General features: G+C 32.1%; 3 protein-coding genes across 7 annotated transcripts; all 3 read left to right on the top strand.

Moving 5' to 3' along the window:
• The first annotated feature begins 5655 nt into the window (after positions 1 to 5655).
• Positions 5656 to 10217, top strand: LOC134690412 (uncharacterized). The gene is made up of 3 exons (XM_063550381.1): positions 5656 to 5793; positions 8814 to 8949; positions 9855 to 10217. The coding sequence occupies exons 1-3, from the start codon at positions 5713 to 5715 to the stop codon at positions 10178 to 10180; spliced, it is 543 nt and encodes a 180-aa protein (XP_063406451.1). The 5' UTR covers positions 5656 to 5712; the 3' UTR covers positions 10181 to 10217.
• Positions 10218 to 40645: 30428 nt separating this feature from the next.
• On the top strand, positions 40646 to 43515 carry LOC134690539 (uncharacterized). Its single transcript, XM_063550500.1, has 3 exons — positions 40646 to 40777; positions 42426 to 42561; positions 43148 to 43515. The coding sequence occupies exons 1-3, from the start codon at positions 40712 to 40714 to the stop codon at positions 43465 to 43467; spliced, it is 522 nt and encodes a 173-aa protein (XP_063406570.1). The 5' UTR covers positions 40646 to 40711; the 3' UTR covers positions 43468 to 43515.
• Positions 43516 to 46768: 3253 nt separating this feature from the next.
• LOC134690358 (basic phospholipase A2-like) lies at positions 46769 to 56790 on the top strand. 5 transcript variants are annotated; one of them, XM_063550323.1, is made up of 6 exons: positions 46769 to 46910; positions 50908 to 51025; positions 51870 to 51956; positions 52849 to 52987; positions 55136 to 55245; positions 56622 to 56790. In XM_063550323.1, exons 2-6 carry the CDS (start codon positions 50965 to 50967, stop codon positions 56762 to 56764), a joined length of 540 nt encoding a protein of 179 aa, XP_063406393.1. In that variant the 5' UTR covers positions 46769 to 46910; positions 50908 to 50964; the 3' UTR covers positions 56765 to 56790. The 5 variants fall into 5 exon arrangements, with proteins under 5 accessions (XP_063406393.1, XP_063406396.1, XP_063406394.1 ...); XM_063550324.1 differs by having other exon boundaries at positions 46785 to 46966; positions 50932 to 51025; XM_063550322.1 differs by having other exon boundaries at positions 46790 to 46966.
• The last annotated feature ends 15299 nt before the right edge of the window (positions 56791 to 72089 follow it).

Raw genomic sequence — 72089 nt, forward strand, 5'->3', positions numbered from 1 at the left:
TTAATGTTAAGATATGCTATTACACATGTTATACCTTTTTTTTTTTTTAGGTCCATCGCTATTCATATTAACTCTTGTTAATGTCTACATATTTGTTGTCCAGGTTTTCCCCTTTTTCACGATCAAACATTATATGAAGTCGGAGGAAAAGACGTTATTGCCGACCTGTTTCTGTTTTGTTCATGTTGTTTTGAGATACAATTTATGACTAAAATCAGCATAGAACCATCAAAAGCAACATGTGATACAAAAAACAATGTGCTTTCAGATATTTGAATTCTATATTGGCTCTCAATAATGACGTCTTCAGTAGGTATAAAAAAAAGATAATTACAATTCAACTTACGTTTAATAAAGCTATGATAACAATGAAAACTACACTTACCTTGATCGTAAGATCTATATAATAAAAGGGAAGCGTCATGCCAAGATGTAAGATAAAAGAGAAAATGTTTTCGATTTTTCCCTTTCTGATTGTTCTATTCGTATCTTTTTATTTTCATTTTGCTTTTATACAATTCAAATGCAATCAACACAAATTAGCATAAAATAATAAGAAACAAAGGTATTTACACAATTATATAAAAAGTAAGTCCTGGTAAATTTGAGTTAGGGTACTAATTAACAAGGAGACGCCTTCTTACTTTCAATTCTTTTAAACGTGTGAAGACTGGATTAGATAAATTATGCTATAACTTCGAACATAATATAACTAGGCAAACATGATGCATAGATATAATTAAAATCATTACAAAGATGTGTGCATTATATGTCATCATTAAAGTTTGCGTTTTATATTTGACAGATATTCAAATCAGCTTTATTTCGAAGTACTTTTTCTAATGAAATAATCCTCCAACTGCCATGAATGGTACTTACGGGTATTTTAGTTTCACCGTGATTATTTCAATGTTAAACGAAATAGCATTTTAGCTGTGCATTGTTTTCAAAATAGAGAGTAAATCTGCATGAGAAATGCATTAAGGTTTTAAAATAAACAGTGACATTACATTCATCATGGCGTTATTCATATACTACTTGAATTAGCTTGATTAAGATGAATGTTTTAAACTGAATACCTACTCAATATGATGGAGAAAAAAAAGGATTATACATTGGAGATAATGAAGTTGAAAATATCTTAATTCAGCTCTTATCCAAACTTAATCGAAAGACATACATAAAGCATCATGTAGGCATCAATATAATTGTTTACATTAATGCATCAATCATTATTCAAACCTGGAGCACTCGGCAATTATCGACTGAGTCCGCTACACTCCTTCTATAAATGTATGGAGAAACGGAAACGTCCGCGTTTAGACGAGTGAGAACTGAAGGTAAGCAATTTTGTTTTAATATGAGTTGAATCGTGTTCATACGCCCGACTTGACTAATTTACCTCTGTCTTCAAAGCAGTGTACGTGTTCGTATGTGTGTGTAAGTGTCCGTTTTATATAGTTGTCGTCGTATTTTTTTTCCAAGATTTACAACTGACATTTTCCAGAAATTCAATTTCATGCTTCAAATGAACATGCTTTTATAAATTTGACGCATGTTCATATCTATCGCTCACCAACTTAATATTTATTGAAACCCTGAACCCAGTGAATATCATACATGTAAGTGAGTAAAGCTATATATCCTGCAACGGTTGTGTTTGTATTGCTTGTTTTTCGCTTTGGATCGATCCGATGGGTTAAGCACATCACTGCCCAAGATGAAGGAGATGGTTTGACGCCAGTAAATATGATTAACCCCGACACATTTTGTATGTATCAATCACTTTCCACTAACACCAATTAATGTTAGATACACATCAAATCATACATAATGTGTTAGATAAATGGTAGAAGATGCCCCTTTTAATGGTAAACATGGTCGGCAACATCGAACGTAAGCAGTTTTCTTGTGCAATATCTAACGGCATTCATTAATTGCAGACCTTTGAAAGTTTCTGTATAATTAGTAACAACTTTGAATTTTTTTTTAAACATACTTGGGACGACTAAGTGCTTTACATAGTGTATAGATATTTATCTTACCTCCTTTACATTTCTAAGAACAGGATTGGTTAAAAGCGTTCGCGTGGAGACCATGTACATTCAATATTAGGTTAGCAGGGAGGCGGGACTTATTTCAATACACGGTTTGTAGTCGAGTTACCACTTTGGCACTATTTGATTATTTAAATGTATTGATAGTTCAGTTAAATATGGTAATTGATATCAATTTGTTATTGTTGAGATTATATTTTGTGTGCAGACCAACGAAAGTATGTTCTTAAAATTGAAAACTTGAACACTTTAATATAAACGTAAATAGATGTGGTATGATTGCAAATAAGACAAAGCTAGTCAAAATTCAACAAGTAAAGATAGTCGGTAAGATAAATTCGTGACATAGTGACCTAATACGATATATACTGGGTCAGTAAATTCCATAAGGGGTTCGTCTTATATAAATGATAGAGAAAAATAACCCCAAATTTAACAAACACATGAATGATGACCGTTATTTCTCTATAGATATTTTTCTAATTTTTTTTTCATGTTTTGACTTCGTATGTTTTAATGTTTGTCCATTAGCATATTAAAAGCAAATCTGAAATTGTTAAGATCCATTAAATGATTAAAAGCATTGTTTACGTGACAATGTACCGTAATTCCCCTTAAATCAGATTTACTATTTAACAATAAAAAAAAAATAAACAGATTTTGATATATAATTTTTTTTTTATCATCTTATAAATGAAAACTTACAATTAAGATTATATAAATATAATTTTATTTGGTTTCCGAATATATAGCATTCAAAGTACTGATGCATTCCTTCCTTGTTAGTGTTTATTCGAATTTAGAACATAATAATGTTTATTCAAGACCATCATAGTGCCGGTCTAAAAGAAGCAGCGCTCATAACTGTATTACACCAAAATGTTCTCGTCCTGAGATGCAGTATTTTGCCACTGAACGTTTAACACCGAATCGAATCCATTCTAACATATCAATCATCCGGTGTACAAAAGGTAATGGAATAAATTAAACAAAATTGATCTAAGTACTTCCATTTACATTAAACTATCAAGATACACAATGTACATGCACTAGTAAAAAAACTTTTGAATGATAAATTCACTTTTATTTCAAATACGTCTAAAATCTTCATGTACTAAAACAGTCTTCTGAAGTTGATAATTATCTTGAAATATCTAACAACTACGACTACGACTACGGTGTTAAAATGTACTTCACATGGAAATCTCGAATGATCATTACAGCTAAAAGTTACACAATTTTCTCATTTGCATTCATTACACTCCATTTTATTTATACTTTTCAAATGTCATGACACGAGTTTTCATTTTGTTAATGATATATTGGTAGGCGATACTATACACTAACATGAGTTGATTGAATTTGACAGAAAACAGTTTTTAAAAGGATCTGAGCGAGGGCAGAGTGTTTGAACAGTTTTGAATATACAGAAGGAAAGTGTTGAACCTGTACTGAATACAAATTATTCGTATTGAATCATTCGAAAGCTAAAGGAATGAACGATAATGAATAAACCAAAAGCTATGTATTGGAGATTTTTGAAACGACCGAAAACGAGTTATATAACTGAATTGACCAATAACCAAGCGTTTGATTGATATTGAATTGACCGAATCAAACATGTCTTTCGTCATTTGATTGATTCAATGCTGATGTCCTTTTCCGTTTTAATCTTTCTCAGCGGATGTATTTCCGTACTACTAATCTCTTGTTATACAATTTCTAATCGATATAAGTGCATGGAAACAAAAAGATAATGCTAAAGTGATTTTTTTACCTATCTATATAGAAATGATATGTTATCGGGGATTAGTCAGGTACATTTTAATTAATGACAACTAATAATTACGGCTATTGCAGAAAAAAGCAAAACAAAAACAAAATAAGATTAAATTCTTTTCATTGAAGGTCATTTTAACATCAATCATGGAAGTTGTTCCAACTATACTTACACTTGGCATGTTACTACTAACACGACTAATTTCATGTTGGAATGGACTAAACGGTATGTACTATGTATGTTTTTCTTTTGTAAATTTTCTTTTATTTGGAAAAGTTCCACGCAGTGCGATAAAAACTTGAATTCAAATCTTGTTATCCAACAACAACAAAAAAACTTCGTTGAATGTTACGAAACTTGCACAAAAGCTTCTCCATCGTCAATAAAAAGCAAAATACGATACTTTTATTTTACCGTATTTTATTGTTTATTTGAACTGATGAATTGGCTTAGTGTTGATCAGTTAAAATTTAATTCATACTTTTACAGTAGGAAGCAAAGACAGGACACCTTTGAAATCCATTTCGATTTCAACATTTTTTGTTTGAAAGTGTTTCCAAAAAGTCAGCAAAAGTGCTCAATAAACATTTTATAGTTAGAGATAAAACTAGCTATCCTCTTCTAGGAAAAACCTTTATGTTATGTTAAAGGAATTTATGTATACAAAAGCTATTGCTTTTTTATTTGGTCGGAGTGTTGTCTCTTTGACACATTCCCCATTTCCATTCTCAATTTTATGTACTTGTGCATAGTACATAATTGTAGAAGTCCCAATCTATTGATATTTGTTCCTGTAAAATCATCAGGTAGAATCATTTTACTGTACAAATGTGTATTGCTGACAGTTTGACATGTTTCATTTCTGATGAACAAGAAGTTTCAAAGTAGGCAAAAAGAACACACACCTACATATAGCTGAAAATTTACCAAAAAATAGTAGTTGCTGTTTATTATTTTATAAGAAGTGTATTGGTTTGCGTCTTCGAGACGGTAAATAATGAAACTATCATACACCGTAAACCCTATCATAACAGACATGTGTGTGAACGTACGCAATATGTCACGATGTACTATCCCTTCATCATCTCGAATGACAATTTTGGGTGTGTTTTAGTTTGATAAGTTTGAAGAGGTAGTTAAATGAAGATCGAAGACAAAGCTGAAAGACGAACGAGATATTTTGGATAACCCAATCAGTAAATTTCCGTTTTGAATTTTTTAATCTGCACATGCTATTTACACAGTCTTGCAGATCAATTTGCTATAAATGCTTGAGTCAATTGTTATGTATATGAATGAACGTATATGCATTTAAATTGTAAAACAAGTAAAATTATAAAATAAATATCTTCCTTAAAAATATTGAGAAAACATATAACTATAGAGTAACAATTCATTGAAATTGACATAAAATCCGCATACCAGTTCGTATTAGTTCGGATTGATTAATTTGAAATTTCAAAATATGCTTTCTCGGTAGTATTTTCAAAAGGGTACACCAGAACGTTGTGATTGGTAAAAAACGTCATGAACAATGAACATTCAACCAATGACGTATAATAATAATGTTGCTGTCATCAGTTAGAGTTACGATTAATGATATTTCCCATAAACCTTTACATAGTTTTTCAAGTACAAATAATAAGCCTATGTAATAAAAGAAATATATTAAACACCAGTGTTTATTTTTTTTTCATGATTTGCCTTATCGTAGAAAATGGTTTTTTATTAATTTGTAGATTTATTTAAACTAGTGTCAATAAAGATAGAAAATTGCATAGTACGTTATATCTTATTTCTTTCTTTTGCTTAGTGTATTACGAACATTTGGGATGCTTTCTAGACTCGGAGAATAGAACGGTTCCCTATGAAAAGATGCATTCAAACTACATGACCATTACAAGATGTTCAAAATATTGTTGTTCTATGTCTAATTATACCTACATTGGAACAGAAGTAAGTATAATAGATTATTTCTTGTTATAGCAGGTATTGCTCTTGTATTTCTCACTACCTCGTTGGTCCCTTGGTCGTGTGTTTGCCATTAAAGAAGGATTTTTGGGGTTCGAACTCCGGCTAAGACTAACCATAAATTTGGCATTTGCTGCTTCACAGCTAAGCACGTGGTATAAAGGAGTAAGAGCAAAGACTGGTCGACTCGGAGTCAGAATGATATGTCCTGGTAAGAGCATATTTTCCTGTAGAATGTCAACTGGTAAAATATCACGTTAAAAAAAAATCCGACTCGGTGTGTCGGTCTTGTACAAAGGAGGGTAAATATTCATATCATATTACAGTAATTCTCGTCCAGAAAATGCATATTTTTTTGCCACTGGACGTTAAGCAGCCATCAATTATCATCATCATTGTCTCATATTTCTTATTTGTTTTTGGTATCCTTGAATCCTCATCAATTGAAAGTAATGGCCGTTTAAATTTAAATTGAACCTGAATGTATTTGTTTTACATTATATTATAAAAAAAGTCATATGAAACAAGTGACTGGTGAAAAATAATATTGATCAAATTCTTGAACCAATTAATACATATATCACAAACTTAGTCTTCTGTGCACCATTTTATCATTTTTTTCACATAATTTCATATAATCATCTTTTTTTTCAATCCTTCAGTGTTGTTGTGAAAATATGGCAGGTAATTAAAGTTCGTGTTTTGAACCCGATGTTTAACAATTATCACCCGTTTGTAAACAATAAACAAAAAAGGATAGGTATTGAGCAGGTGTTTTACATTAACAATCAGATATTAATTTACTTCAGTGACGGATCCTAGGTATTGAGAACACCTAAGTGTTACGAGAGGATCGCTTTGCATACGGAAAATATGTCCGCGAATTGATTCCTGGAAGCAAGCAACTAAACAAAAGTAAACTTCTTCTGAATGTGGACAAATTAAGGAATTTTCTTCAGAAACAAGTGTATTTAATTATGAAAACTATCCATTTTGTTTTAAAAAAAACTTTTGTTTTTGTTTTTGTTAAGTTTTGTGTACTACTGTTTGTCAGTTGGTCTTTCTTTTTTTAGACCTGTATTGACTGTTTGATTTTCGATATATGAGATTGAATTTCCCTCTGGTATCTTTCGCTTCTACATATATACCTCGAATGATTAAAAAGAAATTAATATAAATATTTGTAGTATCATTCACGGTCATGTTTGATTCTCGTAGTTTGATGTCTGTCGTTATTATTTTAGGTTTTGTCTTATCAGTCTAGAAAACATGTTTTGTCGTCTTATCAGTCTAGAAATCATGTTTTGTCTTATCAGTCTAGAAATCATGTTTTGTCTTATCAGTCTAAAAATCATGTTTTGTCTTATCAGTCTAGAAATCATGTTTTGTCTTATCAGTCTAGAAATCATGTTTTGTCTTATCAGTCTAGAAATCATGTTTTGTCTTATCAGTCTAAAAATCATGTTTTGTCTTATCAGTCTAGAAATCATGTTTTGTCTTATCAGTCTAAAAATCATGTTTTGTCTTATCAGTCTAAAAATCATGTTTTGTCTTATCAGTCTAGAAATCATGTTTTGTCTTATCAGTCTAAAAATCATGTTTTGTCTTATCAGTCTAGAAATCATGTTTTGTCTTATCAGTCTAGAAATCATGCTGTGTCTTATCAGTCTAGAAATCATGTTGTGTCTTATCAGTCTAAAAATCATGTTTTGTCTTATCAGTCTAGAAATCATGTTTTGTCTTATCAGTCTAAAAATCATGTTTTGTCTTATCAGTCTAAAAATCATGTTTTGTCTTATCAGTCTAAAAATCATGCTGTGTCTTATCAGTCTAGAAATCATGTGTTGTCTTATCAGTCTAGAAATCATGTTTTGTGGTCTTATCAGTCTAGAAATCATGTTTTGTTTTATCAGTCTAGAAATTATGTTTTGTCTTATCAGTCTAGAAATCATGTTTTGTCTTATCAGTCTAAAATCATGTTTTGTCTTATCAGTCTAGAAATCATGTTTTGTCTTATCAGTCTAGAAATCATGCTGTGTCTTATCAGTCTAGAAATCATGCTGTGTCTTATCAGTCTAGAAATCATGTTGTGTCTTATCAGTCTAGAAATCATGTTTTGTCTTATCAGTCTAAAAATCATGTTTTGTCTTATCAGTCTAGAAATCATGTTTTGTCTTATCAGTCTAAAAATCATGTTTTGTCTTATCAGTCTAAAAATCATGCTGTGTCTTATCAGTCTAGAAATCATGTGTTGTCTTATCAGTCTAGAAATCATGTTTTGTCGTCTTATCAGTCTAGAAATCATGTGTTGTCTTATCGGTCTAGAAATCATGTTTTGTCTTATCAGTCTAGAAATCATGTTTTGTCTTATCAGTCTAGAAATCATGCTGTGTCTTATCAGTCTAGAAATCATGTTTTGTCTTATCAGTCTAGAAATCATGTTTTGTCTTATCAGTCTAGAAATCATGTTTTGTCTTATCAGTCTAAAAATCATGTTTTGTCTTATCAGTCTAAAAATCATGTGTTGTCTTATCAGTCTAGAAATCATGTTTTGTCTTATCAGTCTAAAAATCATGCTGTGTCTTATCAGTCTAGAAATCATGTGTTGTCTTATCAGTCTAGAAATCATGTTTTGTCGTCTTATCAGTCTAGAAATCATGTGTTGTCTTATCGGTCTAGAAATTATGTTTTGTCTTATCAGTCTAGAAATCATGTTTTGGTTTGTTATTGTTTTTTTTCTTTCAAATTGTAATCCTGGATCTTTGATTGCTAAATTTACATACGGAATTTTATGGATACGATGCTTTTGTTGGGTTTTAACATGAAGCTTTCCGCAAATCTAAAGTACGGTCAAATTTCAATGCAACGTTTCTTTATTCAAAGTATTTATGACGTCTTGAAAAAGCTTTTCAAATATTTGCTTTGACGCTGCAGAAACACGTCTAAGAAATCGAACAATCTTAATCCAGACCATTTTTATATTATGATATTCTTCTAAAAAACAGGTCGGCTGGGAATGCTACTGCGGAAACGACAGCTCACAATTTATTCCGATGCCAGAAACAGATTGTATTCACCGATGTGATGGAAATCAAGAAGAGAAATGCGGGGGATATTGGCGCTTGAGCATTTATAAAATCGGTAATTACTTTATATGTTTATAGAAATACAAAAATAGTTTTTAAGAAAAAAGTCTATCAAGTCCAAATTTTTCTTATATTGGCTGCTCGTTTTATAATATTTGGAAGTAATCAGCGAGTAATCAGCGCTGAATAATATGCTGGTATGAGTGCTAATGAGACAATCACTATCCAAGTCACAATGTATAGCTATAAAAATGAAAATGTGGTAGGATTGCTAATGAGACAACTATCCACAAAAGACCAAAATGACACAGACATTGACAACTATAGGTCACCGTACGGCCTTCAACAATGATCAAAGCCCATACCACATAGTCAAGTAAAAAAGACCCCGATAAGACAATGTAAAACATTTCAAACGAGAAATATAACGGCCTTATTTATATTAACGGAAAACAAATATGTAACACATAAAAAACGACAACACTGAATTTCAGGCTCCTGACATGGGACAGGCACATACAGAAATAATGTGGCGGGGTTAAACATGTTAGCGGGATCCCAACCCTACCTAACCTAGGATAGTGGTAAAACAGAACAAAATAAGAACGAACAATAAAAATCAGTTGAAAAATGCTTAACTCATCAGATGGACAAAAATACAAGTGGATTTTACAGTTATAGGTCAAAGTACGCCGGTCTACATCACGGAGCTTCATCTCACACCACAGAACCGTTTTATCTATATGAAAAACGAGAATTTAGTAACGCCTACGGACTGCAACAACAGTTGATAACCACAGAACAACAAGCTCCTTCCTGACTTCTAATCAAAATCAAACATCTACTCTGCAAGTAGCGCGAAACAAATATGAAGGAGTAATTATGTAAGTTATCTGATTTTTTATAAACCGAACTTCTGCACTTATATAAACAATAACAAATTTATCTTTTTTTTTTAAGAATGCCCAAATGAGGACCCAAGCCACACAACAACGATACAAATACCTAAGACCAGTACACATTTTCCAACATTAGACGAAGTATTGGAAAATATCGCTAAAATTCAAAAAGAAATTTTAGTTGATCGAAAAGAAACAACAGCCTATAAGAATACTAAAGTTTCAGCAAAAGACGACCGGTTGTCATCGAAGTCAATTGGAATTGTGGGAATTCTTGTTGTGGTGCTGCCATTCTTTATATTATTTCTTCTTGATATTAACACGTGGGTCAGTCCGGGAGCAAGGGCTAAAAAACGTAACCTGAGAAAAAATAAAGTTGTTGATTAAAACATATTTCTAGCAAACGGAATCGATACAGGAATTGAAAACTTCAAAATAATTTTGGTAATACTTGGCATTTATATGAGAAAACACACGAAACTGATGTGCAAAATGTGTGTTGGAACCATACGTCATTTAATAATGAAAAGCGGAAATTGTGCGACGTAAAAAGTGAAGTGAATTGTATTAATTTGTTGGAATATTGCTTATGCTATTTTGAAACAGAAATCTGTAATATTTAGATATGCCGTATAGTGGGTTATTTTCACCGGATGTTTTTTTTTCGCTTATTTTAGCAGGTAAAAGAAAATCGCCAAATCCAATTCCACGAAAATCTATAAATATATGTTTGGTTCTTTCTAATAGCTAATTATAAAGCGTATTGCAAACGATTTTTTTTTGTTTCCAGTTGATTGGTCAATAGTTTATATAATTCTTATAATCCTGGTACCTTTGATAACTATATAAATTAAAATATCACTTGTTTATTAATCTTTGCTTTGCAGCGATTCAACTAAACCTTTATTTATCAAACTTCACGTCTCTCAGGTACAGGTTGCTATTGTTCCCTTTGATCTTTTGTCCATGTGTTTTACAGTTGGGTTGATATTTTGGTATTTCAGGATGGCTTTTTTGTACTTAAGTGGAATAGGAAAAATATTTAGATTAGTAAAAGAACAAAATAAGCTAAAAAAATGTGATGATGGGAACTATTTTGTGTTACTTTCTGGTATTTGCTTTCTGACCGGGCCTGAATTAGTGGTGTAACACGTTAATACATAAAGATGTCTATACATAAACGTGTCTATAATCAAACCGTATTCTTAAAGTGAAATATTTTTTCAGCATTCGCCTAACATTTATTTAAAAAAAAAATAATAATATTGTTAGAAACACACATAGTCATGATAATCTGTTGTCTTTTTCGAAAATCTAGAACGTCAGATTTAAATTAAATAGTTACCTCCCCTCAAAATGCCAATTAAAAAAAAATACAAACAACAAAAAATAATCAACATTTGCAAAAATACAAATATTTATAAGTTATATTCTTTTAAATTGGTTCTTTTAAATGAAAATTGACATTAAATATCTGCATTCCCGCATCAAATTTTGCTAACTTGATAGAAAATCTGGACCTTTGATTCTCTGTTTTTTACAATCCAAGATAGAGGAAGACACCCATACCACCTTAAGTTATCTTACAGACATTTGAACGTTTCTATAAATTAAGTAAACTTCAATCAACTTCGAGACGACTCAAGACGACTTACAGCGTGACAAAGTGTATAGATATGTACATGTTGAATACTGTATAATGCCATGGAGATGACTTTTAGTGAAATTATCATTAGATTGATGTTTCATGGAAGCATTTTACATACTCCTTTTATACACATTTACTGCATGCTTTGTTTATATGTGTTATTGCATATGTTTTTATATTCGGTGAAAAGCTCATTAGAGCTTATGTTTGTATTGTTTGTCAATATGCCGAATTCAAATAAAGTTTTACTTTCTGACTTACTTACTACTAACACTCAATTATCTCTTAGAATCTGGATGGGGTTTACTGAAAAGAGAATAATGAGTCATCTGCAGTAACAAGGACAAAAAAGAGGAGAAAAACAGTCAAAGCAAAATAATTTAGAATAATGGGCCGCTAAAATATAGGGCATAGAGAATAATGGACAAAAAAATTTATTATATTTCCACTTCGCACTCGGACGTCTTTTAAACTGATTTTTACTGTGTGTATTGCTGTTTGTGTTTTTTATTTTATACATTGGCTAAAGGTATAGGTTGAGGGTTGAGATCTAAAAATAAATGTTCAACTCCACCGCATTTGGGGCCTTTTAAAAACTCGGGAGCGGCTGGCCTTTGTTAGTCTTTTGTCATTTTTTATTTAAGTTTCTTATATATAAGTATGACGTCCATTATAACTGAACTTGAACACAATCTTTTAGGAGTCAGCTGAAGCACGCTTCTGGCTTGGGGATTTCGTAACTATATTGAAGACCCATTGGTGGTCTTCGGGTGTTTTCCTCTCTTAATTTGGGTTATTGTCTTTTTGACACATTCCCCATTTCCAATCACAGTCTAAACGACAAAGCTACCACAAATGCATTTGATCTAAAGAACAAGGAAAATTAAAATAAAATCGATGTTTTCGTTAAAACGAAACAAATCAAAATATTATCTTTTAGGAGAAGTTTACAAAAACCAACGAATGTTCAAACCAAACAAATTTACGCACAACACACGTTTACAAACACTTTTTCTTCTCAATTATCTGAAACGTAACTTGTTTTTTCTTTCCAAAATAAAGAATGTTTTTCTGAGGACATATTTGTTTTCATCTTTTGCGAGTTTCACATACTGTTTTTGTGCGAGTTCATTTTTACTTATGTACACATTAAATTCTTGTATGATTTTAGTTACCTTTCATTCTGTTTAAGCCAAGGGCATTTTCTTTCAATACGCAACAAGTCGCAGTGTTGTTTTTAACTTTTTTTTTCGATTTTTCCCTTTCTGATTACTAGTATATAAAAAAGTAGGTGTGGTTATGATTGACAATGAGACCACTTTCACAAGAGAACAAAATAACACAGAAATTAACAACTGCAGGTCACCGTATTTCTCTTGCACAATTCAATTGCAATCAACACGCATCAGCAGATATTTAATAAGGAAAGAAGGGATTAACATATTTTGAATGTCATTTTACATTAAGTGAGGAAGTAGCGTTTTTAAAAGAAATAAACAATGAGATTTTCTGCTAACTATGTATTTAATTTGTAAAGAATTGATCAGCTATTATATAATGACTTCCAGTGGGCACATAGATATATAACCTTAACTACAAAGATTTCCGAGACGTAAGCATTGAGTCGCCCTTAAAGTTTGTGTTCCATGTCTGTCAATTTTCAAATCAATCTTTTTTTCGAAATCATATTTTTAAATAAAAGAATCCTCCTGTCGTCATACATTGTACTTCAGGTGGGTTATTCAGTATTTCCGTGTTTTTTTAATAGTATAAGAGATTACATTATGTGTATTGTTTCCTAAATAGAGAGTAAATCTTCACGATAAATACATTCAGGTTTTGAAATAACAGTAACATTACATTCATCATCCAATTATTCATATACCATTCAAATTAACTAGAATATATAAATTGAATATCCTCTTTATATGAGAAAGAAAAAGAAAGACTTGTAGATTATACAGTTGAAACTATTTTAATTTAGCTCCCATCCATACTTAATCAAACACATACAAGCATTATGTGTGCATCGATGTATATTTTTTTTTTTATATTTCCGCATTAAATGACTATTCAGATGTAAACAATCGGCATGCAAACATCGCATGAATCTGCTTATCTCTTTCTACAAAATGAATGGAGGACCGGAATCGGCTAAGTTTACACGAGTGATAGTTGAAGGTAAGCATTTTTATCTTGTATATGACATGAATTATTTTCATCCGACCTCTCCGAGGGAGGAATTTACTGATTTAACTTTTAATGTCTACTAATCTGTTTAGTGTTCGTGGATGTTTTTTGTAAGTGTTCGTCTTATGCTATTGTCGTTGTATATGTGATTGGCGTAAAATGACACAATGAAAAGTTAACGTAACTTGTATTCGAAACAATATGACTTAATATATTAACTCCCGATGTCAAACATAAACACGTATTTATACCTTTCATACGATTTAGAATGGTTTAAATGTTGAATGTTTCAAAATGAGACTACTAGTATCATGTTTATTTAAAAAACATACCAAAATAATAAAATAAGAATTCAAAATGGAGGCTTTCTAAGTTACGGACTGGTAGAACAAGAAATTCACCCCTTCAAAATATTTGTCAAAATCCAATGAAAATTATTGTTACAAACTAATTGCATTAGAATATAAATTTGATGCATGTTTTTATATATCGTCCATCAACCTCCTGTTTATTTAAACATAATACCCAGCAGATACTATTCATTTAGGTGATCAAAGATATATGCCTTGCTACGGTCTGTGTTTTGTAACTGTCTGTGTAACTTTATTGTTTTTGTGCTTTGTATCGATCTGAATGATCTGAATTCATTTCAGTTCTGTGGTTAGCAATGTTGATTTGCTAAAAAACATATCGCGATTGTATAATTAAAACGATATTCAAGCTGTTATTGATTGTTGTCATAAATTGAAGAAAAAAATTAAAACAACGCATGTTACACGTGTTAACTATGGAAGAATGAATGTGTGTGTTTTGGTCCTATTATTTCAACAAAAGGGTTTTCCTTGTGGCTTTCCATTGGCATTAATGGTTGCTACACATCATATCACACATAATGTGTTGGATGATTGATTATGTATGCCCTCTCTACTGACAAACATTGTCTGAAACTTTGAACGTCAATGGTTGTCTTGTGCAATATCTTACGACAATTAATAATTGCAGACCTTTGAATGTTCCTGTAAAATTAGTAACAAATTTCATAAACTCCCGACGACTAAGAGGTTAACATATAGACTTGCTACAATTCCCTTTCTATTATTTCTCACTAATTTATATGTTTACTGATAAGTGCCAGTATACTGATTGTCCCTGTAGAAAGCCTTCCTCCTGCAGATGGCAGTATAATTGTAATCTCTTAGTTAGAGCAGTGAAATTATTAAAGGGGCAAAATTGAAAAAAAAAAAAAATTAGGAAGGGACATATTGCAAGTCTTGTTAACATAGTGTATAGATATATACCTGTTAAACACTGTATAATGCCACCGAGTGGTTCTTTAGCAACGTTCAGTGATATTGTAATATATTTAGATTGACGTTTCATTGGCAAATACCTCATAGTTCTTTTATTCACATAGTTTTGTATTTATATTTATTAAACGGCCAATTACATGATCCTTTAGGGCATAATAAGGAATTACAGAATGGAAAATAACGGGTTATTACTGTAGAAAAATGTGCAAACGCAGACTAGAAAAACATATAAAAATCGAAAGAATTGAGAATTGTAGGGGGCTAATTTATAGAGCAAATGCAATGATGAAAAAAATAGAAGAAAAATGGTCGGGACCAAGATACATGTAATATAAGGAAAATAAAGAAAAGTAATTCAAATTTTAAGAAAAACATAAATGATGGGCCCATGCAGAACCTCATTGCTATACAGAATAAAGTTTTTTTTAAATCTATTTTTAATGTTATAATTTCGAAGACTTCCGGTCTGGTCTGTCCAATATCATATAAATGCAAATGCTTTAACATTTTTACGTGACAATGTACTGTACTTTCCTTTAGATCAGATTAATAACTCAAAAATGTATAGATTTTAATATATCAATTTTCCATCATTTGACTTAAATGGATATCCAGAAAAAAGGTAACATAGGTATATATATTTGGTTTCCGAATAATGAGACATTCCTCCCTTTGCTTGATTTATAAAAAAGTACATAGTACATGTATGTGTAAAAAAAACTAAAATCACAAAAATGCTGAACTCCGACAGTCTCTAATCATAAGGCAAAATCAAAAGGTCAATCACACTAAACAAATGGATAACAATGTCATATACCTGACTTGTCATGGTAGAGGCACCATACTTTGTAAGGAAGAAACCATCTTAATTGGGGGAAGGGGGTGTAATGGTATGTCTTATTTTATGGATTCGGGATATCTCTTTTATCATCTGCGTGCTTGATCAGACTTTTTTTTTTTTTTATCAAATTGGGGATCAGAATATTTTTTGAAGAAAGGAAAAGGGTCATTTCCTTAAAGTATCTACAATATAGGAATTTCGTACTTGCAAATACCCCCTCCCTTCTTTAACGAACTTGTAAACAGGTATAGTATGGCATTTTCAGCAGCAATCAATTCATGATGAAATGAATGTTTGCCATGCTTCAAAGTAGAAAATAAACTTTCGGTAATGCTTTCTAAACAAAACTTAATCATCAGAAAGCAGTAATCCGTCCCTCCAAATTCAAATTACACCGTTTATATAGTTAACATGATCTGAATTGACCGAGTACCAGGATGTCCTACCACAGACTAGGTAACCTGTCGAAAAAAATAGAACCCTGAGTATTAAGTCAGTAATATGACTATACACTTTTGGATTTGATCGATTCAGTGGAGATGTCCTTTAAGTTTTAATCTTTGTCAGCAAAAGTATTTCCTTACAACTAACTTCTTTTAATACTGTGTCCAGTCAATCGAAAAAGATCAGAACTAACAGAAAATATAAAGTAATGTTGTTAATTGAGCAATATATCTAGTAAGTATTCTTTATCAAGAATTAGTCAGTTTCAATATAATAAATGACAACTAATGAATCCGGATAATGCGGAAATGGCAAAACAAAAAATAATGAAATAAAATCGTAAAATAATTTTTATTATAGGTCAGTTTAACATCTAGCATGCAAGGTGTTCCAATTATTCTTATATTTGGCATGTTACTAAAAATGGCAAGATCGTTCGAACTAAACGGTAAGTATTATTTATATGTGTTTCGTAAATTTCATTTTATTTTGTTATTTGGAAAAGTTGAAAGCCGTAAGATACACAATCTACAAGGGCAATAAAGGGAAAGATATTTAAACTCAGATTGAAGTAGAATGCATTATTTTTTTTATCTTTTCTATAATGTTTGATGATTTAACGCCACTTAAAAGCACCGTAGATAAGATATTCCGCAGCGGCCAAATTTCATTTTTGAGGAAGACGGAGTACCTGGAGAAAAACACGGACCTTCGATAGGAAAACTGAAAATCATAGTCAGTTGAGAATGGAGTAGACTGCATCCGGACGAGCGGGGTTCGAACTCCCCACATCAGTGTTGACTGGCTAGTGATTACAGTTGTAGCTACTTACCCCACACCGAGGCTGCAAAAAATACAAGAATACAAACATATTATATTGCAGAAGGAAATGTAAAAAATCCTTTAACGAGACTTGATAACAATACTTTCGAATGTACACTATACTATAAGTTGCACAAACTAGTTGGTAGTACTCAATATGCCATTTCATATTCTATGTCTAATGTATTGTAGGTAGTATTTTAAAATTTGCACACCAAACCTTTATAATTGGCTTAAAACATTCAAAACAATGGAAATTCAATCAATGACCTACCGCTATTATCATTTTTAAAGTACACGCTATGAGATTAATAAAATGATTTTCCGGAGCACCGGACTTCACTCCCTGTTTTTAGTGGAGTTCGTGTTGTTTCTTAATTATTATTCATAACCAGGCCTGGGGCCATTACATTGCCATGTAATGCATTACATTACAATTACTTTGTGATTCTTCCATTACAATTACAATTACAATTACTTTGTGATTCTTCCATTACAATTACAATTACAATTACATTTTTCTCACATGTAATGCATTACATTACAAATACTTTGCCTGTGTAATGCATTATATTACACATTACTTTTTCAACATGTTCAATATAAAAACTGAAAACATTTCAAAAACAGATTTTTGTAAGAAATTGATAAATATTACAGGGATATATGTTCATGTATATATACAGTGTTAGTGACATAGACTTCAAATACTGGTTAATTAATATGTCCATTCACTCCATTTCACTTTATCATCATAAGTGTTTCAAACGTGATGCAATCAAGAGAACAGCGATCAGTTCTGTACACCTTTCCAGCAATACTAAAAAGCCTTTCTACTGGAGCTGATGTGTGGGAAATGGCTAAATACTTGATAGCTGTATTAGCCAAAAAAGAAAGGCACACTGAATTTGACTTCCATTATTCCAGTGCATTGATTGAAATTTCTTCACATGGCTCAGACAAGGAGATGTCAACATCATGTACTGCACCATACCTGAGTCTATAATATTTGATGAAGTAGTAGGAGACAGGAAACTGAAAAAGTCACTTTTAAGTTCCTTAGGTGGTGAAAAAAAAAAATTATCATATAATTTTGTTTTTAACATTGATCACTTAATCATTAAGACATCATTAAGGGATTTCAAAGGGATATAATAAATGTGTCATTAAAGGATTATCTTGTGAAATGCCTAAGGGCTCTGTGAGGACAAAAATAAGTTGAGAAGATTTGATTGCAATAAAAAAAAACATGATATTAATTAGGTAAAATAGAATTATGAATAGAATTATGGAAAATTCATCTTCATAATATTTTCTTTCATCTTTATAGTTTTATTTGATAATCTTTTTATAAGATTTTTCATAGACCATCAAAGACCAAAATATTCCTAAAATCATATAAAACAAATATCAGAAACCAAGAACAAGACTTGATAATTTTTACCATTTTATATTTCTTACCTTAATGTGTGTTTGAAAGATTGATGTAATTTATTTAATACAGTAATTAACTGTGACAAAAATTTTATTCCATACTTTCTTTTGTTTTTGTTAATATTTTATTTTTATTATACAATATTCTTGAATTTTATGTATTTTACCAATTTGTAATGAAAAGTAATGTACTGTAATGCAGTCATTACATCAATATTTGACTAAAGTAATCATTACATTACATGTAATTGTAATGCAGAAAATATGCATTACAAATTACTTTGCATTACATCCAAAAAATGTTATATTACAATGCATTACAATTACAAATTACCATTACCCCAGGCCTGTTCATAACTGTTGATTTTTATGTCCTTTGGTTTTGTGAGACTTTATTAACTCCTTGGTTTTGATTGTTATTGTCTCTGAGATTGTTGAAATCAATTACGATAAATCTTTTGGAAGAAAAATAATAATAAAAACTGGAGTTATTTCTTTCATTAGTCAGATTTCCCTTCATGATATATTAGGTGAAACAATAAATATCTGGAATTTAAAATTGATACTATCAATCATAAAAGAATCAGTTAAGGAACACAATAACCTAAAAAAAATATGATAGGATTTGTAACTCCTTTAAGAGATCGATATCTGATATAATAAAAAATGGCCGGAATTTGTTTTATTGTATATTTAGCAATTGCATTTTTTGGGTCTCACATCGTAAGAAAGCTAATCTAAAATTTGCTTAAGTTTTGGTAATGACCTTTTGTGATCTATTGTAGAGTGAGTCTTTTATATAAAAAAAAATGGATGTAAATATTTTACTCTGTATCGCAGGAAAGGACCCAAGGAGTCCAAACATCAAACTTAAATTCTTAAACCTGAATTTCCCGTGACAGGAAATGTTTGAATAATGTGGAGTTAATACAAAGAGAGCTGAATAAAAATGGCATACTTAATTTCATATTATTTTTTTTGCTAGTGTATTTCGAACATCTTGGATGTTTCCTAGACTCACAGAATAGAACGTTACCTTACGAAAATATAAAGTCTGACCACATGACAATTACTAGATGTTCAAAATATTGTTGTTCTATGTCAAATTATACCTTTATTGGAACAGAAGTAAGTGTAATATCTATAATATCACTCTCAATGGCGGATCAATAACTTTTTTTTATAGTTTTGCTCTCTCAAATGCCGGTCATAAATCTCCAAGAATTCATCAAGGATCCATGGATGGGGGCTTCTAAAATTAAGAATAAAAATTGGGAATGTGTCAAAGAGACACCAACAAGACCATGGAACAGAAAATAGCAGAAGGTCACCAACAAGTCTTCAATGCAGAAAAAATTCCCGCACCCAGAGGCGTCCTTCATATGGCCCCTAAACAAATATATATATACTAGTTCAGTGATATTTAACGCCATACAAGAACTGAAATTAAAAATAACACAGAACTAACAAAGCCCAGAGGCGCCTTACAAAAATGCGGCGGGGTTTAACATGCTTATGAGATCTCACACCTCCCCTGTACCTTTTGCCAATGTAGAAAAATAAACGCATAACAATACGAACATTAAAATTCAGTTCAAGACAATATTAATTAGTATGACAACATAATTGAAAATATGCAGTATTACATAGGAAATTAAAAATCTGCCCCTCAATTATGACACAATTGCATTTAATAAGTATTTGGATAATTGGATCCCCGTTCCGATTGTGACATTGCAGCGAAATATAACATTATTGTTTATAATTGATCAATATATAATGAAAATATTGTTTTTGTCTCATAAATTAAGAATATAAGAGACTGCATAGATGAGTAGATGAGATTTGCAGAATTAAGAACAATCTACCCCCCCCCCCCAAAAAAAAAAATAATTATAAAACAAACAAAAAAATCAAGCGACAACAAAAAGAAAACAACAAAAAACAAACAAGCAAACAAACAAACAAACAACAACATAATACAGACTTGCGAAAAGTAGAGAAACACATAGTGAATATAGACCCATGAGCATTAAATATCTAACAAAAAAAAGAAATAAAATATTAAAGAATATAGCATTCCATGACCGACCCTCATCCAGACTGTTCTAAATTTATAAATTTCTACTGAAAATCTTTTGAATAACAGGTCGGAAGAGAATGCTACTGTGGTAACGATAGTTCACGGTTTATACCAATGCCAGAAGCAGATTGTTATCATGTATGTTTGGGAAATATTGCAAAGAAATGCGGAGCACATTGGCGCTTGAGCATATATAAAATCGGTAATCACTTTATATATTTTAATTTATAGAAATACGAACAAATCTTTTACACTATTATCTTTCTAGTCGCCAATTTTGTATTATGCGCTGTTAAGCTAGGTTCACTCTGCCGATCAGATCAACTCGATGATAGCGATTATCCAAATTTTCACAACCAAGCGTCATCAAATTCTTTATCGGGTCTGTTAACGACTTCGACCCGACTACTATTCGACTGTACATGACATTAACCATTCACGACACCTGAACGAATCCATCACTACTCGAACCCGACCACTAATTGAATACGTATTCGATAATTCCAAACAATTCACGATCTCTTCAGGATCATCACTCGACTGGTAAGACTAAATCAACTATACTCGATCTCAGCCTGATCTCAAACAGACCACATCGACCTCTTCGGATAGGGGTTGTAGGTCTAATCGGGAATTGGTCAGGTATGTACAATTTCAGTATAAAACATTTTTTTTTTCATATGACCAGCTGCAGCGAAGGAGACGTAACGTGTGTCCCTTGTCTGCCATTAAGTTAGAACCAACAATGAGTTTCCTTTCTCTAATTGTATTTGGCCCCAAACATATTTTATGAAACGTACAAACCATGCGTATTACCATCAAACACAGATCAAGTTTGGATTTGGGTGGTGTCACATTTACCGTTCTTGAGTAATAACACTTTATAACGTGATATGTTAGCTAGCCTCTTACCTGTGTTCCATGGACACACTCTCTGTTTATTTGGGAAGATTCAGTAGATCACAAAAGGTCTCAGTAAAATCATACATTTAAGATATCTACATTGAAAAAAGCAGTTGGATTAGTGTCAAGGCGGTGAATAACCGTGACGGAGCTTGAAGTAAGCGTAGAAAACGAACAAAAAGGCGTAGACAGCAACTGGTGCCTTCATGTTTATGTGACAGTGGCCGAAACGGCGACCACTGTTTGGGCAGTATGAAGCAAAATACAAAATATACTGGAATCCGATGAAAACTTGAAACGGAAAGTCCAAATGGCAAGATCAAAAGTTCTAGAGACTTGTAGGAGCGCAACAAAGAAGACCCGAATGGTTATAAAAACTTCTTTTGTCTTTCTTTTGAAATTTTAATCATTCTTACAAAAGTACAGACAAGTATTGTACATTGAGGAATGCGTGTACAGTTAAAGATAAAAAGTAACCATTTTTTTTTCTAGAAAAAATATGAGAGTTAATCAGATCGGCTCAAAATTTTAGAAATCCTTTAGAAGTCATGTGCACTCGTGTTTGGCTGCGTAGAGATTGAGGAGTGGTCGAATGTGGTCGCGTAGAGATCAGGTATTGATCTAGTTAGTCTTGGATAAGCAAAATAGAGTATAAGAAGTCGCACTAATTATAAAGCCATCGGGCATTAATCGAGTTAATCTGGACCATATAAAACAGATTGGCGTTGATCTGGAAATGATCGGATATAAGTCGAGCAAAGGTTGAGATGATCGATAACTGATCGGTAAAATATTTGTATTCCGACCATACTCGTCCGGTACACGATTCTCTTCCCATTCGACCCCTACTCGACGAATTATCGATCTCTTCTCGAGTGACTTGCTTCTCTATCCTTACTCGAACACTTTTGACATGTCAAAAACTCTCGCATAGAAAATCAGATCGATGACAACCCGTGCATTCTTTTCTATTGAGTCAGACCATTCTACAAACCGACTAATTAGTCTTGTTCGCGTTGGTCTTTTCGACAGTGAGAACCTAGCTTTATAACTTGAACGAGAGATCGTGTTATTATTTTGGAAAAAGTCAGAATTAAATAATATACAATAACATTTAGAATGAAAATGGGATATATGTCAAAGAGACAACAACCCTACCAAAGAGAGGACAACATCCGAAAGCCATAAGTAGTTTTCTGCCTTTTCCGATTTATACAAGTATAGGTATCACCGTTTCAAGATGATGTTGGTAGTTTAAACGACCTTAATTTGCTATACAGCCCTCGCACAGTCGGTCCTCACATAAAGGGACAGGAATCAAAACTGACAACTGTTCAACAGACATTTATATAACAATGGAGCATACAAGATCATCTGCATCCGAACAAAGAAAAAGAGTTATGAACCTCAAAAGATGGAAGTACATACAAATGTACACTTATAAAAAGGGGATACACGAAAGAACGGAAATTAAGGACAAAACTGCCAAAAAACTCTAAGATCGTGTATTTTAAATACACGTCTATACATTGTATAATAATTCATTAAATAGTTACTATGTCTTTTGTAAAGAATAGTGTAATTTATAAATGTTAAGTTATAAATACTAGAATGACACAAACACGTCATCATTATGCATTATACACTGTAATCGATCAGTCCTAAATCTAAATGTCGCAACAGACAAATCTGAAGGAGCAAATACAGGAAGAGTTGTTAGATCTTTAATAAACCGAGTTTCTGCAATTGTATCTACAATAACACATATTTTTTTTAAGCGTGTCAACATGATGACCCCAGTCGCACAACGACGTTACAAATGCCTGTGAGCAGTATGCATGTGCCAACACTAGACGAGGTTTTGGAAAATATCGCTAAAATTCAAAAGGAAATTTCAGTAGATCGAAAAGAAACAACAGCCTATAAGAATACTAAAGTTTCAGCAAAGGACGACCGGATGTCATCGAAGTCAATTGGAATTGTGGGAATTCTTGTTGTGGTGCTGCCATTCCTTATATCATTTCTGCTTGATATTGTTACGTGGGACAGTCCGGGAGCCATGGCGAAAAAACGTAACCTGAGAAAAATTAAAGTTGTTGATTAAAACATATTTCTAGCAAATGGAATCGATACAGGAATTGAGAACTTTAAAATAAATGCATAATGTGAGGCGGAACCATACGTCATTTAATTATGAGGAAGCGGAAATTGTGCGACGTAAAAAGTGAAGTGAATTTCATTGTTGGAATCCTGCTTTGCTTTTTTGGAACAAAAATCTGTAATCTTTATATATACCGTACAGTGGGTTGTTTTCACGGGATGTTTATTTTCGCTTGTTTAAGAGTGTAAAAGAAAATCTCCAAGATTAATTCCGCTAAAATCTATGCATATGTTTGGTTCTTTCTAATACATTTAATAGTTAAAGCGATTTTAAAAGTTAACGATATTTTTGTTCGAAGCTGATTGGTCAATAACGGTTTATATAAATTGAAATATCACTTCTTTGTTTATGAATCATTGCTTTGAAGCGGTTACAATCTTTTATTTATCAAACTTCACGATTCTCAGATACATGTTGCTATTGTTCCCTCTGTTTTATGTGCTTTACCGATTGATTGATATTCCGGTATTTAAAGATGACTTTTTTGTACATTTGTACTTGGGTGAAAAATCCAGAATTTTAAATTAATACTATAAGCCGGAAGAGCATTAGTTAAAGAACAAAATAAGCTAAAAAATATTGATGTGTTGGAACTATTTTGTGTTAATAAATGTACTACTTTCTGGTATGTGCTTTCAGGTCGGGCCTGAATTAGGGGTGATACAACTCAATTTCTTTTAGCATTCCCGTAACGTAAATGGTTGAAACAAATTAAACCCTATATAACGTGCTGTCTTACATATAATCGAAAATCTTGAACGTCAGACTAAAATTTGAAAGTTTTTGGTAAAATTATCTTACTGTTCTTGCTAATTAGCCTTTTTAGAATCTAGAATACTATGGGTAATCTCATTGTTCGTACACCAAAATGTAAATTACGTTAGGTCATTGGTTGAATTTCTATTGTTTATCACTTATTTCACCAATCAGAACGTTTTGGTGTACATTTTTTGAAATATTACCCAGAATGCAATATATTCTAAAATGGCGAATTGCAGACATTTGTACGTGTCTATATATTTAGTAAAAACTTTAATAGACTTGAAACGACTCAGAACTTGCCATAGTGTATAGATATGTACATGTTGAATAATGTATACTGCCATCGAGATAGCCTTTAGTGATAGTATGACCAGGTTGTTGGTCACCTCTGTCATAAAGTTTCGGAGGAAACTAGCGGTAGATCAGATTAAGTCCAAGTCGCTGGAAAGTTTTCATATTTATCTCGCATCCAGATATTTCAAACATTAAAACATAATTGAATTAAAACAAATATAAATACAAATCCAAACATGAACGAAATATTATTATCATTGGATTGATGTTTCATGGAAGTACTCTCGCCTTTTTTTCACAAACAATTACTAACACTCAATTAGAGTATGGTCAAAAATAGTCAAGGCGAAACATCTAAAAATTTAGAATAATGGGCTGCTAAAATATAGGACATAGAGAATACTGGACAAAAAATATAAAAAATATAGAACAATGAACAAAAGTATAAAGCATACAGAATTATTAGCAAACATTGTTAGATACAAGAATATGAAGAATAGACATTATGGACAACAAGAATCTTAAGTATAGAAAATAATGAACAAAAAAATATAAAAAAAAAAGATATATATAGAAAAATTATCCAAAATGTAAAGGAATCAGATACAGCTCCACATCCTAACAATATAATTCTATTATCCATGTTTTATGTTTTATACTTTTAATGTTGAAGACTCGTTCGTTCTGTCCATTAGCATATAAACAGCAAATGTGAAATTGTTAATATCCATTAAATAATTAGAATATTTGTTCTTTACAATGTACCGTACTACCCCTGAAATCAGGTGAGCAACTAAAAAAAAATACAATGTAGATGTTAAGATATTAATTATCCGTCAGATAATTAGATCAAATTTAGAATAGAGGTTAATATATTCCTTTTAAATGGCTTCAAAATATATAATTCAATATAATGATTCATTTCTCCCTTGCTAGTGGATATTCAAATTCAGTATATGACTGCATGTTTATCCGAAACCGCCATACATATAGAGGGAAAAGTAAACAGCAACAAAAATATATGAGGAAAAGTCAAAACGGAACGTCCGTAATCAAATGTCAAAATCAAAAGCTCAAACACATCAAACAAATGGATAACAACTTTCATATTACTGACTTGGTACAGGCCTTTCCTTATGTAGAAAATGTTGAATTAAAGTTCTTACTTGTATGAAAGTCGCATAACACTTCAAGAAAGGGGTACAGCAGTTAACATTTAATTTATCATCTTAATCACAATTAAATCGAACAAGTATGTAACAAAGAAACACAAAATTTATATAGACAAAGAATATTAGCAAAAATAAGAGATGGGAATAAAAAACATTGACATAGCACAAAAAATACAATGACGGGATGTAAAATATAGAGTTACGTTATATGTTACAAAGAAATACAAAAAAGACATATAGACAAAGAACATTAGCAAACATGATAGACAAGAATAAGAAAATTTGCCATAGAACACTAACACAATAACGGGATGTATAAGTTCAGAGCCACGTCAAATGAATATCACCAAAAAACAATCCCAGTCTAGATCGTAAAAGCAATATTCATAAAGACAAAAAAAGGAATACACGTTATGAAGATGATAAGCAACATCAGTGCCCAGAATCTATATTCAAGACCATCGTAAACTATTTGTAAAGTTGATATGGAACATTTATCAACAAGGTAATTTACCTTCCGATGATTTTTGTTAGAAAAAGGCCGACACGTTCTTCGACATACCCCGGGTTCATAAACTTTCTACTCCGACACCGGTGACGTTCTACAAAGTCTGATTATCATGTCACCGGGGAAACAAGGTGACTTGTCGGGTGTGTAACAAGTGCCCGAATGAATGGCCTCTTGTTACTGAAATTGTGTGATGCACCTGATCACAAAACGAACGATTGCTGGTAATAGCAATGAGAACTCTGGAGACTGGAACTCGGGTGAAAACTGACTACTGAGACTCTGGAACTAGCGATGAATAAACCAATAATTCAGCATGGAATACTTTTATTTTTATTACGGATGGACTGTGTTCAGGGTAAAGTCCTGAGTCCGAATCTTGCTTATAGAAATTATAAACAAGTATTTATACACAATTGAATTAACAAGTAGGGACATAACAAATAACAATTAATTTGAGTGATATTGTTCACTGACAAAGATTAAACTATTTTTTGAACTTGAAGAATAGATATTAAATGATAATCTGATTATGACAATTAAGAACATACATAATGAATAAGGTAAAATGTCACTAATTAGCTAACCGATTGAAACATGTCACTCAATGTCCAAACTGAGAATTAAATGCATATTAAAGAATGTTGATTTTAAGTCCTGGATACGAAATGTAAATAGAAATGAAATTATAAAATATAATGAATAATAAAACACAGGTAATTAATGTCTAAAATATCAAAATTGAGAATTAAATATTAAAGTCCTAAATATAAAACGAAGCTGCTTTTTCCACTGTCACAATCAGCTGAAAGCTCTTGAATACCAACTAATTTGGGAAATATATATCCCATATACAGGTGAAGTTGGTAAATTGCAACTAAGTTGGGGGAAATTTAAAATCGTCTCGTTTGTATAAGTCTAAAATTGAGACCGAGGTAGACATGTACGTTGTTACTTTAGTTTCTAGTAATTAGGGGTATATTAAAGAGATATCGAATCTAAAAAGTTTGGATTATTAAGGGAAAGAACTATTATATCAGAAATTAAATAATGTGGCTTCTTTTATCTTCTTGTTTTAGACAATTTTTGGAAAATTTGTAATTGAAAAAAAAAACACCTTTTTAAAATGATTAAAGTATGTATACAGTAAGATATAACCAAGACACAACAGAAATTTTATTCAATTTATTCAATTTTGGGTAAACACCGTTTGGACAGGAAGCCTGAGGACTCAAATTACCAAAAACATACCTCAAAATACAATCATAAACCATAGTGATCTAAATTTTTGTTAAATTCTAAATCGTTCCTACTGTCTTGGCTGAGCGTCACTGATTAGTATACGGAGACGAAACGCACATCTGGCGTACTAAATTATAATCCTGGAACCTTTGAAATCTATTGTAATGTGGTAGCGTGCTTGTCTTAGATCGTGATAGTGCGTGAGTTTGTTCCTAGGCAAACAATCCTACGCAATGTGTCTGTTTTATGGGAAGCAGCGCTTATTATTATATTGCATCAACATTTTCTCGTCTTGATATATGCAGTATTTGCTACTAGACGTTATACACTGAATCGAGTCCGATCTACCAGCTCAATCATCCGATATTAAAAATAATGAATGAATTAAACAAAATTGACTAAATTACTGCCACCACTTTAAATTCTCAAAATACTAGTGAATGCACCTGTCTTAAGTCAGGAACCTGTTGTTCAGTGGTTGTAATTTGACTAGACCGTTGGTTTTTCTGTTTGAATGGTTTCACACTACTAATTTTAGGGCTCTTTATAGTAGCTGTTCGCTGTGAACCAAGGCGTCGTGTTGAAGGCCATACATCGACCTATAATAGTTGTTTACTTTTTACATATTATATATCTAGGATGAAGAGTTGTCTTATTGGCACTCATACCACGGATTCTTATATATCTATTTCGATTGATAACTTTACTTTAATTTTAAAGAAGTCTAAAATCTATATCTACTAAATCGGTTTTGTGAAGTTGATCATACAAATACCTTGAGTTATCGACCAAATCACACTTGTTACGGTGTTAACATTGACTTAAATGACTTTACATGGAAATCTCAAATGATCATTGCAGCTAAAAGTTATAATTTTCTCATTTGCGATCAATCCACGCCTCTGTATGTATACCTTTCAAACGTTATAAGACAAGTATTCAATTGGCTAATTATTAGGAGGTAGGGGATACTAGATTCTAACAAGTTTTGACAGAAATTAGTTTTTAAAATGCTGTATAGACTGAAAGCAAAGTATTTAAATTAACTTATACATGTAGTACTGAAATGACCAATACCTAAGTGTTAGTGAATTGACAAAATTAAGGTAGCACAATACAAAGATTTTTCATCCCCAACCAGACATCTTTAAACTTATGTAATCCCACTCATCTTTCTTTAAATTTTATAAATGAGGTATCAAAAGAAAGATGAAGGATTTATCTTTCAAGTTATGATAATTTCAATATGACATAATTATTACATAATTAATTGTTATGTAATTAGTTGCCATAATGTGATGTCCATACTTGAATGAATTTAGCTTCTTTGTTATTCATAGCGTCCAAAAATATTTTATAGATTCTTGCACAACACAGTTTGACCTCCAAAACCGTGTCTACATGGTATGTCAAATTCACTACAGAAATTTGATTTGATTTATTTAGTGCCGATTTCCTTTTAAGATTTATTTTCTTATCGGATGTATTTCCGTTAACTTATCTCTTGTAAAACCAGTTCCAATCGATAGAAGAAGATGTGATCAAACAGATATAGTTAAATCTATGTCGTTTTTTTACCTATACATCTGTATAGATAATATTATTTATCAAGGATTAGTCAGGTACATTGAATGGAATGACAATTCATGAGATCATGCGGAACTAATTTTGCGGAAAATAGCAAAACAAAAACATTAAGGGATAAAAATTGTAAATTTATTTTTATTGAAGGTAGTTTTACATCTAGCATGCAAGGTGTTCCAAATATACTTAATTTTGGAACGTTACTTCATGTTCTAATGTCTTGTTCGTATGGAATAAACGGTATGTATTTCATATTTTTTTTATATTATTTGGAAATGTTTTCTAAGCAGTACAATACACAATGTTACTCAGAAATCGAACATGCACTGACATTATTTATGTATGTGCCTGTCCCAAGTCAGGAGCCTGTAATTTAGTGGTTGTCGTTTGATTATGTGTTACATATTTGTTTTTCGTTCATATTTTTTTTTACATAAATAAGGCCGTTAGTTTTCTCGTTTGAATTGTTTTACATTGTCTTATTGGGGCCTTTTATAGCTGACTAATCGGTATGGGCTTTGCTCATTGTTGAAAGCCGTACTGTGACCTAAAATTGTTAATGTCTGTGTCATTTTGGTCTTTTGTGGATAGTTGTCTCATTGGCAATCATACCACATCTTCTTTTTTATATTGACAACGCCATATCAAAAGGACAAAACAAACCTGACCAAAAGACAAACAACAGTTATAACTTTCTGAAGCTGTTAAGTATGTTACTACATGCATTATGTTGTTTTAATAATATCTTCATTTTAAATATAATTTGTTCAAAATTTAGAAAGGTCTTTGGTGATATTTTTCAGCAATTACTTTGCAAAACCTTCAATGATTTGAGTAAAAAAAAAGATTTGAGCTATAATCTGTTCTAAAGAGATAAGGTCTATAAGGATTTTACCAGATTCAACCCAACATTTTTTTTCTTAAAATGTCCTGTAATAGGTCAGGAGAATTGCCATTGTTATATCATAGTTCGTTTCTGTGTGTGTTACGTTAAAGTGTAATGTTTTTGTTGTGTCGTAGTTCTCCTCTTATATTTGATAAGTTTTCTTCAGTTTTAGTTTGAAGTCCGGATTTTTTTTTCTCTCAATCGATTTATGAATTTCGGAAAGCGGTATACTACTGTTGCCTTTATTAACAAAAACCTCCTCATAGTCAAGACAAGGCAACGTAAGATTTATTTTTTAATATTTCACAATATGTTATTGTTAATTTGATCTGACTTGATCATGTTGATGGATGGATTTAAAGTCATACAATACTTTAAATTAAAAAAAACATTGATACATATGGTTTTTTTTATTACTAAATGGCAAGTTTTTATTATAAAATGTACAAATACTTTTTTTTGAAGAAAATTCTTTAGGACAAATCAATTTAATTTCTTGTTCTACGGATTTTTGGACTCCAAAATTTGGCGCGAGCGAGCGATTTGAAAATTTTAATAAAAAAATATTTAATTTGCAAATTTTTGAGGCGAAGCTTAAAAAGTAGAGGCAAGCGATTATATTTTTTTTTTGTAAACATAAAAATAGTAGGTTTTGACAATATTAAAACTTGATTTAATTATCACTTGTACTTTGAAATTTCTTTAATTTCTGAAGTATTGTTTTCCTATTCACCAAGAAATAATTAAATCTGGTCCATGTACATGTATGACAATGAGACAATTCTCCATCCAAGTCATATTCAGTTTGGGGGCAACCCTTAATATTATAAATTTATCCCTTTTACATGTTTTATGAGGAATCAATATAAGTAATAATATATTTGTTTGTACAAAAGGGCTCATATTTTCTCAAAGAACCATATATCTATCTGGTATTAAATGGTCAAAACATGTCCAAGAATTTGTGTAATATTCCTATATTTACTTTTAATGTTTAAACAGTTTAATAATTATTCAAAATAAGTGGACCCCTTTTTTAGAAAAAGTTGTTTAAAATTAATGAAACTCTCCTCTTTTTGAGTACAAAATTCTAAGTTTTCAAAGGTTTTGTATATAAGAACTAAACAAATCCTTGGTCATGTTGGTATTTCTATTTTCTTTCCTACATCAGTAAAATGACCCCTTGTCTGAGGGTGGGTTGTTCTCAACCTGATAATAGCAAACACAGGTCAAAGTACGGCCTTTTACACAGGGCTTTGATACAGACCAAACAGCAAGCTAAAAAGGACCCCAAAATTATTAGCGTTTACAATTCGAACAGGAAAACCAACGATCTAATTTATATATCCGAACGGGAAAATTCCAATGAACAACATCAACAAACAATGATGAACGACAGGCCCCTGAATCAATCAGGACAGGTGCATAGACATGCAGCGGCTATGGATAGTTGTGTTTCGCCAGCATACAATATAATTGCAGTTGAAGGCAATTCCTTCAGAAGTTCTTTGTACTTTATTCTAACAACGAACATTTGTTGATAGGAATATAAGTAAGGGGGAAAGAAACCATTTTTTTGTTCTTAAAAGGTATTTCCGCTGTTCTAAATTTATTTCGGAGCATTCCCGCTTTGGATAAATAGGTTTCATGCAAAAACAAATATTCTCACAGATATTTACACAGTGTGGTGGGGTGCTTTTATGTTTAAAATCGTTATATACAGGTATAGACTGTGATTTTAAAAAAAGATGTTGATATCTTTTTAGAAGATTTACCAAAAAAAAAAAACGGTGCAGGAAATGGACATGATTACATTTCCGGATGCGGGAAGCGAGAATATAAAAAAAAATAAAAAAATCTGTTTTGAAAAAAATAGGTGCGGGCTGGTCCGTCGAACAATGAATCAAATTTGTGTGTCCTTAATTTATCCAAATTTAGAAGAGATTTGTTATTTTAATCATTGGCTTCCTAGACAATAATTCGCCGACATGTCTTCTGTATGCAATTACTTCAGCTGGATTATTCTACTAAAATTTAGGTGATCGCAATTAAATAATTCAAAATTTGGTGAATATGTTGAACGAATCTATCACATCGAACTAGAGATAAAGAATACTACATATACAGTATATATAAAGTCTGCCTCATATCTTGAGTTACATCTAGAAATTGACAATGCGGGTCGGTTGAAAATAAAAAAGATATAATTTGAGCTTCCAAATTGAGAACTTTACAGTTCTATGTAGCAATATTCCAGCAGCGCCTGCATACGGAGTATATATATACCAATTAATACGATATTCCCGGGTTTGTATTTCCAATCATGATTTCTTTGATTAAGGGTTGCTGCTCACAAGGAAGCTATTAAACCAAGAGTTTCAAAGATGAAGTTGAAATCATCCATTCATAAATTTTACGGAAGCCATCACGAGTTGGTTGACAGTTATGGAATAACCGTTTCACAGATGATATCGGATATATTCCTTATGTCGTAACTGCCATTCTCTCCCCTTTTCACGAATGTGACCTACCAAATTATACTATTAAGGGGATTTGCAATATTATATATACACTACGGGTGCCACATGTGGAGCAGGATAATTTATTCTGCTTACCCTTCTTCAGCACCTGAGATCACCCCCGGTTTTGATGGGTTCGTGTTGCTTAGTCTTTAGTTTTCTTTGTTGTGTCTTGTGTCTTGTATACTACATATGTATTATTTGTCTGTTTTGACTTCCAGAGCAATGCAGAGGTTACCACGATGAATATTTCGTCCATGGCAACGGACATATGTGATTTTCCTGATAATATGCAAAACACTCACAATTTTCACCTGAAAATCTAAATTTTTTTAAATCTTATTTCGTTAACACAATGAGAGTGTTGACCATTAATAACTTGTGAGAATTGGATATCGCTTGATATCAACTCTCGTTATCTGATTTAAATACTATTATCGCTATTTTACGAACTTTTCTTTTGATCTTTTTTTGTGATAACTCGCTTGAGATGGAAAACCATCGCTAGAAACTAAAAAGACACGTGGCGTTGCTCATGAAATTGACATGAAATTGACAACGGCGTCATAGATAAAATAGCGATAAACAGATTATCATCGGTGATCTTAGTCCATCAGCTGGTAGGGCAAAAATTCAGTTCTGTGTTACACCCCAGGGTACCGCAATTTTTTTGTATAAATTTAAAGAGCAATATCTGAAGAATATTTTAAGAGGTGTTAGACTTTTGAAAAAGTGTCCAAAAGGGGTTAAAAGGGGGCTCATTTCAGGGTACATCAAAAATTTTGTTTTGCACATTATTACAGAAAAATGTAAAAATAACTAATTATTCAGTACTATACTTTTTATTAAATGGAACACATCATATCATATTAAAACGCAGGCTAATTCTTATATCGTAGAGAACCAAGAAAAAAGAGGGAGGGTCAATTTCCAAAAGTCATGATTTTGAATGAAAAGAAGCATACGTACTAATTTTCTTGATAAAATGGTATATTTTTTCACATTGAAACATACAGCATAAAGTATATACAAGGCTGTTGAAAAAAATGTTAAAGGTAAGAAACAAAAACATAGAATCAACGACAAACACAAACATAAGAAATGCACGATTTTGTCACAAATTTATACATCGCATTCATGGACTAACTCACATATTAAAACACACACAACTGCCAGGGTTTCTAGATTTCTATTTCTTTTTTAAATTTAACAACCGCATCACCACATTTTAAGGTCACACAGAAGGTCAATCCTTAAAATCATCATCAGGTTGGTCACCGGCATCTACCAAATTATCATTATCATTTTTTCCATCATCTGTGTCGTCATCGTTAGCAATATCAACGATTTGATAATGCTTATATCAACAAGCTTTCAAGCATTAACATACAGCTATCTGTTTAGGATAAACTTTTTTGAACACATGAACATATTTTTTGGCACAACCAGCTTTACATGAACAGCACATCAGAATTACCAAAGCATCTAACGCTGGTGGTTGGTCTAGAAAATGGATACTGATCAAAGCGCACTAAACAATCCAACCATAGTTTTTTGGCAACAGACCAGTGTTGTGTTTAAGAGCAGATTTCCAAATCTTCGTCTGAAATTGCTTGTTTAATGTACTTTAACATTGTATCTTTTGCATTTCCAAACGTTCTGATCTTTATTTAGCGATATTTTTAATTTCGTAGCCATATATAGAACACGAAAACCTCTCGAGTGCTTTGACAACTCCTCGCCAACCTCTTCCAAGCTTTCACCAAGATGGAATAGACCTTCTGAAAACTCCTCATAACGTGTCAAAAAGCCGAATGCTTTGCTTTTTTTCTTTACCAGACAAAACACTTACTGAATCACAACCTGTATTGGCGCGAAGTCCTGGTAGTTTTCGACAAACATTCTCACCAAATTTGCACACATTGATTGCACATTTAATAATCTGCATTTGGGAGATGTATTTGTCAGACTTACAATGTTAGAATTGATATGCAACTGTGAAAATAGTAAGCCAATACTTCCACAACAGTGTCAGAAGGTTTTTTAACAATGGAGTCGTGATCTTTGTCAGCTGCATGTTTTTGCATTTTATTAAGAAACATTTTTTATCGGCTTCTTCCTGTTTGATTATAAACTAAATCCATTCTACGCTATTTCATTTTCAACATATATTTTGTGGCACATACTTCCATGTAAATCAAATAATTCCATACATTCAAGCTTTAAGTGTAAATCTATAGGATTAGTTACTTTTTTCAAAACAAAATAATTCAACAAAAGCAACTTTGTTTCCCCCAACTGACAAACATTTCTTCCATTCCCAAGAACACGATTGTGATGGTTCAAAACTTATCGTAATGATTTGCCCTCCCAAGGACCTGCCGTTCTAATTTCGTTATGAATATTGTGCGATACTATTCAGTGGAAAATCAATGCGTGACCACTTTTCGAAACTAAAAGGATGGTTTTTAAAATAACAATTTTTGCCAAATCGAAAAAAGTGCTTGGTATCCTAGTAATGGTTTGAATAACTGCCATGTCATCAAATATCCACATGATTTCCTTAGGAATGAGCCTTTTCTAAAAGACCACTCGGAACAGGTTTAAATTTTCATTACATGTGTACCATCAAAGTTTGCAAGAGACATTGGAAAAGGACCTAATTTAAACTGGAGAACCTACCGCATAACTATCTTGTCTGGGCTATGACAAGCAGGCGACTTTTTTTCATCTGCTCTCAATGTTTTGTTGTTCTTATCAGCCATTAACTGCATGCCTTTTTGTTCCTTTTTTAAAAATGTTTGCAATGCTTTTCTTTTTTGAAGATATCGGTTGACTTTTGAATAAGGCGTTCCGTAATGAAAATTTCTGAAGCAAATTTTCCCTTTTCATACGCGTTAAGAAGGTCACTCATTAATTCCGAAGATGCAAAAGAACCCGAGAACAAGCCATATAATTGCTCAGATGTTATAATGGAACTGGCCAGCTTTAATTTGCAGTGTCTGAAACAATTTCAAAACATCAGAAACTAACTCGCTTCATTCGAGTTCTTCCGAGTTTTTTTTGGGCGGATGTTTCAGGGTTAACAATTCCTACCAAGTCTCGACATTTTAATGATATTGAAGCTCTTTCATGTGCATTTAGCAACCAACGTTTATCAGAATCTTTATTTAAACTGAAACCAACAAAGCCATTTTTGTTTGTATCTCTAAGAAACATAAGAAAGTCAAAAGTATTGCCAAACCCCACAAGTGACTATTTGACGTTCGTTCAAAGCGATGTTTGTCGATTAAATGACTTAACAATCTTAAGTCAATCACTTCATAGCTAAAACACAAAATGTTATCAAGCACACCTTTATTGAGTTCGATAGAGTGCACCTTATCTGAACGCAAAAAAATCCCCTTTATTTGTAATTTGTTCATCATTATTTCGTTACACATTCACTTTTTTAAAATAATTTGTCTCACAAAAACATCATAAATCGACAATTAAATGTTTATTTTAAGTTGCAAATTGATAATGCTTATGTGTGAATACATTGTTCATGTTGTATACTGAATCAAAGACGGTAATTTAATGATTTCCGGTATTTTACGAGTATTTGCAAGTACATATATTTTATTAACTAATTCATATTTTAGACGATATATAAATACTGCAAATGATTTAAACATTGCATAATGATTAATTCTCAAGTTTAATTAACAAAAACGGGTAATTGTATAACGAATTTCTTTATAAAAGGAGAAAATATGCTTAATTTGAACCCAAAAAATCGGATTGTTTGTAATGTAAAAAACATTTTTTTCAAACAAAAAATCTTCCTAGTTACATTTAGTATGATAAGTTTTGTATCTGTTTTAGTTGTTTAAACCTATACTTTATTTTTTTTTAATTGCTTGATATTAAAAAAAATAATTAAAAATTACTAAGTCGTGATTGCTAAATGAGGGGACCATTGGAAGGGACGTTTTTAATCCTCTTTTGGACACTTTTTTTTTAGTCTAACACCTTGTATTTTATCAATAAGATAATGAAGTTGAATTCTATCAAAAAAAATCGCGGTACCCTGGGGTGTAACACAAACTCCTTAACTAGAGCGCTTTTGAGAACTAGCTGATGGACTATCTCAACTCGATTGCTTTTATCGCTTTCTGCGTACCGGCTAAAGCGAGAAAAACAATCTCGTTGAGATGATAAAAGATAATCTATAAAAAGTAATAATAAACTCGCGGAAGGCTAGTTTATCATTATATGAAAATTAAATAACTCGAGTTTGTATCAAGCGATATCCCATTCTAACTAGTTATGATACCTATAAATATCTTACTGTACATTTCATATACGTGCTGACCTCGAGCTCAATATCTATGCTTGTTGGTTTATTGTTTAAAAGGGGACATTTAGTAAACATCAGCTTCAAAACACGACCATAGATTAACTGCCATATTTTCACAACAATACTAACCGAGTGAAATATTTTTTGACGATTATACGATATGGATTCTTAAAAAAATGGTAAAATCGTGCACAGAAGACTACGTTTATGCTATATGCATGCATTGGTTCAAGAGTTGGATTACCAATCTTTTTCATCAGTCGCTTGTTTCATATGACTTTAAATGTTACTGACATGATTTATAATAAACCTTTCTTTATCTGTCCGTTGACTAAGGATTCAACTCCCTCAGGCAAAGTTGACATTAGATGGTTTATGCCTTTTTCTTTTAGGTATTTTTTGTAATATAGCTTTTCAACCTTTTTTTACTTATACATCCGCAGCTTTCAAATACTACAGTATTTGGCTTTGAGCGTTCTTGATGAGAGTAATTCCAGAAAAACGCTTCTGACGCATAAAATAATTAAACAAGTTGTTTTCAATTTTTTACAGCACTGGTTCGATACCTCTGCTGGTGGACTATCAGTCCCCGAGGGTATCATCAGATCAGTATTACTTCGGTACTGACTTGTTTCAAAAGAAACCTTTCTGAGTTTGTCCGTTTATAAATTATTAAATTTTATAGAAACTAAGGGTTCAACTCCATCAGGCAAAGTTAACCTTTGATGGATTTTGCCTTTTTCTTTTGGGTATTTGTTGTCTGATAGTTCTTCAACCGTATCGGTTCTTATACATCCTCGGCTTTCAAATATTTGGCTTGAGCATTCCAGATCGATGAAGGCTTGAAAAGTGCTTCGGACGCATAAAATTGTTAAACGTGTTGCTTTCAATTTGTTACAGCATTCATCAGCTGTTTAGGTACTTATACGTCCTCGGCTTCCAAACATTTGACTATGAGTGTTCCTGATGAGGGTAAATCCGGAAATGCTCTACGGACAAATAAAATTATCAGTTCATTTTTTTTTACAGCACTGGATCGAAAAACAAATATTTAACACATCAACAAACGACAACCACTGAATAACAGGCTCCTGACTTGGGGCAGGCACATACATACATAGTGTGGAGGGGTTAAACATGTGAATAGAATCTTAACTAGCCACTTACCTTGGAAAGTGGTGTTACAGTACAATACAGAACGAACTATACAAATCATTTGAAAAAGGCTTAACTAATCTGAAGGATATACATAGCAATATGTCTAACAATAACACAGATTGGACGTGACCGGACAATTTTATATCCTAACAATAAAAAGACAATAAGCACTGATCTGAGAGTATTCACAGTTACTGACAGCTAGTTCAAAGCCACTAATAACTAAAAGTCATGCATCTTAGACTAAATTATCAGTCAGTACACATAAACATCCAATGCATTTAGTGTAAAGACGTCATAAATAGTCAGAGAAAAACATGACTTTTTGCAAAACAGGTATGGACATATTGTAAATCCATGAATGTGTATATGTATAAAACAATAATATTTTATTAATTTGCTTTTAATCTAATGATAACAAAATCAATATTAATACCAATAAAAACAATATTCAATGATCTAATTACAGTGTTCAATTGGTAACCCTTTAGAATAAGTTTATCTAAAGGTTTGATAAATTTACCGAATCGTTTCTAAATTTCCGGGCATGGTAACAACATTTCCGTAAATAAGAAGATGTGTTATACAGTTTGAAATAAGTTTTTTTTACAGGTACAACCAAATCTTTGTATTATGGAAGAATTTAGTTAAGGTTAGTTTTAAGTTATTTGTGGTAACGAAATCCCTGGCTTAAGGATGTTTGCTTGTCATGTTTTGTCATGTTTTGGAGTTTTTTGTCAGATTTTCGAAATCCTCTGGTTTTATCCATTTCAATGCCTTAAAAAAAAATGCCCATGAACCCCCATATTTCTTTTTATAAATCTTTTCCATGTATAATTATAAGCAATTTGTAAAAGTTTTATAAATTTTTATTTATTTTTGATAGTTTTTGAGAATTTTAACTGATCAATGATACAGCTATGAAAAGTCAAGAGATAATATTTTCCCGCCGAAATTGCAATGGCTAATATCACCAAAACAAGCACATTGACCCCTTAATTTTTTTGCTTTTTTGCTTCTTCAATTAATCCCTTATCAATATATTTAGACAATATACGTATAGTGTCTTGAAATATGAAATTTATTTGTATGAGGCTTAGAAACGGGAAAATGCGAGGTTCTACCGAGCATTTTCCCGTTTCGTGCCGAATACAAATAAATTTCATATTTCAAGACACTTTACGTATATTGTTTTTACACTGAAATCGAAAAAAAAAATGAAAAATGAAAAAAACGTGTAACAAAAATTGTTAAAACAAGTGTTTGGAATTTCCCTCTTGAGGTACCATTTTGGGGTATTTCCCTATGGACGTAGTCCAGGTGGTAAGACATTGGCGTATTAAGGAATTAGAAAGGAAAAATGAACTTAATTAATAACATTTGATAAACATGATATATAAATAACCAATTTGAAGACATAAAAGTTTAAATTGAAAAAAGTTTGACCATTGTTACTTTACGTTGTCATGGTCGTGACGTGATGTTGTTGATGAAATACATTAAGGAGGCAGGGCTTATAGGTCAGTTGGGGTCATTGACGTATAAAGCTAACGTTTATACGTATAGCTTTATCTGTACAGTAAACTAGCTGTTTTATGGAAAGTTATTTGTTATGAAACTGAGCAGCAGAGTTCCCTAATAATTTACCAGTATTACATAGATTACTTTTTGAACCTTTTGGATTATAGCTCTTCATCTTTTATATAAGCTTTGGATTTCAAATATTTTGGCCACGAGCATCACTGAAGAGACATGTATTGTCGAAATGCGCATCTGGTGCAACAAAATTGGTACCGTTGATTTTATTACTACCACTGGGTCGATGCCTCTGCTGGTGGACTATTAGTCCCCGAGGGTATCACCAGCCCAGTAGCCAGTACTTCGGTACTGGCATGAAAATACGGATTTTTTGTGTTATTAAAATTTGCTGTTACAAAATATTAAAAATTATTATAAATTAAGGAATGTATCTCCCTCGTGCAAAGCTCTGATTCCTTTCACGAATTTGGCTATACTTTTTGAACCTTTTGGATTATAGCTCTTCATCTTTTATATAAGCTTTGGATTTCAAATATTTTGGCCACGAGCATCACTGAAGAGACATGTATTGTCGAAATGCGCATCTGGTGCAACAAAATTGGTACCGTTGATTTTATTACGTTCGATAAATTAAAAAAAATCCCGCCACAACAGTCACGGGCATAGCGAACTAATTGTGAAATCTAAACAACATTAAATGGTGCCAAAGGAACATCACTATCGGTATTTCCGGTTTTTTTTGTAAATCTGCACAGTGACAGTGCTGGCACCAGTATATCACAGAAATTAACAACTATTTGTCACCGTATGGTACATAGTCCTCTCTATGGAAGAAATATAAATCAAAAGCTGGAGTTTATTTTTTTTTCCATATTTTGGCTACATCTAAGGGCTTTAAATTAGGAAATGATTCAAGATTTAATTGTTGATTGATTGAAACTAGTGCGAATAAAGATAGAAAATTGCAAACGTTATTTCATATTTATTTATTTTTCTTAGTGTATTACGATTATTTGGGATGCTTTCTAGACTCGGAGAATAGAACGGTACCTTATGAAAAGATATATTCAGACTACATGACAAATACAAGATGTTCAAGCTATTGTTGTGCTATGTCAAATTATACCTACATTGGGACAGAGGTACGTACGCTTAATTGTTTTTTTGCTAAAGCATACACTGCTCTTGTATTTGTTACTACCTTGAATGTGGCAGGTCGTGAGTTTGAACTCAGGCCGGGTCTAACCATGGACTTTGATATGTGCTGCCTCTCCGCTAAGTACTTTAAGTATGAAAGACTGTTCGACTTGTCATAATGATGGTTCCTGGTAAAGTAACGACATGTCATCTATCATAAGACAAGGCCTTGAAGGCATACAACTTTGCTCAGTGCTCTGAGCACTAAATTCGTGCTCGAAACATGAAATTCAGCAGTTTGATTGGTTGATTTTCGAGTTTGAGTACAAAATTTATGCTCGTAAGTTTTATGACCCTGAAGCCTGAACTTCTTTTTTTTAAATATATTATAAAAAGCATCATTGACACCCAATTAAAGTTTTGTAAATTTTGGCCGTTTGAATAATCTTAGGGTTTATTTATAGCTTTTGTTAAATATTAATTTACTTTCAGTAACAACTGTGAAGCTTAGCTTAGTGTTATATCGTTCTGATGTCATCGATCATCCTTAATCGAATCAGAAATACACAAAATCGCTTTCTCTTTTTATGAAAGCAACAACTTTATAATCCAAATTTGCGTTCCACAGTCCTTAGTTTCGAATAGATATTAGAAGGTGTGGAAGGAGACAACTATCCATCCTAGTAATAAAAGAGAGAAACAAACCATTATAAGTCAAAGTACGGTCTTCAACACGGAGCCTAAGCTCAAACCGAACAGCCAGCTATAAAGGAACCCCAATAATGACTAGCGCAAATTTATTCAAACGAGAAATCCAACGGTCTTTGAACAACAAGAAACGAGACCCATTTATGAACCACATCAACAAACGGCAACCATTGACCATTAAGTTCCTGACTTAGGACAAGTGATGTGTTTGATGTACTTTTGTCTATGTTCTTTGTCTTTTTTAGCCGTGTTATTGTCAGTTTATTTGTTCTACCTATGAGTTTGAATGTACCTCTGGTATCTTTCACCCGTCCTCTTCACCTTTGGCGTGCTTTTTATTTTGTAGTCCTAACAATTATGACGCCCTGAAATGCTAACTTATTTTTTGGCTTGATTGCATAATTTTATAAAGGAATATCATTCTGATCCTATATGATAAGAATATGAGAGCCCCTCCCTCAAAAAACAAAATATACAAAACAATAAAGAAAAGAGAATCATAAGGTTCTATAAATCAAGACAATAGAATAACGCGGTGATAAAATATAAATAATAAAGATTAATGAACAAAAATATAAAGGATAATGATTTTGATTTAGATTTTTGGTGTTTGGACGCCACTTTTAAGCACCGCATTTCGGCTATTTCGTGGACGCCATTTTTTGTTGGTGAAGGAAGCCGGATTGCCGGGAGAAAACGACCGACCTTCGATAGGAAACTTGACACTCCTAGTCAATTAGGATTGGAGTCGAGCGCATCCGCATGAGCGGGTTCGAACTCACAACCTCAGTGATTACAGTAAACCCTAACACCCAGCTACCGAGGTCCCCTAAAGGGTAATGAAAAATGACATAAAAAACAATACTAACGAATACAGGACTGAACTATCTCAATCAAGACTCTTATATTACTATGAACTATTTAAAACAAACTTTTAAATAACAGGTTGGAAATGAATGCTTCTGTGGAAACGACAGCTCACTATTTATTCCAATGCCACAAACAGATTGTAATCACGGATGCTTTGGAAATAAAGGAGAGAAATGCGGAGGGATTTGGCGCTTGAGTATTTATAAAATCGGTAATATTACTCTATATAATTATAGAAATACGAAAATATTTGTTGAGAAAAGAATCTATCAAGTCCAAATTTTCCTTATAATCTCTATTATTTTAACTTAATTAATTTTAGAGCTTGTTTTAAAATATTATGAAGTAATCAAAGCTGAATAATACACAATATAGATAGGAAAGTGTGGTATAAACGACAAGGAGACAACTCTCAGGATACCGAAGTCACAATGTATTTATAACTAGTTAACAAATATAGGTAAAAGTACGGCCTTCATCACGGAGCCTAATCTCATACCGAACATCAAGCTATCAATGGCTCCAAAAGGACAAGTGTAGATTATTTCCAATAGGAAAACCAATGGTTGAACATATAAAACAAACGAGAAATAAGAAACACATATAGACCACACCAACAATTGACAACCACAGAACAACAAGCTCCTTCCTGACTTCTAATCAAAATCAGACATCCACTCTGCACATCGCGCCAAACAAATACTAGTATAAAGAAGTAGATTTAACTTATATGATTTTAAATAAACCAAATCTCTGCACCCTCAATGACAAATAATTTTATATCTATTTTTTAAAAGCATGTCCTAATGATGATCCCAGTCGCACACCAACATTACAAATACCTGATACCAGTACACATTTGCCAACATTAGACGAAGTATTGGAAAATATCGCTAAAATTCAAAAGGAAATTTCAGTCGATCGAAAAGAAACGACAGCTTATAAGAATACAAAAGTTTCGGCAAAGGACGACCGGATGTCATCGAAGTCAATTGGAATTGTGGGAATTCTTGTTGTGGTGTTGCCATTCCTTGTATTGTTTCTTCTTGATATTGTTACTTGGGTCTGTCCAGGAGCAAGGGCTAAAAATCGTAACCTTAGAAAAGTTGTTGATTAAAAAATATTTCTATCAATTTAAATCGATACATGTACTGGAATGGAGAACTAAACGACGAGTTAAAATTTAATAATTATGAAAAAAAATAGCATTACGAGAACATGCGTGTAATGGAATTCCATACTATTTGTCGAAACCTCACGTCATTAAGGAGGAAGCGCAAATTGTGGAACTTAAAAGAGTGAAGTGAATTTCATTGTCGGAATCCTGCTTATGTTATTTTGGAACCAAAATCCGTATACTTAAGAAATAACATTCGATTATATCTTCTTTGTTTATGAATCTTTGCTTTGATGCGATTAAAATTAAAAAGAAGATGTGGTATGATTGCCAATGAGACAACTATCCACAGAAGACCGAAATGACACAAACATTAACAACTATAGGTCACCGTACGGCCTTCAACAATGAGCATTGCCCATACCGCATAGTCAGCTATAAAAAGCCCCGATAGGACAATGTTAAACAATTCAAACGAGAAAACTAACGGCCTTATTTATGAAAAAAATGAAAGAAAAACAAATATGTAACACAAAAACAAACGACAACCACTGAATTACAGGCTCCTGACTTGGGACAGGCACATACATCAATAATATGGCGGGGTTAAACATGTTAGCGGGATCCCAACCCTCTCCTAACCTGGGACAGTGGTATAACAGTACAACATAAGAACGAACTATAAAAATTAGTTGAAAAAGGCTTAACTCATCAATTAGACAAAAAATACAAGTGGACATACAATTGAACTTATGTGGCTCTTATATTGATGAGACATCGATACCAACGTGAATACAGATTGTCTGTTTCTCCAATACCATACCGAATTGCTTGCCCTTGCTTAAGTGGGCCGAGGAATCTTTAACTTTTTGTTTATCATGGATTGACAATTATTATAAAAAAAAAACGCTGTTCGCGAATCAATTTTCTTCTAGTGAATAACGGTTTTAAAACATTCGAGTACGATTAGATTGAGGTGAGACACATATTCAACCAATCAAAATATTAAATTTGATGTTTCGAGCAAACATAGTGTATTGAATTAAGTTTCATTCTTAAAGTTTAAATGGTAATATTATAAAGCGTCATCTTGTTATTAATTTATTTATTTATGAAATGCACATTTATACCCCTGGAGGTTGAAGGCATATACAAACAATACAATACAATATACACAATAGAAAAAATAACATATTAAACATCATATATAAAGTGGTAAAACAGTAATATTTATGCAGGCGTTGTATCCACTCCCCTCAGTGCAAATGACCTTTTAATGAACGGAACAGTAAGCTGCATAATATCAAATGAAGATATAATTAATTGTAATCTATCTGTTCCAGACAAATTAAAGTATTCTAGACACATATCATTTATATCTTTTTAAAGCTGATTACGAAAAGATTTATTAATTTTACATTTTAAGAAAAGGTGGGTTTCATCTTCAACCGCATTTATATTACAATGTTTACATATTCTATTTTCTCTTTGAATTCTTTTATATCTACCCCTCTCTATTTCCAAGAAATGGTCACTTACTCGCATTTAACATAATAATTTTCTATTTTCAAAACTATTTTTAGAAATGTATTTGTCTATTTCATATTTTGTTTATATTTTACTGTACAAGAATATTTTACTGTTTTCATTAGTTAATTTATGTATGAGAAGTAAGCAGCCGGTTCGTTATTCGTTATTCGATATTCACTTTCCAACCGGCTGCTAGCAGCCAGTTTTATATTCAAAATTTAGTGAAAAATCATAAGAAAATTAAATACTGGAAATCATAAAAAGCACGATTTTCATAGTCAAAAGGACTGATAAGATACGTAGGAATGGTCATTAACCATTAAAGACAGGAAGTCTACCCAAATACCTTTAAGTCACGTGTGTATCTACCTATTGACTAAATGTCTGCATAATATTAGAAAGATTGAGCAATTAGGGGGCTCTCACCATTGCCCTTTGCCCTTTGTCTTAAAATTTTGATATTTTTAGCTGAAAAGTGACAATACAAGCCCTCCATAGATATCGAATATGACATTATTCTGTGCAATCCTTCTGATACAACCTTTATATATACAGAGTCAATGATTTACTTAAATTTTGTGGACATTGAAAGACCAGGGGGTGTCACCCTCATTTAAGCGGTCTCAGGTAGCTTTTCACTATATATGTCTTTTATGGGCTGTCCATAAATATTTCTATTTATAATCCTAATTGTTTTCTAGAGTAATCGGTTTTGGTTTTTGTTTTTAAGAAAAATCCTGTATAAAAGTACTGTAACTCTTTGATTTTTTTTTATTGACTACAATCTATAATTACATTTGGACAAATATGCAAATTAGAAAAGGATTTTTATTCGAGAACAACGAGAATTTGCGACAGCTTGAAGAGGACATGAAACTATTTCCTACGTATCTTATCAGTTCTTTTAACTATAAAATGCATGCTTTTAATGGTTAACTTATTAAGTATTATTCTTTTTTTATTTTCAACTTAATTTTTGAATATCCAACTGACTGCTAGCAGCCGGTTGGATATTGAATATCGAATATCGAATAACGAACCGGCTGCTAACTTCACACGCATAGTTAATTTTAATTTTTCAAAGGAAATATTTTCAAAGCTATCTTTAACTAATAAACTAGGGATTAACCACAGGTGCTTTATAATTACCGTAATCGATTACATCACGTGACTGATGAGAAATTCCAGATGTCATTTAACAACCGCGTAATCACAAATAGTAACCTAAGGGGTCTTGTCGATGAGACAATGATTTGATAAAATCATATGTGACGTTGGTACAGAGCTCTGCAGGTCATCAATACATGCTAATTAATCGTTGTTTTTACTTTCCATGTTACTTCAATGAGCAGGTGTATCACAATGGAAATACTTTTAAGTATACATAGATATAGGAAGATGTGGTGTGAGTGCCAATGAGACAACTCTCCATCCAAATAACAATTTAAAAAGTAAACCATTATAGGTTAAAGTACGGCCTCCAACATGGAGCCTTGGCTCACACCGAACAACAAGCTATAAAGGGCCCCAAAATTACTCCATTCAAATATGTACAAATGTACATGTAGGTGAAAATAAATTGTGAGAAATTCAATATGACTTTTTTTGTATTCACTGCATGATAAAAAGCCGCTAATTATGGACAGGGACTTTCTATACTAGTTAGTATAGAAATTCCCTGTTATGGACAGGTGATTTTTCCGATTTTTTCCTCTTGTTCAATTGTATGTCAATCATGTAAATGATAAAAATAATATACCCTAGTGTATCACACATATACTCTCACGAGTTACAATATGTGAACAGCATGTTATTTTATCACATGTATACAAAATAGCTGATAATTAGATGTTAATGTCCAGGGATTCACAAAAGGCCTAAAGCATGAACTTGACCAGATCGAATAAAACAACGTAAAGATTTTATTATATAAGTATAATCGTTTGTCGTTTTAAACTATTGGAACAAGGTAGGTTTTTATTTTTAGTGATATTTGTCCCTACATGATTAAAAAACGAATTACAAAATTCAAATATTTAAGTCAACACATTGTTGAACACAAGTACAAGTCGCACATGTTCAGTTTGTATTAATTGTTAATTTAGTATTGTTTTAGTAACTTTTTTGTCGGTATTCTATTTTTTTGTGCAAGGATTTTGATGGCATCTCTTCAAAATACAAGTTTTGATTGCGTCTTTTGTTTCTTTTGCGTCAACTGTATATGTTTTTAACTTGTTTAAGATAAAAAAACAAAAAAACATACACCACCAGATACTTTTCAAATATAGCTTTAGGGGTGCAGAAGAATGACAAGTTATATAGAAGTCTTGTGTTATTGACATTTTGTAGCTTCGATGGAAAAAAAACCGATAATTAATACTAAAGACAGATATTAGAAGATGTAGTATGAATGACAATTTGACAACTCCCAATCTAAGTCACAATTTGTAAAAAGTAAACTATTATTGGTCAAAGTATTGACTTCAACACGGAGCATTGAATTACACCAAACAACATTGCTATAACAATCATGTTACGGAAGACTATATAAAACAACGCGTTAAATAATTGTATGCGTCCGAAGCGTTTTTCTGGATTTACCTTCATCAGAAATGCTCAAAGATATAAGATACACAATTTCGAATTTGAAAATAATTTAAGCACGTTGATGAAAAAAGTATCATATTGATTTATGTAATTATATATATGACATGTACAATTGTTGTTTTGCTTGAACTTGAATTGATAGATGTATTCTTGATATAATAGTTCAGTACTTTCAAGTGTCAATTTAAAAAAAGTACTCCTAAGCTATTTCTTTATTGCTGAAATTTTTCCGAGCTTCGAAGCCGCAATCCGTTGTCATACCAATCCCCCATACAGACAGGGTTGTCGTCCTTTTCTTCTTAATCAGTCTCTTTATTGAAAAAATCGGGGAGAGACTGTCTAAAAAAACATTGCTACAAATCCCTTTTGCTACATGGCTTTAAATAAATCACGTGTTTCTCCTAACAATGCAATATGTTACATTTGGTCACCTTACTAAAAAATGTGGCATATCATAGTCTATCAACATACATTAGCGTCTTTATGTGTTCCTCAAATTTTAAGGGTATATTTCCCCATCTTTGAATAACACTTGTTCTGTAAAATCCTCATGCAAATGATTAACTCATAGCTTTTTCGGTAAATACGAAACTACTTAAAAAGAAAGGCCAGAGAAGACACACGTACATGTATTTTGTCTGAGGGATTGATCAATCTTACTTTACATATATGATTTTCTCTCACTAAATAATTCAAAACTTTGATGACTTTGTTGAACGAATCTACCCCATTGAACTTAAGATAAAGGAAACGACAAACACAGTTACAATGTAAGTTGGTAAAGTATCTTGATTTACATCTAGAAAGGACAATTGTGGTCGGTTGAAAAAAAATTCTACGATAAAGAGATTATGTCAGCTTCCAAATTGTGAACTTTCCATTTCTATTATAAACATGCTAGCAACGCCAGCTGTATACGGATTATATATCTCTCAGCCCGAACTTGTATGTCCTATCACGATTTCTCTGATAGAGGGTTCTTGCTCATAAAGAAGATATAAAAGCAAGATGAGGTGAAACCATCCCTGTGTAAAATTTACGGACATCATCACGAGTTGAATTGGTTGGTCATTATGGAATATTCATTTTATAGAATATAGCGGATATTTTCTTTTTAAAAGTCGTAAATAGAATCCCTTCTATTTTCCCGAATGTGACCTACCGAATTAGACGTATTACCGGAAAAGTACTGATACATGTATGAACTACACCACGGGTGCCATATGTGGAGCAGGATCTGCTTACAATCCCGAAGTATCTCACCCTTCCCTATACCTCTAGCAAATGTAGAAAACAAATTGTTTGTGTGTTGGTCCTTTCCTTCATTAGCCATAGCATTGTCAGTTTAGTTCGACTTATAACTTTTAGTGTCCCTTTGGTATCTGACGCCTCTTTTTTCTCTCATTATTTGACAATGTATTTTAACCAATTTAAAAATTAAGTTAATTAGATGGAGTAAATACACAATAATCCTGTTTCAAGTGGCGAAAATCATGGACTAACTTTTTCATTTGAAACTTGCCCTATTTAAAAAAAAATCAGCGTAAATCATATATCCGCTCAATCCTGGTGTCAATAGTTTACGTTTGCTAAACATGTTTTAGCAGTTGTTTCTTCTGGAGATACCAGGAACACTTGAATCTAAATAATTGAACAACCATAAACATATAAGACTGGTTTCCTGTCCTTTGTCTGTTTGCTCCAGAGATCCGAATGTTACTAAGGACGAAACCAGCGTAGGTGTTTGATTACTTTGCAAGATGTATTTCATTGGTATTAATCCGTAGCTTTATTTTTCAATGAATCGTTGTGGTTTGGTCGTCATTTTTTAAAGATATAAGCTCAAACCGGTACAAGGGGCTGGGGTATTAAACTTGCAGTGATGTGAGATTTTTTTGCTCCGTTTGTAGAACTCACTGCGACTTTGAAATAAAGAACAGCTTTGCTTTTTGTGTTTTGTTTCCTTGCATGTACTGATTTTGTTTCCCGAATGTACACCCGATATATTTTCTTTTCTATTAGAAAATAATTACAAAAATGTATATATACATGTATAAACCACATCATTCACTAATTTTTGTCGTGGATGAAGCAAGGTTAGATATTTAATATAATTGAATTTCCCCTGCTTATCTAAAAGTATCAGATACGGTACATAGTGACCAAGCCGTGTGCTGTTTTCTGTTATTTGGTCGGGTTTGTGTGTCTTTGACACAATCCCTGTTTCCATTCTCAATTTTAGTAAATATCATAAAAAAAAATTAAAACAGGAACATACATGGAAAAATATAAAAAAAGAACAAGTTGACAAATTATAAATCAGCTTCGACAAGAAAGCCAACGGCCTGATTCAGCTGATTACTGATATTACAGAAAACAAAAAAACAATTATGAATAACAGGCAAAAAGTGTTGAGAGACACATACAGAATGTCTAAACACGCCTTCTGTAACAGCGCGGAAACAAGTATTTTATGACAGCTTACAGATGCCTTCTGTAACAGATTAGATATGTTTTCACATGTACATGTCTTTTGTAAGTGCTTAAACTTATTTCTTTAACAGCCTAAATAAGCCTTCTGTAACTGTTTAAACATGTCTTTAGAAACAGCATAAACATTTCTAAAGCACCAGCTTAATTATGTATTCTTTAACAGCTTAAATATGTCCTCAGTAACAGCTTAAACACGTCTTCTGCAACAGCTTAAACATGTCCTCAGTAACAGCTTAAACACTTCTTTAGTAACAACTCAAACATTTCTTCTGTATGCATAACAGCTGAAACACGTCTTCTGTATCATAATAAAAAAGCAAACTGTTATAGTGCAGTAGTAAGAGTTTGAATCATTAGATTGCTCGAGACAAAAAAAAACCCAACAAAAACCTACAAAACAATGAAAGACACAAAGTGCAAACATAAGATTATGCGCTCGTAAGTTGGCAGACGCCATTTTATTACAGTTGGGGGAGGGGGATATAATTGCGGGAGGATTTTATCATTGACTATTCATATTCCACTGTTGTTATTTATTCTATATATTCTTATAGTTCTCGCTTTTCGACCTGATTGAATCTTACTTTTTCGTAACGTTTTCGTTTAATTTTCACCGGTCTTATGCAAGGTTAGTTATGTTCAGCAGTTATCAGATGAGGGATAATCATATTCAATATACTCCTGTCATCCCCTTTAGCAAACCAGTTGATTGCCCCCCTAGTTATTTTTTTAGATTTGTAAACAAACATACATGTACATATATTTTGTACTTTCGTAAGAACTAAAACTGTTTCTCTTTTTTACATTTAGATTAGGGTGACTTTCATATTACAGATGTAAGCACGTGTCCAAAAGAATTTATATACAATGAAAATAAGATACCTTATTTTATCGATAGCTTTGCTAATTATTGTTGGCATTTCGGCAGGTAGGTAGTATTTCATTTGTTCAGATTAATTTCATTTGTTCAGATAAATTTCATTGCTTATTTTGCTTTATGTACTTTTAAAACTCCATTGATGGAAACTGCTACAACCCCACAGTTATGCCTCAAGTAATATGTAATATTTTGTCTAATGATCCCGGGCAATTTGATACGAAATATATATATATACTAGAATGTAATCAGTCGGAAAAACGAGGCAAACGGTATAATTGTAACATTGTCGAATTGACTTCCAAGTACCAAGAAAGCTCGATTTGTATAGTATTACTATAGGATTAACCCTTTTGTTTTTTAGAGGTACATGTAATTGATGCGAAGACTGTGCCAGTTCCAAAACAAACATTGTTACAAGTACAAATGTATTAATTTGTCTTACAACATGTACTCTTACAACCTAAATATTTAAGTTAGTCCAAAATGCATCGGCTAGTTATCACATTATAATAATATCGTTCACAATGTATAGCCTGCTAATTGTTTTTTTCTTCTATTTCGCCTTTCTTTGAACCTTATAGTGATCCATTCGTGTGTGCCGTTTATGAATACATTGCAGTAGATATTAAAAACGCATCATAAATAGCGAAAGTAGTTTCGGCAACATGATCTTGTGAAAACAAAGAGAAGAAATCCTAACTGACCAATCGCAATGCAGTATTTGTAGATATGCATATATCATAAAAGAATTATATTGAAATAAAGCAACACAAAAGAAACAAACTATAATTTGCACAATAACTTGTTTTCACAGGATAAAAAAAACCATCAAACCTTCCTAAGATCTGTCATATTAACGTCAATATCACTTTTCTTTTTTTATACAACGTAGCTATACTGAAACGGGATGTAAAGGTTACATGGCTGCAGCAAATTATGAATATTGTGTCTTACAATATTGAAATAGAATCTACGCAAGGTAATATTATATTATACATTAGCATCATGTACCAATACATCAGAAAATTGAAACACAAAGATAATAATAACATCAGGATTTTAGCCTTTCTTTGGCGCGGCAGGTATCGTGCTTTGATATTTCAAAATATATCGTTGTTTTTGTTTACGTAAAATGTGCTTTTTGTATAAAAGGCGAAACAGAGCTCAAACGATTTCATTTTTCAAGCTAGACTATTTTTATTTGATGAATAATATCAGTTAAAGACACACATTTTATACATTATCTAGATCAGAATAATGTAATTTCGTAATGTAAATTATCACAGCAATATTTGTCTTTTAACATAGAACTCTGTACTTGTACGATACGAAGTACAATTTAATCACAGTCGCAGTTCATTGCCCCCCAAAAAAGAGGCTAAGTATAAGAGAAGGTGGTGGTGGGTGGGCCGATTTTCCACTATTCTTTTATTTAGCCTTTTGTTCTGCATATTTATCCAATTATTTTGTATTCTATAAACCCCATTCAAACCCTCTTGAAGGGCGATAGAGCATAAACGACAGGTAGCAAATCATGCAGATAAAACCAGTGCTAAGGACCATCATTTTAATGAAGTGCGAATTTTTGCTTCACACTGAACTCCTTGTCCGATATTAGAGATTAGGAATTGCAAGAAAAGCGTCCGGAGTCGGTCTCACAAAAAAACTTACAACTAAGATTGACCGTAAGTTATGAACAATGCAGTATACTTACGATCAATTTTAATGACTAGTTGTTTTTGTGAAACAGGGGCCAGTTCCCTTGCTTATGCAATTTGTCCCATATGCTCGTGTTTGTGAATGCTAGGGTTGACAAGGAAAAAAGTTGTAAAACATCTATTTTAGAAAAGTATTTGTTTCTATCTTTATAGATGATCTTCACGATATATACCGGATTCATTTCTTATTAAAAGCAAAGTCAGGAGACATATATTTTGCTGACGACTTGAACGGATATGGATGTTGGTGCGGTCAGACAGGAAATGGAATGTCCGTTGACAAATTAGACAGGTAACTTTTGAACCTTTACTTTAATTCAAAATAATCTAAAACTGAGTTTGCCTTATTGTTGATGATGTTATTTGAATAACATCTAACACGTGTACGCTTTAGGCCGTGTTCACACCAAACGCCGTGTAGAGTAAACATGTTTACAATTAGTTTAGTGTAGTGTACACTTGTTTCACATTACATTTGTTCACTTCTATACACCTTGTTTAGCTACCTGTACATAAGATTTGTTCCCACTTGTAAACTATATGTCATTTAAATGTTCATTACGTAGAACTGAATTCAAATTTTTTGGAAATTTTTTCTAGCGGTAAGGGAACAACCATTTGACTTCAAAGGGGGTGAGGGGTTGGAATGGAAATATCCGATCCCCAATTTGATAAAAAAAAAATGGTCATACAGATGATAATTTTTTTTATTCTGAATCAAGAGTTTCCCCATACATTATAGTGTTAAATATTGAAAAAAAAGTATTTGATCACCAGCATCGAAAAAAAAAAGAAATAAAAACGTACGCGCGAAAAAAAATCTGACACAGATAAAAAAAAATAACCCTCCCCCTTTTTTTTAAGTTAAGTGGTTGCTACTTTATGAAAGCCATTTTTATAATTTGCAGTAGTTTGAATATACGAGAGATGTCTCGATAACGCATTAGAAAACGTTAGCTGCAACAGCGTGCTTACAGCCGAAAAAACGGATTGAGATATTAGGGATCACTACATTTTTATCTTTTCTGTTCGTTTCAAATGATATTTCTTCTCCAAGGAGTATTTGGTAAAGGAATAGGGTAACGGTTTTTTTAAATTTATTTTACGTGTTATTTAACGGAACTGAGATACTAGACAAACATATCGTTTAAGTTACACTCTTTTTAGACATGCATATATGCGTGAATCGTTTTTTGAGTAAAGACCAGTGGCGAATATTTCTGTGTACGTCAAGTCGATTCAGGAAGACCTTTTGAAATGAGTTAAGCAGCAACTATTTACTTCATTTTTTGTGGAGGGGGAGGGGATGGCGTGAGCTATTGATTTTTTTCAGGACAAATTTTGGTGACAAGTCGAAATCAATTTTAGCATTATATATAGTGGCAGCTGAGGGTGAAACAAACAAATTTTTTTTTAATAAAATCCATAGCTCACCACCCTCCCCCTTGCCTTTACGTTTTATACTCGACTATAATAGCCCCCCCCCCCCGAAAATCAATTGGTTGCTGTCTTATGGGTTCGGCAATGATGCTGCTTTGAGTCTTGATTAGGGGTTAATAAAGTACGTTAATTTTTGTTTAACAAAAAAAAATCTGTAAAATTTAGACAACTTATAATTATCAAAAATATCAATTTTACTCAAAAATAGTTTCCTCCTTAAATATATACACGATAAAACTAATGTCCTCAATGCCTAATTTTGTGTACACTTAACCTACACAAGGCCTACATTGACTATCGACTGTGTGTAGGCAAAACATGATTTAAACTACATGTAAACATTGAGTTTTATCAATGGGAACGCAATTGTGTTTAGTTTATTACGTGTGAGTTACACTAACACAACACCGAAATTAGGTCAATGTGAACACGGCCTTAGTTTCACATGTCTGGTAACCCCCTCGATGTTCTCGTGGTACCTAGCTTGTGTGCTTCTAGTGTGGGATGTCGTAGGCCCGAACCGAATCAATCCAAAGACTTTAAAATTGGTATTTGCTGCTTCTCCGCACCATAATGAAGTAAGATCAAAGAGTCAAAATAATGTTTTCGAATAAGATGACCTATGCGGACTGGCAAGTTGAAAGTCCGTCTCGATTTGTTGGTTTTAGTATAAAGCAGGTTTAATATTCATATTACATCAAAGTGTTATCGTCCTGAAATGCATATTAGCTTGCCTCTGGACGTTAAGCTGTCATCCATCTTCACATGACATTTAATTAGCAGTAGACGATGTTACAAAAACTTTTGACCGCAATAATTTGAAGTATTTTGTATTTTAAAGCCTGTCTATGTAAATGTTAGACTGCAGTCGCAGTTATATTGTTTAAAACACATTTTGCAACAGAACAATCAGCGATTGACTTTGGGAAGTATACACGTGGAAAACATTTGTAAAATAGACCGATGCATGGTTGAATATGAGCTTTTAATATTATTTTAGATGCTGTTTCCAACATCATATGTGTATTCGAAATATTTTTGCCAAGCAATGCCCGTATTCATCTCGATATTACTCGTATGGAACTTGTTTTTTCAAAACACTAACCTGTCGTAAGTACATCTATGCATTCGTAAGATACAAATAAATATGAACACAACTGATATGTTTAAAATATGATCGATAATCTAAAAGAAAAGATGAGACAAAGCACTAAGTCTTGCTACTAGCATCGATATCCGTATATGATACTATATACATTTGAGAAAGGAAATGGTGAATGTGTCAAAGCGACAACCACCCAACCATAGAGCAGACAACAGCCGAAGGCCACCAATGGGTCTTCAATGTAGCGAGAATTCCCGCACCCGTAGGTGTCTCTCAGCTGGCCCCTAAAAAATATGAATACTAGTACAGTCATGACAGTGGTAATGGGCTAAACTCCGAATTATAGACAATAAACTAAAATTAAAAATCATACAAGACTAAAAAAGACCAGAGGCTAAAAAAGGGGATTCCCAAACCAAGGAAAAAGAGGGGGGGGGGGTGTCCAACTATATGTCCCCATTCAAGTGCATTGATCGGCCAACAAAAAGGGGGCTTCCAACCCCTGGGACCCCCCCCCCCCCATTCTGCCTCCTTGATCCGCCAATGCATTTTGCCCTGTTTAGTTTTGATTAATTCGAGTACTTGTGTCTTGTTTTCTGGTACGGAACAACTATTTTTGAATTCAGTTGTCCACGATGTACTTGTTCTATGCTTCAGATATAGATCTAAAAATACTTTTGAGGGGCATTTATGTTTTTTTTTACATTTATAAAAATAGAAAATATGTAAGATTTCCAACGAGACACATGAGAACAAATGACACTTAAATTAACAACTATAGGTTACCGTACGGCCTCCAACAATGAGCAAAGCCAATTTCGAAAACAATTCAATAGAGAAAACCAACGGCATATGAAAATTTGTGTTGATTGTTGACATCTGAACTCACCCAGCTACATATTATTGATTTGTCATAGCCAAGTGCGCAAGTCAAGATGTGGAGTAGAAGGACACATCCTATGAGTGTTGTGAGATTGTAAATTGCACAACAAACCATTTTAGATTCGTACATGAACATCAGAAAGAGGACACAAAATCGAAAACGAAATCCGGGTTTCTAAAATATACATGTAACATCTACTGATTTGTGTTGAATGCCGTACTTTGACCTATAACTGTTAACTTTTAATACATTGCAATTTTGATAGAGAGTTGTCTTATTGACACTCCTATCACACCATTATTGTATGCTTTACTACTCCAGTAAAATCCCGACAAGCAGCTGTACAACCATTTAAAAATGCAACGTTATGTTGTGTAATACTTCCAAAAATAGAAATTTAACAATGAGTATTTTACGAATCAATTAGTCAAGAGGCTTCCTTTAGTCATGTGATTTATTCGTCGTTTTGAGTACATTTCTTTTTTTTGTTTGTTACAGATGACAGTGATCCTTGTAAATTAAATTTCTGTAGATGTGATATAGAGGCAGCAATCTGTTTGTCAGATGTTAAACACGTTTACAACGAGAAATACAAGACCGGCAGTAAGACATATTGCAATGATACACAAATGAGAAAGTGACATGAACCGGAAGTAAGAATAATAAATAGACATGAACCGGAAGTAAGGATGAGAAAGTGACCAGAACCGAAAGTAAGAATGAGAAAGTGACATGAACCGGAAGTAAGAGTGACAAAGTGACACAAATCTGACTAAAGAGTGACACATTATTGTGATAGAGAATTGCTGTAAGATTCGTTAGCAATTTATTCAGAACAACAAAACGCGTTGTTATTTTTAATAAAAGGTCAAAGGTCGACTACACGATATTACAACATGTTGATACATTTCAAGATCTTCAATTGTTAAATAATACTAGTAAATGCATAATGCAATTAAACCTTTCATCTTGATTTAAGTACTCCGCAGGTTTGAATTATTCTGTGTTGTTTGAGAAAAACCTCATTGCGAATTGACATCATTATATAAAAAAGTAAACAAATGAATAGATAAAAACTGTCGATGCCAGATCGTCAGCTCCAAGTGTCCTCGAAGTCTTAAGTTTATTGTCGAATATGTGAGGTCCAAACAATGCTGTCAGGTTGAAATTGCCAAAATGTTCTATTGATAGTTAAAAAGGATTAACTGGTGAATTCAAATGATGAAATGGTTTGGATTTCGTTCTCAATATTGAAAAAAAACCAACACATTTTTGAATGGATGATGATTGGACACAATATAATCTCCTACATTAAACTTATCTGCTCTCTGTCTTCAACATGTAACAAATATCTTTAACAATGAGGAAAAACATACCACGTAGTCGTCCATTAAAGGTTTCGCCTATAAACGAAACCAATCAATTAGAAATTTACCATATACATCGAAATACATTAGTTAAGGAAAGAATAGAATAGACATGAACAAACAATAACCACTGAATGACATACGTCTGATTTTGGTCTGGTACAGAAATATTTTTGTGGGGTTAACACGTTTATGAGCACCGAACCAACACTATAAACTGGGACAGTAGTGTGACAACACACCATATGAACAAACTATAAAAATCAGTTGAGAAGGGGTTAACTCATCTGATCTATACAAAGAATAACGATATCTTACAAAAACACAGGCTGCAATGGTGTACAAAGTACAGATCTGAACTAAGATTTCTTCGGATAAACGAAAGATAACTAAACCTTAGATCTTATAAATCATACAGAAGTATGTATTACATATAAAATGTATTTACCAAAAATTCCAAACTCTAATCTAAATAAAAAAAAAATGATTCCCATAAAACCTGGAAAAGACAAACGTACTACTATATGAACGAACGGAAAACAACTGTATCATTCCTTATTTGGTACATACCTGTACAGGTAAACTATGGATACTCATGTTAAGTAAATATAAGAAGATGTGGTATGAGTGCCAATGAGACGACTCTCCATGCAAGTAACAATCTGTAAAAAGTAAACCATTATAGGTCAACGTAGGGCCTTCAACACGTAGCCTTTGCTTACACCGTCCTGCAAGCTACCAAGGACCCAAATCATGACAAGTAAGAGTAAAACCATTCAAACGGAAAAAACAACTGTCTAATCTAAATCATAAACTAGTAACGAGAAACATTTCTGAATCGCATCAACAGACGACAACCACTGAACACCAGGTTCCTGACTTAGGACAAGTGCAATCAAATGCAGCGGGTTTAAACGTTTTAATAGGTACCCACTTTCACACTTACCTGCAAACAACAGTGTAACATCACAACATAGCGATTCTTTTTTTTTGCATGAGTTATTTGTAACCTCTCTGAATATCTCTATATTAAAGTGATCAATATTCGCTTACCAACAAACTACGTTATGAATATATAAGAGTCTTCGGAGAACTCAGTTGCTGAGTGGAATACATAAAATAACAATCATTTGTCTTGCATAAAAACTTTTACAAATCATATTATATTACCGCGTTTTACCTGATTTTATGAGCTTCAAAAGTACATGATGAATAAAAATTATATCAAATGATTTCAATTTTGATTTCACCATACAATGTCTACCTTACAATGCAGTTATAACAACATTTTTTTACAACGTTGATTAAATCAAGAGCATTATTAAACAGCTGCGTTGAAATACAATTCAAAACTAACTATAAACAAATGGAGAACAATTTATCGAAATGATAAACTGCTTATAAAAATACTGCAATTATTTCCCTTTGGCCGCTTTACCGATAGGTCAAAGCTAAATTTTTTTTTAAATGTTTGCTAATATTGTGCAAGTAACGAATACATGCATGATGATTGTTAATAAATCTAGCTAGTCGACAATACTATATATTATCTTTAAACAAATGTGCTTCAGATCTAATTCAAACATCATTGGGATATGTTTTTACAGAAGATTATTTTTAAATCCGAGAGAATGATCTTATTCTTACAGAAGGCATGCGTCATTGATATTTAAAAAAAAGCACAACCAGGGATTGAACGGTCATACAAACGTTTTTGGAAAGAAAATAAATGAGAAACTCCACCAAAACCAACATCTGACAAGACCCCAATAGTTAAAAAAAAAGATGTACGTTTCAAGCAAATTCGAAAGTGCACTCAAGTACTATTTAGGGTGTAAAGAAGATTGTTTTGTAGATAGATGACACGGTTTTAGTTACAATCCGTTATGTCTTGTTCGATAGGAAAACCATTCATCAACAATGGATACGAATGATACCGACATTTTGATCAAAGCTTATTCTGAAAGGCTAATTAACAACATGTATTAATCGTTTACCACAGCATAACAATTGACCAAAAGCATGTAGCTGTAAGTTATCGTGGATGCCTATGCAAGTCCTTGTGCGTTTCTATTTGCAGTATATTATGAATATAAAAGTGCACCAGATCTCATTTGTATAGAAGAAATTTCTTTTTCAACACAAATGTTGTGATATATGTTAAAATATGTTTAAAAAGGCTATTTGAAAAACAACAAAATTTGCCAAAATAGTGTCTGACGGTTATTTGCAACTTATTTTATATACATATTTAATCAAAAGCCTAAGAAAAAGGAAATTAAAAAGCTACACGCGGTCAATCATATATTTATCTATTTTCGACGTCTTATAAATCTATAAAAGAGAGAGAAAAAAAAATAGATGAAACTAAGAAGTTCTTGCGATGATCAGATTTCATACGACAAAGCAATGCACAAGCAGTAAATCACATCATTCAAACATCATATAATGCTTATTTCAATATGTCTTGAATGATTTTGATAATTTGATTTAATATCGGAGGCCTTTAGCCGGAATATTATTTGTGTGTATCCTTACGTTTCTCAAAAAGCTGATTTGTTATTTGTTTTTACATCTGGTTTAACTTGATTTATTAGATACAAGATATTGGTATACTGCATATTTAGATACTATTTAAAATATGAAAATTTGTATGATTTATATGAAAGTAACTCATTCAAAATAAAAAGTATATTTATGTAGAATCAAAAACATGAAACATGTAAATAAAAACTCGTAACATAAGTTCAGTAGTATGTTTAAATTGTGTATCAGGCAGTCTTCAAACTTCCCTTATTTCATACACAACTGCATAATCTGTCACACATTTGCCTCTATGCTAGATCTTAAAATTTATGAGCAAATACATTTTTACAAGATATCTTCGAATATATATTTGTTTAGTTGCAAAACATATCCTTTATAAGGAGAGTCTTCCTAAGTTAATTTAAATATGTAACAACATAAAAGTGACATCACAACGGCCTTGTTTACAATACGAATAACCTGAAAAAGAGCGGGAAAAGATGCAAGAGGGACAGTCAAACTTATACATTAAAAATAAATTAACAATGAAATGGTAAAAAAATGAAAAGACAAACAGACACATAATAGTACACACAACACATCATAGAAAAAAGTAAAATCACAAAAATACTGAACTCCGAGGAAAATTCAAAAAGGAAAGTCCAAAATCAAAAGGCAAAATCAAAAGTCCTAACACATCAAACGAATGGATAACAACTGTCATATTCCTGACGTGGTACAGGCATTTTCTAATGTAGAAAATTGTGGATTGAACCTGGTTTTATAGCTAGCTAAACCTCTCACTTCTATGACAGTCGTATCAAATTCCATTACATTGTCAACGATGCATGAACAAAACAAACATACTCAAAGAGTAAAAATGTCAAAAATAGGAGTACAGCAGTCAACATTGTGTTATCATCTTAATATCATTATAAAAACAACACATGTAACGGAGAAGCACAATAAGGCATACATCAAATTTAACATACTCATTTTGCTTTTCTTATACGACTTAATTTATCTAGGTAAAGTCTACCCGTAAAGGATGGAAGGTTTTCAGTACTGGTGTAAAATTGCGCATTTGAAATTCGCACAGGTAGACATTAAAAATAATTTTGTCGTTCAAAGTATGACGGCATACATAAATGCAGAGTCACGTAAAGTAGATATAAAAAAAAAAGACTTCACAGTAAAAGTAATAATAATAGATAAAATAATTGTGTGGTTCAAAGTATGACGGAGAAAGAAAACTATAGACTAAGCAACACAAACCCCATAAAACAACAGGGGTGATCCCAGATGCTCCGGAAGAGTTAGTAGGAACCGCTTAATATGTGGCACCTGTGGTTTTGCTTATGATAAAACCCGATAAATAGTCTAATTCGGTATGTCATGTTCGTGAAAAGGGAACATGATTGTTGTTACGACATTTATTCCATAACTGTAAACCAACAAATGATGGTGTCCGTTAAATTTACAAAGAGATTATTTCAATTTAAGGATTTTAAATTCGTGTTTTAATAGCTTCCTTGTGAGCAGCACCTCCACCAAGAAAATTATGATAGGTCATACAGACCCAGGAATATTTTTAATTGGAAGATATTCGGGCGCTGCTGGTATGGTGCTACATAGTTAATGTGTATCACTCCTAGTTTTTATCTCATGCATCACTATAACTAATATATGATGAAAGGAAAGTATCATGTTATTCCTTTACATTGTAAAAAGAGAGGCGAAAAATACCAAAGGACATTCAAAAGTGGAAAACGACATCAAAGAAAACTAAATACTGAGAACACGAACCCTCTGATCATAATTCTTCCTGTCAATGGAAAATAGGCCTAGCTGAACTCCGTCAAATATAATATGTTAGAAACGTGTACAGAATCTAAAGAGAGATTCAAAATTACAAGAATAGATTCTTCTTGTCTATGTTTAACACAATTAAAACAAATGAAATTTGTTCGCTGATGTTTTGAAATCATACAAATTATGGTTTGTAGTGCAGCAGGCATTTTAATGGTTTCTTGACCTTCATTTTGTAGGATAGTGTTTAGTACGGTTGTAGTTAGAACAAACAAGTGCAACCGACGTTATTTTGATCACATATACATTTAAAACCGGCAGCCGATAATGTTAAAGACAAACAATACATTATTGAACACGTTTACCATGGCATCGTTCTAACTGGCTAATGGGAAGAACTGCCTCCCTATCTCATCTACGTACAGCTTGCAAGTTTCTACTATTCAAGGGATGCAATTCGATTTAAATTGATTGATTATTGAGTAAAAAAAAAACAGGCAGAAATTTACGATCATAGGAAGCACAGCTCGGTTTCCATAATGACCTTAACCTTACAAGTAATTTCAAAACAAAAGGTTGCGTGTTCCACCAAATAACCACCCAAAACCACTTATTATTAGTAACACTACTTTTAAATGGAGAATCACCATTGTCCATTGCATGCATTCAGCAATATCTCTCGTACAAACTACAAATCACACACGTCCCCGTGTAAAATTGTTTAAGGGAGTCAATAAAATGTGCATACTATTGTTAAAAAATGTACTACATTGACAGATTTGAACGAGAGAGACGAAAGGTAATATGGGCATATTCAAACTGATGAGGAGAAATCAAATTGACAATGCCGTGGAAAAAAGAAATGCGAGATCCAACAATAAACAAAAGACAACGTAAAAATATAAAAAAATGAACACATCTTAAAATTATCTATTGTTTAATATTGTTCATTTAATACATTTATCCCTTAGTTTTTCTAGGTTTCTGTTTTTGAACTGTTAAATGGAGATCGAATATGTTTGCAGGGTATAGCAGATAGAAATACATAAAATTTAGTGAACAAAATATGTTGATATATTTAACTAAGTGTATTCAATACAGTGCTTTGTGTTTAATTATATTGATATTGAAACCCATTCACAGAAAATATTAATTATGTACCCCGTGATGATAGATAACGTGCCCTGAGGGAATTTATTGTTATTAAAATCTCAAAATGAGACTAACAAATATAGATTTTAAAGAGCTGTCGATAAATTATAAAAAGTTTGCTTATCAATGTTTATAATTTCTGAAAAAGGAGAAATATTCTTCAAAAAGGTGGCAATGATTGATAATATATTGCCTCCGCTTCATTTAATTGTCTCAATTGTAACAAGGCAATTAACTAGACTTAAAAAAATGACTGAAAGATACAATAAAACGTCTTGACGAAATGTCACAATAACAAATAGATTGTTTGTAATGCTGTGACAATGATAAAAAGTATATTGCTTCCACTACATTTTAGTGTCAGAAAGGTCACAATGTAATTAACTAGACCTTTGCTTTTACAAAACAAATGATTGATACAATTAAAGGTCTTGAGAAAATGTCAAAAAAATAAATAACTCGTTATAAATACTTGACAATAGAGAATTAATCTATAAGAAGGTGACAATGATTGAAAGTATATTGCTTCCACTTCATTTTAGCAACAAGGTAAATAGTTATCAAAAGTACCAGGATTATAATTTCATACGCCAGACGCGCGTTTCGTCTACATAAGACTCATCAGTGACGCTCAGGTCAAAATAGTTCAAAAAGCCAAATAAATACAAAGTTGAAGAGCATTGAGGACCCAAAATTTCAAAAAGTTGTGCCAAATACGGCTAAGGTAATGTACTCCTGGGGTAAGAAAATCCTAAGTACAATGTAATTAACATTTGCATTCCAAAAACGAATGCAGGATAAAATTAAAAGTAAAAATAATTAATAACTCGTTTGTAATACTTGAAAAATAGAGAAATAATCTATTAGACGAAGACCATGATAGATACTATATTGCTTCCAATTGATCATAGTGTCAACACGGTATCAATGTTATCAACTAAATATGTCCAAACATTAATTGTAAAGGAGAAGAAAAAAAAACAATATAGTAAAAACATCCTGTTCATCTACATGAAAGGTTTTTCAATTTCTTCTTCTTATGATCATAATGTGCAAAATAATTTTGAATACAATTAGTGAAACATGTTTGCTAATCAAAATTAGGTTCGTTAAGTATTATTTTAAGAACGGAATGTTATGCCTTTGAAATATTTAATCATTAATCTTTAATGATTTCAGCTATGATTGACTATTTTAAAAAAAATACAACTAAGTAAGGAATGCATGCTACCTTATTATTACTTTTCAAATGTGATGTTATTTTTTCTTATTATAAGGTTGTTTCAACAAATACCGCGGTTTGTCAGTTAAATGAAATAAGTTGATTTCACGTACAAAATAAATTATACGTTCGAACACTCTGAATTCAGATAAAAACAATTGATGTTGAGTCACACGATGACGTTGCTTCAAAAGGAATTGTAGATAAAGAAAATATAGTTTTAATTCTATGTTTAAGTTTATTTTCAACGTGAATTAGATAAAAGCTATCCGAGGAATTCAAATATCTAAAAACATATTAAACTTATGACCTAACAACACATTGATTTACGAATACTTGTTATCAATGCAACATATTTAATTTTCTCTAATAATCTGTAAGGAAGATTCTGAGCATACGTTTTGTCGTGGTTGAAGGTGGTACCAAATTCCTTGACTAAAATTAATTTGTCTCGTTTAATTTTCATAACATTTTGACAAAATAATTACTTTGACCCTTTGAAAAAAAATCAAAAATCCAAAAAATCAGAAAACTGGAACCAATCATCTTCTTGGAAAAATATTGGTTAAATAGATAGCAGTTTGACAAACATAAATTTTGATCATTGAGAAGCTGAATATTTCCTTAACAATACAACGTCATTAAAATGTTTAGCTGATTTTACTGAGTTATCTCCCTGTAGTGTTAGGTACCACCTTGACTGTTTTTACCAGTTAGAAAACTTCAAAACCTTCCAACATGTCCAATTAAAGAACATATAAATCTGGATGAGCAGCTTAAGTAATGACACATACAAACACGTACAATACTTAACTTGAATGATATAACACAATTTATACAACAATTAAGTTGCTTTCTTTGAGTGCATACGTCTGTGAATAAAAAACAAAGATACAAAATAAATGTTAAAACCGAAAATCTCTAGTATGATTTTTTTTAGATATTCGGATATCACAGGGGATTTTAGATCGGCTCATTTTCTAATCAGTACCCAACATCGAACTCGCCTGATATAAAGGACTCTGATGATATTCAATACAACTTTACAGCCGCATGAATACAATGTCGAAAGCAATAAAACATGATATACAAATAAATAAAATGCAGATGCAACCACGTGTCTTTCAACGCAAAAAATATATTATATTTCGCAAAACGCATAACGTATCATATTTGCATGCTTTAATTGATGTTTTAGTTATATAAATAAGCATAATCAGTTCACCCCAATGTGGTATAAAGCGTCATCATATTCTTAGCTGATTAAAATCTTTCCTCATTGGTTTATAATTTTTACATCAACGTGAGGTTCGTTATAAATGCAGCTCATAATAATGCAGAAATCTACTTTGACGTCAAATTTTCCTGATATTGTTTATTATTGCCTTCGGATTTCATATTAAAAAAATGCATCTTCTTGAAGATAAATGTTATGTTTACATATATACTAACACTTTAATGAAATCTGAATTCATCACACAAATTGTTGCAATGCTATATGTCTACACTATCGAACGTTAAATCTGAAATAGATAAAATGATCCTTGGGGTTGCAGAGCGTATTAAGTAATCAAAAGTTTACTGTCGATGATGGAAAGCTGTCATATAGCACAATATATTCTAAGAAAATATTTTGGATAAACTTTATCTTTGTGATCGTATGATCATTCTATGTTAACGTCCTATCTCCGGTGTAAACAAATAAGGAAATGAATACACCAACGTTCCTTAATTAAATCTTTTGTACATAATACAGACATTGATATGATGTTATTATACTTCAACAAGTTCTTTGTGTCTATTATCATCTGATCAATTTCAAAATGTAAGTTGTAATTGAGATTTTATTTTGGAACAACAACAATGTTCTGTGATTTTATATTTGATAAAACAATGATATGTCTACGTCGTTCCTATTTTCCGTCACCGCAGTGCACAAAGGTCACCTATTTCCACACTGAAAATCAGATAGCATTGATACAATAAATATATATGTGGTTTTGATTTCGGGAAGTGACTTATTATTATTGATAAATAAGTATTAGTATCGATAATTACGTGTAATATTTCGGAGTTATAAAATAAGAAGATAAAATATACTAAGTATAGTGCAATTTTTTGTATAAAATAAACATCATCCCGTATAGGTTGACCGATTTCTATGATGTCTCAATATTATAGGTTTCTAGACATAAACATGATACTTCAAAGTTTGTTTTTAATACAATAGATTTGCTTTTTTGACAAATTAAATACATTAATAATGATATATCAACCTATCTTATTGTCTGGTTTTAAATAATTTTCATTATTTGAGATTGTTATAAATTGAATAAAGACTTTTTTTGAAAATGTTACATGTATAATTAGTTATCAAGGTACCAGGATTATAATTTAGCACGCCAGACGTTCGTTTCGTCTACATACGACTCATCAGTGACGCACAAGTACAAAGTAGAAGATAATTACTGAGTAAACATGCATATTGAAATTTATATTCCCAAGATAACTTATGCATGCAAATAGTGGTTGTTATTAATGTGACGTGCACCAAGTAAATAATTTATATGACTTATGTCAATTCACGTGTGACTTAACAGGGTGAATGTTAAAGATATGAAGTTAAGCGGATTTGAAAAAGCATAAGCAACACGACGGGTGCCACATGTGGAGCAGTATCTGCTTATCTTTTTCGAGCACCTGAGATCACCCCAGTATTTAGTGGGGTTCGTGTTGTTTATTCTTTAGTTCTCTTTGGTGTGTTTTCTGTAATATTTATCATTTGTCTGAATGTCTTTTAATTATTTAGCCATGTCATTGTCAGTTAATTTTCAATATATGAGTTCGACTGTCTCCGGTATCTTTTGTCCCTCTTTTAGCAGTTAATATACCCCCAAAATGTTAAACATATAACTCTTGTGTTAAGACGATATAAATGTACATTGGCTGGTGCATAAATATTTCATTTCACCACAGGTGTGTTGGACTTTGATATTAAAGCCCTTGTGAGAAATCTGCCAATACCTTTAGTATCGATCAAGTTTTCTAAAATATTCATTTGTTATTAGGCTTAGAGTTTACAAAGATAACCTACTTCCTGTCACAATATTTCAAAACAACAGGTATTTGATATCAAGCCAACAGTTAACCGTTTCAGTGCAGAAAATATCATTAGATAAGTAAAATAAGTAAGATAAAGTAAACATGCTGTCACAATTTGTTGGAAATCATTTAAAATTCAGGAAATTCAGTGTATCTCCTTTATGCAAATTTCTGATTCCTTGCCAGGGTTTGACTATACGTTGGTGTCTTGTTAGTTTAAAGCTCTTCATATTTTCAATAAGCTTTAGATTTTAAAATATTGTGACTTCGAGCATCACCAAAGAGATATTAATTGTCCAAAGACACACCTGATACATGAAAAGGGGCAATGTTTATTTTATTACATTGTCACTATTATTACATTTGTATATAAAAACATATATAGAAGACGTCTCCGCTTTAAAACCTGTCAGGAACATGTGTAACATTTAATTGTATATACTTTTGAATATTTATTTAAGGAGATAATGTGTCGTCCGTAGAATTAATCTGCAACTTAAAAATCCCGAATTGATGCCGTCGGAGATTTTAAAAAACAATATTGTTATCTCCATTCTAATTAACAATTGTGAATTAATGCCATAAAAATTGGTGAAGTTATTCAATCAAAACGAGTATTATAAACGATATTGCATTGAAATTGCAAAGAATTGATTGTCTGATAATTGTTCGTACACATATTTTACCGAAAGCCTTTCTTTTATTTACAAGTATACACAAACACGGGCAAAGTCATATGGACGCTGCCACTACATAATTGTTATGGTTAACATTAATTGGTTAACCGACTCGATATGTCTTTGTGTTTACTTCATTGACCCTTGTTGTTCGTAATCATTATTTCTTAATCAATAGAATAGTCGACTCATTTACAATTTGATGCGAGCGTCGAAGGATACGACACAAATATCGATGCCTCCGGTTTCTCTCCTTTCTTGATTCAGGACCCCGGATGCTAGCCAAAGTTTCTAAAAATTGAACTGGAAAAAATCTTTTCCTGGTTTCCCTCTCAGGATTTCTCATGTATATATGTGAAATCCGTCTTTTAAAGTTCAAACCTCATATATAGACCTCAAAGACAAACTATAGTGAATGAATTAGAGGATCCCAAAATCATTTCGAATATTTATATTTGCACTTAATGTTGGATTGTAGTAAATTCGAAAGAATTTTAATAACAAAAAAAAAATTTAAAAATCAATTCAATCGCTTGAAAACTGATCATTTGATTTTAAAGGTAATATATACTCCAGCTGAAGATGAGTCAAGAAAAGTTCATTGGAATTCATTTCCTTCGATGTCAGTATTTAATATTAAAAAACAGATAAAACAAAAATATTACTATGTGACAAATCTAGACAATCAGTCTATTTAAAATGAATTTCTAGAAACATTGAGAAAACATGTCTTATTATTAACCAAAACGCCACCAGAAATAGAATGAATTTGCTAGACAATAGACAATATACCATTTTGGGGTATAGATACGATATAACGGCACTTTCATTGGCTGATGTTATTCAAAGGTTAAGACGATGTAAATTTTGTTCAAGGCAACAGCCATTTTTGATTTCTGCAATAATTTACAAGAACTCTTAGACATTTAACCTGACAATCTTCTTTTCGACAAATTTTATCACATTCTGAGGCGTACAAAAAGTCTGAAAACGACAGATGTTGCATTGTGTTCGGAAATAGACAAATGACATGAGGCGTACACAAGTATATGTCTAGCTTATTTGATGAGTTAAATGTAATACTTATATCGCTTCATAAATATCATGAATATAGTAGCACACTCTCTGGAAGTAAATACAATGCATATATGATCAGCGTTGAAAAGACAGATGAAAGATACACCATGGATATTCAAACTCGTTAGTCGAAACAAACTTGCAAAAAAAATAAAAAATAAATAAAACAGTTTACAAAACAAAACGTAGAAAACTATGACTTTGCAAGCGAATAAACAGCGTTGCAAATATGTCAACAAAACTTTTCAGGCCAATGCATCGTTAAACGTTGCAAGTAAAAGATAGAATAATATGAATAATGCAAAGACAGAAGATTTAGTTGTAGAATATATGCTGATATATTGCGCGAAAAGATATATCAACCGCTCTAAATTATGTGGCTTAGAGCTGATATTTTGGGCCATCATTGTAGACATAACCCGAATATTTAGCTTATTGAGTTGTACATTACTCTCTGCTTAATCAAACGCCGTTTACATAGCTCAATTCATATATAGTGCAAATATATTTTTTCATGATATACATTTTAATACATGTATTACTGTTGATTTTTTTTTATGTACATGGTAACTAATTTATAAATTTTGCTTTTGACAACGATCTTTTCTGATGTCTTTATGATATCTTTTATATTTTTCAATATTATCCAAATCAGATTTTTAAGATGGTATTATCGTGAACGTGAAAATTATTGAAGACCACAGGATATAAAAGTAAAGATCACTGTTTCACCGTAAGTTCACATAAAGTAGTTAACAGATGTTACTATTCATACAGTATAGAAAATAGTATCATCAAGAGTTTGTTGACTGTTCCCATACGTTTGATCACAATTCACTGGTTGTTTTCGGAGATTTTATTTTCATATTTCTGTAAATATACCGGCACTGTCATATTCCCGATTGTTAATTCTTTTACTTTACATGTACGCATACGGATTTCCTTGGATGCACAAAAGTAGAAACGTTACCTGTTAACGCGCCAGCTTTGGTTTAAGAAAAATTATATTTATCTTACAAATATAAGTACAGTGCTGCTGAGAACATACTCATTTTGAACTTTGTTTAAACGTAAGCGGATAGTTTTATACAAAGTTTTGTTTTATACTGGCAGACGTTTAATGAACTTACGGTACGCGTTCTTATTCAATGTTGAAAAAAAACTTCCGATTGATACCGCTGTTTTTGTCTCACATTTGGAAGGTAATTATTATAAATAGCTAATTCAACTATACAAATAAAACGAGATACAACCAGTATAGCGCGGTAATAATTGGATAGTAAAAACACATCATGATGTTCATCCGACAAACATTCTTTCAGCACGTTCAATAGTTATCAATTAGAACACGTTTTTTTTTATGATCTTCTGTTAGTATTTCCTAAGGATATTTTTTTTTCTTAAATCATTGTTGAAATATAAACTTCCAATTGATACTGCTGTTTTTTATGTACTATATTTGGGAGCTTAGGATACAAGGCTTGTTTATCTATTAAATACAACAAGCTAAAACAAGTATTACAGCGGTAATAACTGGATCGTTAACGTTCAGAAATTATAACTTCGAAACTCGCTTCTTTGATAATTCTTCATATGGTTCTTGACCTGTTGATATTTTCTTTCAAAAAGACATAAAATCAAATTGCAATCATTTTATGTTACTAATTCTAAAAGAATCAATGTGTTCAATTTAAAAAACATAGGAGATACAGGAAAGCAATCCAATCGCCCGCGTACTGTAAACCAATGAACATTCGCGAGCAATGTATTGTGGCAATTATCGCGCATAGAACAAATATCGTGTTTATAAATCGTCGCAAATTTAGAGTCTGCGGATTATGAAACATGACTTATGGCTAAAATGATACAAGAGGAGTAAATTTGACGTCTTTGATACCTTACGATTATTAAGGAAATTTATTTCTCTTCCGTGGGCAGTAAAATGAGAATTTATATGTTAAAGCTAATGTTAATGCAATATGGAAAAAATAAGTTATGATTTGTATAAGCAAGATCATAATATTATGTATTAGATTGTAATTATCATATTTGAGTATTATAGAATCTATAATTGATTATTATATAATCCCTGTCATTTTGCGTGTGAGCATGCATACATCCATACAATTGGAGATTTATATTTTATCACTAAAGATACCATTAATTATTCATTAGCCCTATGTGGACAATATATATAGGAAGATGTGGTGTGAGTTCATTTATATACATATTATCTATTTGATATTATTTCCAACTTTGTACTTAGTTTATATCTATTTTACCCTATACTAAAAATGAACTTACTATATTGAACATATTTTGTATTATATGGATCAATGAATTCAAAATACTCTATAGGGCTCTTTGATATTTACTCACAACTGGCTATTTGACAAACTACTTTACTTAATAGTTGTTTTATCTGGTTGTATCTAGTTTAACAGTTCACATTTTTTTTAACAAGTTTAACATATAAAAAAAAGAAGAATATACTAGATTTATTTAAAATAATTGTGCAATGTCAACACAAGTCGTGGCATAATATATATACGTGGATGAGATTTTTTGGAATAGGGATTGCAGTCTGACAGATATCAATTTAAACAAGTCTAGAACTATCATTTCAAACGTACAATGGTCTTCCTATCATATTGTAAAATAACGAAAATAAATCAGTAAATATTCATTAACCCTTTCCCTTTCACTCCGGTACAGCTTACCGGTAGAGCTAATTTCAATATTTTTGTGGGTCATTTAGACTTGTTACATTGCCATTCCCTGACGTACATATGTGATTGATGTCTCAAATTAATTCTCAGATAACATGCAATGTGATTTAATGTACACGAAACTTCTATTATTATAAGTTTAAAGTCAAGTCGCCCCTTACTGATGTGTAATTTTTCTGTAAAAACTATTTATCTTTCTTCGAATTTTGAGTTCAAAGAAAACTGCGCCATAGTAAAGCGTCCTTAAGTTCAAAGGGCACAAACCGAAACTATACCGACTACGTCGGAAAAATGGAAAGACATAC

The sequence above is a fragment of the Mytilus trossulus genome, chromosome 11 (genome assembly GCF_036588685.1).
Source record: "Mytilus trossulus isolate FHL-02 chromosome 11, PNRI_Mtr1.1.1.hap1, whole genome shotgun sequence".
In the NCBI taxonomy this organism is placed as follows: domain Eukaryota; kingdom Metazoa; phylum Mollusca; class Bivalvia; order Mytilida; family Mytilidae; genus Mytilus; species Mytilus trossulus.

Coding starts and splice junctions, on each gene's coding strand:
- LOC134690412 (XM_063550381.1), top strand. CDS start 5,713: ATGCATTCAAACTACATGACCATTACAAGATGTTCAAAATATTGTTGT. Junction 5,794..8,813: donor ATACCTACATTGGAACAGAA/GTAAGTATAATA, acceptor TCTAAAAAACAG/GTCGGCTGGGAATGCTACTG. Junction 8,950..9,854: donor CTTGAGCATTTATAAAATCG/GTAATTACTTTA, acceptor TTTTTTTTTAAG/AATGCCCAAATGAGGACCCA.
- LOC134690358 (XM_063550323.1), top strand. CDS start 50,965: ATGAAAATAAGATACCTTATTTTATCGATAGCTTTGCTAATTATTGTT. Junction 51,026..51,869: donor TATTGTTGGCATTTCGGCAG/GTAGGTAGTATT, acceptor TATACAACGTAG/CTATACTGAAACGGGATGTA. Junction 52,988..55,135: donor TCCGTTGACAAATTAGACAG/GTAACTTTTGAA, acceptor ATATTATTTTAG/ATGCTGTTTCCAACATCATA.
- LOC134690539 (XM_063550500.1), top strand. CDS start 40,712: ATGACAAATACAAGATGTTCAAGCTATTGTTGTGCTATGTCAAATTAT. Junction 40,778..42,425: donor ATACCTACATTGGGACAGAG/GTACGTACGCTT, acceptor TTTAAATAACAG/GTTGGAAATGAATGCTTCTG. Junction 42,562..43,147: donor CTTGAGTATTTATAAAATCG/GTAATATTACTC, acceptor ATTTTTTAAAAG/CATGTCCTAATGATGATCCC.